This window comes from Hakea prostrata, chromosome 3 (assembly GCF_041222555.1).
Source record: "Hakea prostrata isolate BN-2017 chromosome 3, UWA_Hpros_2, whole genome shotgun sequence".
Lineage (NCBI taxonomy): Eukaryota > Viridiplantae > Streptophyta > Magnoliopsida > Proteales > Proteaceae > Hakea > Hakea prostrata.
The window spans coordinates 34,791,158-34,863,246 of record NC_142602.1 but is presented as its reverse complement, the minus strand read 5'-3'; the positions used below and the strand labels follow the sequence as shown (position 1 = coordinate 34,863,246).

At 41.3% G+C, this 72,089-nt stretch overlaps 2 protein-coding genes across 2 annotated transcripts; one reads left to right on the top strand and one right to left on the bottom strand.

The window, feature by feature from the left end:
• Positions 1 to 35,348: 35,348 nt before the first annotated feature.
• On the bottom strand, positions 35,349 to 36,974 carry LOC149022155 (uncharacterized). The gene is made up of 3 exons (XM_089147559.1): positions 36,796 to 36,974; positions 35,913 to 36,168; positions 35,349 to 35,714 (listed from the first exon to the last, which is right to left on the bottom strand). The coding sequence occupies exons 1-3, from the start codon at positions 36,972 to 36,974 to the stop codon at positions 35,349 to 35,351; spliced, it is 801 nt and encodes a 266-aa protein (XP_089003685.1).
• A 1,599-nt stretch (positions 36,975 to 38,573) lies between these two features.
• Positions 38,574 to 41,613, top strand: ICL (isocitrate lyase). Its single transcript, XM_089147248.1, has 3 exons — positions 38,574 to 38,603; positions 39,762 to 41,364; positions 41,516 to 41,613. The coding sequence occupies exons 1-3, from the start codon at positions 38,574 to 38,576 to the stop codon at positions 41,611 to 41,613; spliced, it is 1,731 nt and encodes a 576-aa protein (XP_089003374.1).
• The last annotated feature ends 30,476 nt before the right edge of the window (positions 41,614 to 72,089 follow it).

The following is a 72,089-nucleotide window of genomic DNA, read 5'->3' as shown; positions in this document are numbered from 1 at the left end:
GTGGTGCATGCATTTCATATCTTGAGCATACAACTCTTATTGCATCACACACACACAAGAGGTAAAGTGTCACACCTCTTGTTAAGGTAACATCCTTCTCTTGTAACTGTTTTCAATTCTAGTCTAGGTAGATTAGAATTGGTTTTGGGTGCTCTTGCCCTAAGATAAACAAAGATTGTAAAGGGTGCTCTTGCCCCGTAACAAAGATTGTAAAGGGTTTGATCTCTACCCATTGTATTGAAAGAGAATCACTAGTGGAATACTCTCTTAAGGCCAAGAGAGGAGTGGACGTAGACTTGCAAAGTTGAACCACTATAAAATACTTGTCTTGTGGTTGATTGTATTGTTTAATTTCATTTGAATTTTCAATTTACTTTTTATTTCCGCACAAACCAAAAAATTGGGACAATCCACTAGTTGCAATCTAATCACCCCCCCTCTAGGTTGCACCAACACTCAGGTTAAGCAAGAGGTTGCGACTAGACTAAGACCTGTATGGTGTTGAGATGGACATACGTTCTATTGTATATAGAATGCTCCACCTTAGCACGTATATCATAGTATGTGTGCTTAGCGATCATTGGAAATGAGAGGATGGATGCTCTTCTCATTGTGTGAGTCCTGGACTTTATGGTCCGTTAGTGTTCTTAGTGATTTCTGACGACATCATGAAATGAAGGGTTGATGTGGCTACTTTGGGGTGTTACCTATGGTCATGATAGATTCGACCTAAAGGGGCACTACCGGGAAAGGAGTCAATCCTAAGTGTAGTGATGGTTTGGGGCAAAAGGAAATGTTTGATTCAACTGCACCTTAAAGTGTTTGCTGGCGCCAACTGTATGTGTTATAGTAGTGAACATTTTTAAGGACAAGATGGTGATCTCTCAGAGGGATCGAGATATCTTTAGTCTGGTGAGTTTGAATAAACCTAGGACACTGTGTTATACTAATGCTTATTTGATATGTTTCTTTGAGTGATGGGTCATTCTGGCCTTCTGGGAAGGTTTCTAGTTTGGAGCTCATGCGTGCAGGTATATCACCGGTCGCACAACCCATTTTTCCAGTCTGACTTGTGGATTTTAGTGTCTGGGACACAGGTGATCTATGTATCTGGGATACATAGTGAAGAGATTAATATATATGTATATTTGGGATATACATATGTGTCTGGGACACAAGAGGTCTATGTATCTGGGATACATAGCAGAGATATTGAATGTGTATATCTAGGATATACATGTGTGTTTGGGACACAAAAGGTCTCTATGTATCTGGGATACATAGCAGAGAGATTGAATGTGTATATCTGGGATATACATGTGTTCCCGGGACACATTGAGAGATTAACACTTGCCCTTGTGCAAGTGGGAGTTGTTGGAATTTATTAATATAATTAATAAATTAAATGCCCAAGGGCAAATCTGGAAACGCACTATTAGGGCAGTTACAAAATAGGGTTACATATTTTGGTAACCACCGCATAATTGAGGGTGATTGCATTACGTAAGTTTTCCAGAAATGACGGCTCCCATCTCTCTCTCCCTTTCTCCAAGAAACGCAGGAAGGAGAAACTTATTGGAGGTTTACTTTCTTTGCTTTAGATCACTATTCCATCATTTCCACACTACATTTGGGTTGTGGAAATAATTTCCTTTCCTAGTGATTGTGGAATCACCCCGGTAGAGCTTTGGTGGTGGAACGAGAATGTGGATCCAGATTTACTTATGTTGCGAATACTTTATAAAAGGGAAAGCGAATCCAGGTAAGGATCTTTCCCCATCAATTATAGAATTGAAAATATATGGAGTGTTACCTACACTTTCGTTATTGTATTTCTTAATGTTGTATTACTGCTGTAAGTACTTCAAATGTAGTTGTACCATGTTTATGTATTCTTTGTTATTATGAATATTTATTCTTGTCATTATATATGCGATTGATCATGTTATTTGTATCTTTTTATATGATGAAATATTAGTTGTGTATGATATGATTGATTTGGGAATGTGATTGATTAAGTATGATTTAGGATTGGGGAATGTCCTTGTGACATTTTAGTCCTTGGACATCAGAGGGAATATTATGGGATATTTTCGATGGTGCCCTTTGACACTTTCCGGATTATTGGATGTCATACCTAGGGCTTGTCTAGCGGTGTTTGGCTAGGATGTCCTTCTTGTATCAGACCCACTCGGAAGGGTATTGAGATCGAACGACCCGTGGTAGCAATGAGGATTTGTGGGCACTTGAGACCTGTGTGTTATATCCGTGAGAGGTCATAGATCGAATTGTGGATACTCGTGAGAGGCCATTTATTGGTAGAGTTGCAAATAGTAGACTTGGGCTCGTGGGCACTCGAGACCGATGAGTCATATCCTTGAGAGGACATGAGAGCTTCCCGTCTATTATTTGTGGATGACCAATAGGGTTGATGAGTCCGTATTTTGAGTTGGTTGTAGCCATAGGATATGCTTACTCTAGTGTGAAGGATACCGGAAAGGATCCCGAGAGGGGAGGAATGGACGTATCTAGATCTGAGTTGATATGACTAAGTAGATGACTTGCATTTGGCTAGGCTTTACCTTGACATGCGCCAATAGTTAGACCAAACAGTGATGTGAGAGAGCAGTGACCTAAACCCCAGCCATGGATTTGTCCGAGAGGGATGCAGGACCCATTACCAACCGATGATGAGTGATTTGAGACTTTCCCAAAGAAGTATGGTGCTATGACTTAAAGCATGTCTGCCTATAGAGACCAGCATACATAGAGTTAGATTCATACATGCATTGTCTGTTCCATACCATATTGCATCATGCTATGTTTTGTATCATGTTATTTATGTTATTATGGAAAAACTTGCCTTGCTGAGTTCTTTCGAACTCACTCCTTTTTGTGCAAATATTTTTGTTAGATTATCTTACGGGAACTGAAGAACATGACGGCCGGTACTACGAGACGCCAGCTGATGAAGCATACTACCCTCAAGGTGCTTACGATCATGAAGATTACACTGAAGATCCCTTGATGGATTATGCTGCATACTAGGATTAGTCCCACCCTGGAGCGGAGGTGGCCATGTCTTGTTTCTTTTGTTTATGTTTATGAGGATATACTGTGCAAGACCAAAGAGACATTAGCTTAGAAGTTTATCCCTTTCTTTCCCTTCTTTAGAGAACTGGATTGTAACCTTAATTATATTCGAACTACTTTTCCACTACATTTGGGAAGTGATTTCTCCACATACTCTCTACTTGTGATTTTTCATATACTGGTATCATTTATTTCCGCACTCTGATTATATTGTCTCTCTTCTTCTTATCTTGATCTCATTGTTCTTATGATATGACATTGATTACATCTGTTCATGATTATGTTATTGTATATGTGGGAGGTTGGTTTTCTTGATACTTGATCTTCGGGGCTCTAGATCACACACCCGAATATGCTAGGTGGGGTACTGGCTGGGTGGATGTGACACTTTAAGTCCATCAACTAGTCTCAACATCATCAAGGTGTAGTTTCATTTCCAAATCTATCAAAACTTCCAAGTATGGAACACCATCATCAACTTCCATGGATTCTGGGTCAAACACCATGTCTTCCACTGAGATTGCCCATAGTTGGCTTCTTCCTTTACTTCGGGTCTTCAGACCTACAAACAACAGGGTTTCCGGGTTAAGGTATGGGTTGGGTTTCACAATTTGTGGGTGATTCCCTTTTCCCTTTTTACCTTGAGAATCTGTTATGGGTTGATTTTGAGAGTTAATTCTTGGGTAACCTTCAAGAAAGGGTATCAAATTGAGAACCTTGCTTTTCTTTTATTTGTTGGATCCTTCCCAATTCTTTCCTTGATTTTGAAATACTATTCTTTATTTTCCTTAGAGTGAATCCTCATTCTCTCTAGTCTCTCCGTGAGATACATGGACTGTCTGCGGTAAAACCCTAATTTTATGGTTCAATTAGAACTCTATTCTTTTAACCTTGTTTGATGCTTAGACCTTTATAGTTAGTCTTAGTATTTTTTTGGGGAGCTTCCCTTCGAATTTCGGAGCAATCAGACATCAAATGAAGAAGTTATGACCGATTTAGGGTTTTTTGCCCTGTTCTGTTCATTGGGTCGACTGCCTGGTCAACTGAGCCAATTGACCCAGTAGGCTGCCCAAGCTGACAATAGCTGGTTTCTTCGTCTGATTGATCCGTTTGACTTCTAATCTTCTAAGGCTTGTTCCTAATGATTGATCTATGCTTGTTTAGGGTTTGTTTGCTAGCCTTGGACCTCTCCTCTTTATTCTTCGAAATTCTTTGAAATTGTTTAAGGAGGATGCTTGCTCCCTAATAACCTAATATACATGTCTACTTTTAATTGATTTGGATTACATGATCATACTACTGTTGTATTAGTTTTCTTATAATTATATTGTTGCTGTAGTTTCTTCAAACTACAATAGTACTTGTTCATGTGATTCAATTATTATTTCAATCATAATTATTTACTTATGTATTGTGTTATCAGTTGTGCTTGTGACGACTGATTTGGGAATGTGATTTTTTAAGTATAATTGGGGAATGTCTTTTTGACGTTTCTGTCTTTGGACACCAGTGGAGGTGGTATGAGACGCTTTCCTATGGTGCCCTTTGACTCTTTCCCTGGTTATTGGTTGACATACCTAGGGCTTGTCTACCAGCGTTGGGCTAGGATGTCCCTATTATATCAGACCCGATAAGAAGGGTATTGAGACCGAGCAACCCGTGGCAGCAATGGGGGGTTTGTGGGCACTCAAGACCAGTAATCAACCCGTGAGAGGACATGAATCACATTGTGAGGGGCCATTCATTGGTAGGGTTGTAGTAGTAGGCTTGGGCTCATGAGCGCTCAAGACCAGTATCCAACCCGTGATAGGACATGAGAGCTTCCCATTTACTATTTTTGGATGACCAATAGGGTTGACGAGTCCGTAGTCCGAGTTGGTTGTAGCCAAAGGATATGCTGACTCTAGTGAGAAGGATACCGGAAAGGATCGCGAGAGGCGAGGAATGGAAGTATCTAAATCTAAGTTGATATAACTTAGTAGAAGACTTGCATTGGGCTAGGCTTAACCTTGACAGCACCAATACTTAGACCAAATGGTGGTGTGAGAGAGTGGTGACCTAAACCCCAGCCATGGAATGTCTGAGAGGGATGTAGGACCCATTACCAACCAGAGAACCCAAGATACATAGGTGGTTGAGGGAGAGTGATTTGAGACCTACCCAGAGGAGTATGGTGCTATGACTTAAAGCATGTCTACCAATAGAGACTAGCATACATAGAGTTAGAATCATATTTGCATTGTCTATTTCATATCATATTGCATTTTGTATGATTTGTTATCATGTGTCATTATGTTATTGTGGAATAAAGTGCCTTGCTAAGTTCTTTTGAACTCACTCCTTTTTGCAACATCTTTGTTAGACTTACCTGCAGGTACAGATGAGTATATACTATGAAGACTTTGTACCCAAGGTACTGGCTACGGTGAAGACTACCGGTACGAGATTGGAGCTTATCAGGATTAGTCCGACTCTAGCGCTTATGTGCCAGCAATGGAATCATCTCTTTTACTTATGGATACTTTATTTTTAGATTCAAAGAAACATTAGTTTAAATTTTGTTTTCTTCTTTTCTTTTCCCTTTCATTTTGGGAACCGATTATAATCTTTCCTTTACTTTTGATCTACTTTTCCGCTGCTACTGTAGAGTAATTTTCCGCTACACTTTACATTTCCTTTATTCTATTGGTATCATTTTTTCCACACTCTGATTATATTGTTATTTTTTTGAACACTGTCTTGATCTTTCTGTTAATATAGTATAACATTGACTTAATCTTGTTCTTGATTATACTATTGTAAATGTGGGAGGTTGATTTCCTCGATACTGATCTTTGGAGCTGTGGATCACACACTCGGGTATGCTAGATAGGGTACCGGCTGGGTGGATATGACATATTGGTTAAAGGCATTTCATTCCTTTTGGAGATGTTTCCCACTCTTTGGCATTTGTCACATCTTTAAATAAATTGATGGGCATCTTTGAACATACTTGGCCAACAAAACCCCGACTGCAAGACCTTTGCAGCAGTCCTATCACCTTGATAATGTCCACCATATGGAGAGTCATGACATTGCCTCAACACGTCCGCTATTTCCACCTCAGGGATACAACGCCTCGAAATCTTATCTGCACATGAATAAGAATGGTTCATCCTAGAAGTACCTTTTAGCCTTGTGTAAGAATTCTTCTTTTGTTGAGTATTTATTCTAGGAGGTAGAAGTCCATTGGCCAAATAATCAGCAAAATCAGCATACCAAGGTGTTTGTGAAAGGGAGGCGACAAAGAGTTGTTTGTCAGGGAAAACTTCTCTAATTTCAAATTCAGCTTCTTGATTTGGATTTTCCAAACAAGATAGATGGTCAGCCACTTGATTATCAATCCCCTATCTATCTTTTATCTCCAAATGAACTCATAAAGCAATAGGATCCATCTATCAGCCTCGGTTTAGCATCCTTCTTTTCTACCAAATATTTTATAGCTGAATGATCTGTGAACACTATAACATTTTCTCCCACTAGATAAGCCCTAAACTTGTCAAAGGAAAACAAAACTTCCAAGAGTTCTTTTTCACTGACAATATAAATCAATTGAGCTCCCGATAAGGTCCTACTAGTCGACCATACAAGCAAAAGTTTTTAGCTGGATTAAGCATAACAGCTCGATGAAGAGTCGACCTATGATGCTTGGGGGAGTAGGGAAGAGACAACTTTAAAAAAGAGTAAGACCTAAGAAATTAGGCATAAAAAAAAAGACCTAAGTCCCTTAGGTATAACAAAGAGTAAGACCTAAGAAATTAGGCATAAAAAGGAAAAAGACCTAAGTCCCTTAGGCACTAAAAGAGTAAGACCGAAGTCACTTAGGCATCGAAAAGAGAAAGACCTAAGTCCCTTAGGCATCAAAAAGAAAAAGACCTAAAAAAGAGTAAGACCTAAGAAATTAGGCATAAAAAAGAAAAAGACTTAAGTCCCTTAGGCATCAAAAAGAGTAAGACCTAAGTCCCTTAGGCATCGAAAAGAGAAAGACCTAAGTCCATTAGGCATCAAAAAGAGAAAGACCTAAGTCACTTAGGCATCAAAAAGAGAAATAACTAAGTCCCTTAAGCATCAAAAAGAAAAAGACCTAAGTCCCTTAGGAATAAAAAAGAGTAAGACCTAAGTCCCTTAGGCATCAAAAAGAAAAAGACCTATGAAATTAGGCTTCACAAAAGAGTAAGACCTAAGAAAGAGCAGAGTAGTATCCTAAAGGAACTCCCCTTGCTCGAGAAAGAAAGAGCGGGACAATATCTTAAGGGAACTCCCCTTGCTCAAGAAAGAAAGAGCAGGGCAGTTTCCTAAGAGAACTCCCCTTGCTCCAGAAAAAAAGAGCAGGGAAGTATCCTAAAGGAACTCCCTTTCTTGAGAAAGAAAGAGTAAGGCAGTATCCTAAGGGAACTCCCCTTGCTTGAGAAGCTATCATACTTGTTGGGATTTTATATTTAATTATATGCCCAAGGGCAATATTGGAAACTCACTATTAGGGCGATTACAAAATAGGGTTATATATTTTGGTAACCATCGCATAATTGAGTGTGATTACACTACGTAAGTTTTTTCCTAAGAAGAGGCGGCTCCCATCTCTCTCTCCTTTTCTCCAAGAAATGCAGGAAGGAGAACCCATTGTAAGTTTCCTTCCTTTGCTTTAGTTCACTCTTCCATTTTCTTTCCACACGGCATTTGAGTTGTGGAAATTATTCCCTTTCCTAGTGATTGTGGAATCACCCCAGTAGAGCTTTTGTGGTTGAACAAGAACGTGGATCCAGATTTACTTCCTCTGCGAATACTTTATAAAAGGGAAAGGGAATCCAGGTAAGGATCTTTCCCCATCAATTATAGAATTGAATATATATGGAGTATTACCTACATTGGTATCAAAGCCATTGGTTCTCACGGTTCTTTGTTCCTCCCCATTGTTTAATTTCATTGTATTGATCTAATGGGAGGATCAAGGGTTTATGGAAACCCACAGAGAATCCAGGGTTTATTATGAAACCCATGGGAAATTGATAGGGTTTTTGGAAACCCTTATGTTTTGGGTTTGGATCCGAGTGGGAGGATCCTTGTGAATTTCCTTAATGAAGTTTTGCATGAATTGATAATCCATGATAATTATTTTTATTTAATATTTATTGCTGGATTTTTTTCATGTGTTTTTGGATGATTTTTTGGGAGAAAAAACGTGTTTTACCATTTTTTGAAAAAAAAATTGTTCAAGAAAAATTGTGAAAAACGCTGTTTTTTGGTCACTGTGGACCAGACGGTCGTCCATCTATTGCTCTGACAAACCACAATGACCCAAATGGAAAATCCGTCTGGGAGATGGTCATCCGTCTAATTTCAGAAAGCCAGACGGATTCCCAGACGAAGAGCCGTCTCAGAATCCGTCTGAGAATTTGTCCAGTTTTGAATGTGTTTCTATGTACTGGACATCAATGGCTCGACAATCTATGTGATGTTTGGGCATTGAGGGCCTAATGGGGTTTAGTATGAGTTATTTGAGGTAGAAGTGTTCTGTGTGAACTACCTCATAGCATTGACATGATTGCATGTTTTATTTTAATAAAACTGTTTTTTATTATGGGTCTATCGATCATGTTTCTTGCACAGAATGAAACTAGTGTATAAGTATATGTGGGTTTGCATGAGAATTTGATTGAATGTTTGTTAGCATCTCTTTTGGTTTAAATGCTTACCCCATAGGTTGACTATGCTAGTGTGATTTGTTGTTGCTTGTGTTGTGTTTTATGCTAGAATAGTTGAACTCATCCTAGTATATAATGTCTCTAGAATAAATGGCTGCTACAAAGAGCATAGTTGCTGACCTCACTAAAGGAGATAAGTTGAATGAGAGGAACTATGACCTCTGGCACCGAAAGGTGCAATATCTTCTGGAAGAACAGGATATGCTGGAAACCATAAACCAGACCATGAACCCACCTGAGGAAGGCACCATTGCACAGTACCGCAGGGACCTTGAGACATACAATGCTTGGAACAGGAAAGACCGGGTAGCTAGGATTAGTATCCTAATCTCCATGAGGGATCACTTGATGCTTCGATTTGAGAAGCATAGGACTGCAAAGTCGTTGTTAGAGGCATTGAAGTTCCAGTACGGAGGGACTTCCACCACAAGAGGCCGCAAGCTCGGACTCACCTTTGATGGTTATAAGATGCGCCAAGGTCACACCATGAGGAGCAAGTCTCCGCAGTCATCAGGTCACTGCCAAAGACTTGGGAGCATATGAGATCTTCTTGACACATGCTAATGATGTCAAATCTTTTGATCAAGCTGCCAAGCACCTTGACCTAGAGGAGGATCGGATGTTGGCCGATGCCCCTCAAACTAAAGTACTTGCTACTAAAGCTAGTACTAGTAAGGGTGCAGGCTTCAAGCGCAAGAGAGAGAAAGCTCAACCTTAGCGGTCCAAGCAAAGTAACCAGGGTGGGAACAAAAAAAAGACTTTCCCCAAGCATTCAAGGGGGACTAGTGCTAGCAAGAAGAAATCAAATTTGATTTGCTTCAAGTGCCGAAAGCCTGGTCATTTTGCTCGTGATTGCACTGAGTAGGAGGTATTTACTGTGTGTTATACCTCATCTTGTTATGTAACAAGTTCTACTATGCTTGTTGAACTAAATCCTTTATGACTGTCGGTTCAAGTGCGACAGAACACATAACAAGGGAAGGCTCGAGCTTCCTGGAATACCGTCGTATTCCAAGAGGAAACAGAAGAATAACGATGGGGAATAGCTCAAGCCTGGAGGTTCATGGCATAGGCACATGCATATTAGTTTTGCAAGATGGCCGGACGCTGTTACTCCATGATGTGTTGTATGCTCCAGACATTCGGCGGAATCCTGTTTTTGTTATTTATCTTTTAAGACATGGTTTTAGAGTTGTATTTGAAAACAATTCTTTGGTTTTTTATCTAGGTGATACAGTTTATGGTTATGGTTTTCTTAATAATGGTTTTATTGTACTAGATACAATTGATAATTTATTTAATCCTAGTAGTGCTTTTGTTTGCCAAAATACTGTGTGTATTGATTTTAATTTGTGGCAGGCTAGACTAGGACATATTGGCTTAGATAGGATAAACAAGTTGGCAAGAGAATGTCTCTTAGGACAAGGTTCACTATCTGATTTGCCAACTTGTGAGTCATGTCTAGCAGGAAAAGCAACTAGAAAACCATTTAAAAAGGCTTTGAGAGCCTCTCTTCCTTTAGAACTTATCCATTCAGATGTGTGTGGACCCATGAATGTGCATACTAGAAGCTCTAGAATGTTGTAAGAAATTCATGAGCTTAGTTGAGAATCGATTAAATAAAAGGATTAAAACTCTTAGAACAGATAGATGTAGAGAGTATCTCTCTGATATGTTCACAGGGTTGTGTGATGAAAAGGGGATATCTAGACATTACTATTCTAGGGATTCCACAGCAAAATGGGGTTGCTGAGAGGAGGAATAGAACCTTGCTAGACATGGTGAGATCCATGATGGCACAAGCAAATCTACCCATCTCTTATTGGGGAGATGCTTTGCTGACTGCTGCCTATATCCTCAACAGAGTTCTAACAAAATCGGTTCCTTCCACACCATATGAGTTGTGGACCGGAAGGAAGCCAGATTTGAGTTACTTGCGCACATGGGGATGTGCAACATATGTTCACTCTACTTCTCACCAATATGGAAAACTTGGACTCAGAGGAAGAATGTGTGTCTTTGTGAGATATTCTGAACCCTCAAAGAGCCATGTCTTCATTGGACTAGATAAGAGTGAGAGGAGAACGGAACTTGAGTCTAGGGATGCAACATTCTTGGAGAATGATTTTCCATCTCTTTCAGGAGTTAACAAAGAATCATCAAAATTCTTTGAAATACAAGATAGTGGTCTTGTCACTGTAGGGATTCAGATTCTTGATAATGAACTTGGGGTTAATCCAGAAGATTCTAGTGGGAGTGGGAGTTTAGATGTAAAACCCAGCCCTAACCTTGACCCAGGAACCTTGTTATTTGTAGGTCCGATGACCCGAAGTAAAGTAAGAAGTCAGCTTTGGGCCATCCCAGTAGAGGACTTGGTGTCTGGCTTTGGATCCATGAAAGTTGATGATGAAGTTATATTTATGGAAACTGAATCTTGATGAAGATCGGATTAGTTGATGGACTTGGAGTGCTCTCTATCTTGGTTTGAAGGCATTTCTACCTATTAGGTAAGTCATTTGACATGTGTGCAAAACCCCTTTAGGAATGGATTTGATCTGGGTCTTCAATTCCCTGTTTTGGATTTGCTGTCAGCATTGGTCGACTGATTGGTCGACTGGGCCGGTCGACCAATCCACTCGACCAATGAGTGCTGTCTTTGGCAATTAGGTTTTTCTTGCTCTATTTAAGTCCAATCTCGAGTCCACTTCGTATTTGCTGCCTCCAAACTCTTTGGAATGAACCAAAGACCTCTGCAAGTCATCTCCCTTGCATCCTTGGTGTTTTCTTGACGGATCTTCGTCGAAACTCTTCCTTTTGCATCAAAAGGTATGTCTACACTCTCTTCTTCTCCTCTATCTCTTATTTTCTTTCTTGTTTGAGTTGAGACAGTAGAGGAGATGCTGCATTCCATATTGCAAACATCTCTGGACTTGTTCTCATGATCATCCTAAGGATTAGAGGCTAGAACAATGATCTTAACCATGATCATTGCAAGCTTTTGAAGGAATCATGATCAAACCATGATCTAATCTTGTTAAACCTCTGATTTGAATTCTGATCTCCTTGGATCTTCTATATTGATCATGTTAGTAGTTAATTACTGTGTTTTCTTTCCATGATCCATGATCTATCAATCTCTAGTTGTTCTCTTCTACCATACTATGTGTTCTTCATGAATCATGGTAGTTACATATATGGTAGGTTTTATTTCCTTATTTAGATTTATGCTTCTAGGCCTATTTCCTTGAAGATCTAAGTATGTTTTCATGTTACCTTTACTTGAAGCAATGATCCATCCTCCTATTGTTCTTGTCTTTGATTTCTATTTCGAATTCATCAAGATCCATGGTTGATCTAATTATGGTAACTTTTTGTTTCCTAATTTGGATCTTGATGTCTTGATTTGATTAGTGTTTTGAGGTCCCCTATATGTTAGAATACTACTGATGTAGTTTACCCCTTGATTAGTACCCTTTTGAACCACCAAATTCGGATTTCATATCTTAAAACTCTGTTTTTTTAGGCTACTGTCTGCATTGGTCGACTGATTGGTCGACTGGACCACTCGACCAATCCACTCGACCAATGAGTACAACAACTCCAGAATTGGTTTGTGTTGGATGTTTTGGTATCTTTTCTGTTAGGGATCTTTCCTAATATGTTGTATACACTTGTTTAGGACCTTCTTCTCAAGTTTGTCAAGATCTTACTTGATTTCTTAGGATTCCTTTGCGAGTTATAAAAGGTAAGGATGGTTATTTCCTTAATTACATAGATAGCATGAATCTAGTTTCTATATTTGAATATCATTGATATGTTTCCTAAATTAGATTCTTACAATGATATACTACTGTTGCATAACTTTGATTACAGTAGCGTTGCTTAATCATATTAAATTGATTCATGTATGATTTACTTACCAATTGTATACAAGTGATTGTAATTATTGATTTCTTTCCATATATGAAGTTACCATATATGTGATGATATGAATTGATGCATGTGTATGCTTAAGTATGGTTTGGAAAGGAGAGGTGTCCTTTCGACACTTCTGTCCTTGGACTACTACGGGAATATTATGGGATGTTTCCGGAGATGCCCTCTGGACACCTTCCTAAACTATTGGATGACATATCTAGGATTGTCTAGTAGTGTTTGGCTAGGATGTCCTGTTATGTCAGACCCTAATCGGAGGGGTATTGAGACCGAACGACCCGTGGTAGCAATGGGGATTCATGGGCGCTCAAGACCGGTAACCAACCCGTGAGAGGACAGGAATCACATTGTGGGGGCCATTTATTGGTAGGGTTGCATATGGTTAGACTTGGGCTCACGGGTGCTTAAGACCGGTAACCAACCCGTGAGAGGACGTGAGAGCTTCCCGTTTACCATATGTGGATAACCAATAGGGTTGATGAGTCCGTAGTCAGGGACTATGAGGACTCTAGTGTGAAGGATACCGGAAAGGATCGTCGAGGGACGAGGAATGGACGTATCTGGATCTGACTTGATGTAACTAAGTAGAAGACTTGCATTTGGCTAGGTTTTACCCCGACATGCGCCGAGTACTTATACCAAATGGTTGTGAGAGAGTGTGTTGACTTAACCCCCCGCCATGGTTTGTCCCGAGGGATGAAGGACCCATTACCAATCGGTTGCTCAAGACCGGTGAAATGATCCGTGAGAGAATCCAAGATATCTTAAATGGTTGAGGATGTGAGCGGACCTTCCTAAAGAAGTACGGTGCTATGACTTAAAGCATGTCTGCCAATAGAGACCAGCATACATAGAGTTAGATTCATTCATTCATTGCTTGTCTCATATCATATTGCATTTATGTTTGTTCTGAAATTCTGCCATTTAGGTTATTATGGAATTTAACTGCCTTACTGAGTTTCTTTGAAACTCATTCCTTTATTGTACAATGTTCGTTAGACTATCCTGCAGGTACTGAGTACTATGACGGTCCCTATGAAGAAGCGCAAGGCGAGGAGGCATATCTCCAGGAAGGTGATTGCGGTTACCACAATTACACTGAAGATCCCGCGAGTGGTTATGCTCCGTACGATGCTTAGTCCGACCATTGAGTGGAAGCGTCCTTGTGCCATTTATGAGATTTACACTTATAAGGATGTTGTGTATAAAGTAGAGAACAATTTAGTTACCCATTGTACTTGCTACTGGGATTAGATTTTGTCTAGTTTATTCTCTTTAGAGCTACTTTCCGCTGGTTGTAGAGTGGGATTTTTGCCTCACTTTACTTATCTGTTTGACACTCTGATTATATCTATTATTCTGATTTATATATGATTCATTCTTTCCTTATTGGATCTATGGTTTATCTTCCGCACTTTTATTATGATTGTTCATGGTTATGTTATTGTTTATGTGGGAGGTTGATCACTCGATACCTGATCTTCGGGCTGTGGATCACACTCTCGGGTATGCCAGATAGGGTACCGGCTGGGAGGACGTGACATTAGATGTGATAGCTACCACAGAGGGTGAGCAATCTGACATGCACTTGCGCCGTAGTGGGCGCGGGCTAGTTCCTCGTTGACGTTTCGTTATAGATGATGAAGCCTACATGTTAACTCCTGAAGGCATCGACTGTGAGATGACTTCAGTCGATGAGCATGAACCGAAGAGCGTGCAGGAAGCTCTTTCAGGGTCAAGCTCAAAGGAATGGTTGAAAGCAATAGAGGAAGAGTTGGAGTCAATAAAAGTTAATCATATCTGGGACTTGGTTGACTTACCGCCGGGCCAAAAGGCAATTGGGAACAAGTCGGTTCTCAAAATCAAAAGAAAGTCAGATGGATCTATTGAGAGATTCAAGGCTTGTTTAGTGGCTAAGGGCTACACCCAACGAGAGGGTGTTGATGATGAGGAAACTTTTTCCCCTGTGATTAGGTTTGCCTCAATCCGCCTCATACTAGCCATTATTGCTTAGTTGGACTTGGAGCTTTATCAGATGGATGTAAAAAGTGCTTTTCTCAATGGAGAACTTGAGGAAGAGATCTATATGGATCAACCTCAAGGCTTTGAAGCTAATGGACTTGAGCGCAAAGTTTGCAAGCTGAAGAAGTCCATATATGGCTTAAAGCAAGCATCTAGATAGTGGAATGTGCGCTTTCACCAAGCTATGCTGGAAAATGATATTTCCATGCTTGAGGAAGACCACTGTACTTACACCAAGAGATCTAATTGTAATTATGTCATTCTGACATTGTACGTAGATGACGTACTTATGGCTAGCAATATCAAGGAGCTATTGGAACCATTAAGAAATGGTTGTCCTCCGTATTTGATATGAAGGACATGGGTGAAGCAAGCTAGGTGCTTGGTGTCAAGATTGTCAGAAATAGGCAAAAGAGATTACTAGGTTAATCTCAAGTGACCTATATTGACAATGTCTTGACAAGATACCAGTTGCACAACTGAAAACAAATTGATACTCTAGTGGAGAAGGGTTTGCATTTGAGCCTTGATATGGGTCCTAAGACTCCAGAGGAGAAAACCAAGATGGAAAGAGTTCCATATTCCAGTGCAGTGGGTAGCCTAATGTATGCTATGATGTGTACTAGGCCAAATATTTGTCATGCAATGGGTTTGGTTACTCGGTACCAATCAAACCCAGGCATAGAGCATTGGAAAGCAGTCAAGAGGATATTGAGATATCTTAGAGGAATGAGTAACTATATACTTTGTTACCAAGGATCGGATTTGCGGTTAGTTGGCTATAGCGATGCCGACTAGGTTGGAGACATTGATGAGCGCAAATCAACCTCTAGATTTGCTTTATTGCTGAATGGCGAGGCCATTTTGTGTTGTAGCAAGAAGCAGGCTTGTTTATCCCACTCGACCATGGAAGCAGAGTATGTGGCATGCTCAGCTGCGGTTCAAGAGGCTGTTTGGTTGAGGAGATTCCTTCGACATAATGGAATTGTGATGACATCCAAAGAGGCTGCCCTTGTCTACTGTGATAGTAGGGCAGCTCTTAGCTATGTCAAGGACCCCAAGTATCATGGGAAGACCAAACATTTACAGTTGAGATATCACTTTGTTAGAGACATTATATCAAGGAAGAAAGATGTACTTAAGCACATATCTACTAGTCATATGGTAGCTGACCCTCTTACCAAACCTATAGCCAAAGATGTTTTTATTTCTCATGTAAAATCCTTGGGCTTGCGTAGATTGTGACTTACTTTTGTACTGAAACTTTCTTATTATTGAATAATATGAATTCATTATAGCATTTATTTTATTCACTTTCTGTGTGATTGTGTTCTTCTAGCATAAAACAAGATATGTCAATAGGCAAGAGAATGGCTCACTCACACAAGCATTCACCTCTGGTGCCTTGGAGGCGAGCAGAGATGAGATAAATTGTGAATGACTTTGTGTAGGTCAATTCATAATCATGATGTCGCTTTGATTTGGAATCAAGATGAGTTTATCTATTGTGAAGAGAATAGACATGAATGTTCCCACTATTCATGTTGCCTATAGGAGCCAGTGCGAGTACTTTATGTGGCGCTAGGGTGGCGATAATAAAGAAACTCGGGTTAGCCGCAAGAGGGTTACAACTAGACTAAGACCTGTATGGTGTTGAGATGGACATACGTTCTATTGTATATAGAATGCTCCACCATAGCACGTATATCATACTATGTGTGATTTGTGATCACTGGAAATGAGAGGATGGATCCCTGCTCCTCTCATTGTGTGAGTCCTGGACTTTATGGTCCGTTAGTGTTCTTAGTGACTTTCGACGACATCATGAGACGAAGGGTTGATGTGGCTACTTTGGGGTGTTACCTATGGTCATGATAGATTTTACCTAAAGGGGCATTACTGGGAAAGGAGTCAATCCTAAGTGTAGTGATGGTCTGGGGCGAAAGGAAAGGTTTGATTCAACTGCACCCTAAAAAGTGTTTGCTGGTGCCAACTGTATGTGTTATAGTAGTGAACATTTTAAGGACAAGAAAGTGATCTCTCAGAGGGATCAAGATACCTTTAGTCTGGTGAGTTTGAATAAACCTAGGACACTATGTTAAACTAATGCTTATTTGATATGTTTCTTTGAGTGATGTGCCATTCTGGCCGTCTGGTAAGGTTTCTAGTTTGGGGCTCATGCATGCAGGTATATCACCGGTCGCACAACCCATTTTGCCAGTATGACTTGTGGATGTTAGTGTCTGGGACACAGGTGGTCTATGTATCTGGGATACATAGCGAAGAGATCTATATATATATATATATATATATATACATGTATGTCTGAGACACAAGAGGTCTATGTATCTGGGATACATAGCAAAGAGATTGAATGTATATCTGGGATATACATGTGTGTCTAGGACATATTGAGAGATTAACACTTGCCCTTGTGCAAGTGGGAGATGTTGGGATTTTATATTTAATTATATGCCCAAGGGCAATATTGGAAACTTACTATTAGGGCGGTTACAAAATAGGGTTATATATTTTGATAACCACCGCATAATTGAGTGTGATTACATTACGTAAGTTTTTTCCTAAGAAGAGGCGTCTCCCATCTCTTTCTCCTTTTCTCCAAGAAACGCAGGAAGGAGAACCCATTGTAAGTTTCCTTCCTTTGCTTTAGATCATTCTTCCATCTTCTTTCCACACGGCATTTGGGTTGTGGAAATTATTCCCTTTCCTAGTGATTGTGGAATCACCCCAGTAGAGCTTTGGTGGTGGAACAAGAACGTGGATCCATATTTATTTCAATTGCGAATACTTTATAAAAGGGATAGCGAATCCAGGTAAGGATCTTTCCCCATCAATTACAGAATTGAATATATATGGAGTATTACCTACAATACTCAAATCAATAGAGCAAATAATTGATGATAAAGACTTAAGTGTCAAATTTTACTTCCTACACAAATCTTCGAGTCGCTGTTAAGCATCGATGTAAGTTTTGCTTCTTGAGAAAACACCTGATTCGCTGCTTAGCATCAATTCACTTTCCTAAGTTACCATGCTCGGGGGAAGTGGTCGAACATATATCTACATATACCGGACAGGTAACCAAGGCACTTAGCTAAATCTTCAATCAAAGATGAGGATGATCAATGATAATTTATTAGCCAAAGAGGCAATGAAGAAGACTAAAGGATTTATGAAAGGATTAACATAATGCTTGGCCAATACAAGGTCAACCAAACAACTTCAAATGAAAGCTTAAGAGCTCGACCAGTTTGATGATTCTGCTCGACCACAACTAGTTCGACCATATCAATGGTTCGAGCACTATGAAAATTCAGATGCATTCGACTAGAACATTGGCTTAAATGGAGATGATACAAAAGATCTTATCCCCATAAATGCACCACTTGTAGCATTGGTTGAGCAAAATCACCAACCAAATCAAAGCTTGATTAAGAGGAAAATCTAGTCCCTTGGTCCGAACATGGAGCACCATTACCAAGTGACTTATGGTTGACCTCAAATAGACCGACCAGGGTCAAGAAGACAAATCAAAGGAGTCTTCGATAAAGTTGCAAAAAATGTGAAAACCACGATCTAGGTTAATCAAGGAATTTTACAACAAAATAAAGTATAAGAGGACCGAGGGCAAGATCAGCCAACAAAAGGGGTTGATCCAACACAAGCATTAATGCTAATATTTCGCTCACTGAACAACTCTTCACCTCACGATTTAGTGTATGGCTTCTCAGCCACAGAAACATGGTGACTTCTTGAACAAGTGTATAACACTTTTCGAATATAGAAAATGGTGGTTGATGAACCAAATCAAAATATCCACTCTCTGACTATCCAAGATGATAAAGCAATTCCGAGGTCATCATAAAAGCTAGGGTCAAAGGTCACTCCACAATTGATAAACTGCCGAGGCTATCTTCAAATTTGATTGAGCACAAGTCAATCCAAAACGCTCAACTAGATTGAATCATGGTTGAAAGAAACTTAGTCCCTTGGCCCCAAACACGGAGTTAACGTGACCAAGTGACTAGGGGGCTTATGTTATGTATATTTTATAATAGACCTACCTAGGTCAACCAAAGAATAACCGGACCGATTAACCTTGGTCGGACCACAAATAAAACGAAGGCCTACCTAGGTCGACCAAAGAAGAACCAGACCGATCAACCTTGGTCGTACCATGAATAAAACGAAGGCACTAAGCAAGGTGTACAATTTGAAGCATATCCAACCTCCTTAAAGATAAGGATAAGGATTCCGATCAAGTCGGGTATTTTGAATTACTCTTAGAGTTCAAAACAGACTCCACATCTACAATCCATGTAATACTCTCTTGGAGGGTATTTACTTCAATTCATGTCGTGTTAGGGAATAACCGAACACATAGATCTACTTACATCAATTAATGTCGTGTTCAACAAAGAACCAAACACAGAGATCAATTCACGACGTGTTCGGGGAGCAACCAAACACAAAGATCTATTTATTTCAATTTGAGGCTGTTAACCCTGGTCGGGAGAATAATAGTGGCACGGTCACCGAACACCGAACACTAAAACACCCTTCCAATTGAATGGTAATACTTAAAAAAGACCTAAGTTCCTTAGGCATCAAAAAGACCTAAGCTCCTTAGGCATAAAAAAGACCTAAGTTCCTTAGGCATCAAAAAGACCTAAGCTCCTTAGGCATAAAAAAGATCTACCCTTCTTAGGCATAAAAAAGACCTAAGTTCCTTAGGCATCAAAAAGACCTAAGCTCCTTAGGCATAAAAAAGATCTACCCTTCTTAGGCATAAAAAAGACCTAAGTTCCTTAGGCATCAAAAAGACCTAAGCACCTTAGGCACCAAAAATACCTAAGTTCCTGTTTGATATGCCCAGGGGGCATAACAAATTATTTCATCAAACAGAACAATACTTCAAAACATACTGGACATGTATAAAATATCATTTACAAAAACACCGATCATCCCGAAGTAAAAACTTCCAACATATTCATGTCGTGTTTGGGAATAACTGAACATAGAGATCTATTTACTTCAATGAAGGCATGACATCCTTTTGTACGAACCAGCCGGCCAAATATCCCGAGTACGAGCATAATATAATCCCTTGACCCGAACACATAACTTACGAGATCAAGGGATGGGGGGCTTATGTTAATGACTAAAATAGTCATTCTATGATATCCGGCTTGACCCCAGGTTTGGACGGTCCGACCATCTATTTATATGACTTGGTCCAACCATATGGTCTATGGTAGAGCTGACCACCATATTGAGAATACCTGATCAGGGTAAAACTCTATTCAATGTCAAACACCTAGAAGGATAAGACAGGTACATCTCTATTCTGGATGTTGCATTACGAGCACAACTCTTCTTAGACTTATATTCCAAGTGTAACTCTGCTATCTAAAAACTATATACAATCTCAAGCAGACATAAGAAAGTAAGTATTCATACTCTCTGTGATCAATTACTTGAATTCTCTACTAAGTAGTTAAGATCACAGAACATTGGTACTGACTTGCTCATCGGAGACGTACCTAGACCACACAAGGTCAAGCACGTGTTTTGCTGGTACTTGATAGGGAAGGACGAGCATGATTTTTGTTGGTGCTAAATTTGCCGGAGATCTTGGACCGCAACTTCAACACCAAACCAAAACAAATCTGGCTCGATCTAACTTGCTTGATTCCTCGATCAGTCTCTCGTTCCTGAAAAATAGAACACCAGTGAGAAACAGAGCCGATCGTCTTGATTGGCGTCCCATCTCCGACGGTCTAGTCAGAATGGTGAAGACGATGCTTCAGAGCTCAAAGGAGCTTCTGAGGTGTTCTAATGGAGTGAATCAGAAATTATCAATGTTCAGGTTGATCTGAGAGACTTATCCTTGACGAGTTCCTTGTTCCCTTATATATAGATTTCCCGCCTGTTCTGCCTTTAACTATGACCGTTGGATCATAGCATAGGATTGGATGGCCATGATTAGGCCTTCTTCATATTTCCTAGGTGAACCCATAGATTGCTTTATTTAATCAACTTAAACCAATCGTATCAGATTTAGACCGGAGTGAATCATCATGAACTGAGATTGGGGTATTTTAGTCACAACACGAGCCCCAAAGCCTGGCTGATCGGTCAAACTTGTATGAGACTCTGGTTAGGAGGCTTGAATCTTTCTTCCAAGTAATTCCATAATATTGTGTTTGTCATGTTCTTGTAGATTTCATCAGGATCGTTCAACCAGAATAAAATTTTCTCCATGTTTTTCTCTTTAAATGTCGACTCTTGATACCCCATGTTAATCTTTTCAATATCTCTTCCACATGGTAGAACTTCACTTGATCAATGCCCTAAGACTTTTTCAAGAAATTATGATTCTCAAAACTGTAGCCTCAGGTTTCCAAGTCATCATTAACTCGAGCGTTGATTCATGGTCCATCTCTTATATAAAACTGTAATTTTCTTGGAAATCACACCATCCCTTGTAATCATAAAGTTACTATGCTCAACCCCCAAATCATCCTGCAGATCAACCGAAATCTTCATCTGTCAGACCTTTTTATTCTTTCTTAAATATAACTTTTTGTATTCCTTGACGTTATCCTCCCTTGCGCCATTTGGTCATAAATTTTGTCTTTTCCTAGTGTATAGTTATCACATCTCTCCCAACTCCCTTTATATTATCTTCATGTTTTACTGTAATGCTTCTAAATCCACCAATTGACTCCACACGTCGATTACGAATAGTTACGACCATCGATCTTGAAACATCGTATATTTCCCTCCACTTTTCAAGAAACCTCCTTCGCTTTACTTCATCCTTTACATTTATCCATCTTCTGCCATCTGCTCTCACCCATACTCTATCTGCATCCTTCGAAAACATCAAACATATTCATCCACCATTTCCATTGTTCTTCCTGCTTCTACTTTCATTCTGTGAATCTTCGTTCCTTGCCTTTCCTTCTTTACCATGGACCCTTCGACTAGTCCTTCAGCACCCAACACTTCTGAGCAACCCACTATTCTTTCAAGTGCTAATCAAACAGAGAAAACCCTAGGTATTTTCTCCCCTGATCAGGTTTCCTTAGACTGGAAACCCACTCCTTATGCTCATGATGAAGTTATCGTTCCTTACGCATCTGCAGATATGTCTAAGGAAAAGAAAGATCCACGATATGCCGGTCTGGAGTGGTATCCAACTAAGGTGAAAAAGTCTCACCTTCTATCTTACTTGGAGGATTACCATTTTCCCTCTGATGCTAAGGTATGGGTTCTTGGACCTTATGATCGTCCATACACTGTTGAACCTAGGGCTATTACCGTTTATCTTGATCACCTTGAGTATGGTTTTAGAGTTCCTCTGATCCTGATAGTTCAATCCCTGCTTGACTACTACCATGTCTGTCCCTGTCAACTTACTCCAAACAGTTGGAGATCAGTTTACTACTTTTTTGCCTTTATTCACAAAATGAAGCATCTTCCTTTTGTAGATCTTTTCAGAAATTACTACACTCTGAAAGTATCCCACGAATGCGGTTACATTCACTTTGCCAGAAGAACATGCATTGCAAGTGACCTTGTTCAAGAAACCCGGATTTTTACTGATTCCTCCCTCCCTCATGACAACAAACAATGGCGAGAGAAATATTTTTTCTGTGCCATTCCCAGTCCAAATTATTGTTCTTGATGGTGTTTGCACTCTTTGAATTCTCTTCTTCCCTCAAATAAGCGTCCTGACCTTAATGAATATGATCAAGAGACTTGGGACTTGATTCCCACAGAAAAACCAATTGATGCGGCCGATCTGAAAACCGATGCAAGTCTTGCCAACCATGGTCTTTTCCCAAGTATTCAATGATGATGATTTTTTTTTATTACACTTTGACCTTCTTTCTTCTCTTATATATATACATATAGGAACTGATGTCCACCAAGTTCCCGACATCTCTGAACTTCAAAAGGCCGCTTCAAAAGAAAAGAAGCCCGATTCCAAACCTGAAAAATCAGGTAAGAAAAGAAAACACCCTGTTGTCCATCCTTCCAGTGACCAAAGTCACAAAAAGTCTTCTAAGAAAAAGATTGTTGAGAAGACTACTAAGAAGAAATCTCCATCTGGTCAGCAAAAGACAGACCAAGTATGTAATATCCAGCCCTATTCTAACCTTGACCCTGACCCGGATCCACTGTTGTATTCAGGTCCGAAGACCCGAAGCGGTGGAAGAAGAGATTCATGGACCATTCTGATTGATGATCATGATTCGGAGACCGAGCCCATGGACATTGACAATGATACCCCTTGCTTAAATGCATTGTCAGTGTTTAAGGAAAGTCTGCGCATCGGAGAAGATTAATATGGTTGATGTACCAAATGACCTCCTGTGCACAATCCGAAGGTATTCCTTGAAACTAGACTTCTTGTTTGAATTGTGGAAGAAAACCTCACTCAATTTGACCTTGTATAGCCTTTCAAATCCCTACTTGAAGTTGCTGTTCTAAACCTGAGTTTTCTGCTGGAAATATTTTGGTCGATCCTTTTTGTCAATACCATCGACCAAGGACTATCGACCAAAATATCCCAGTCTGTCAAGTTAATGATTCCATGGAATATTCCTTTTCTATTTAATATAACCTCGAGCCTTGAGCCTTTTGCAATCATTTTTCTCACCTGGGAACGTGGGGAGAGCTTCCCAAAGCAGCTCCTTGCTTAGTGTGAAGGGTACCTCATCAAAGACACTTAGTTTATCATTGATTCTTGTCTTAATCTTCCACACTAAGGTATGACTCCTCATTCCACTCTCTACCCTACCATTTTCTACTCTTTTCTATTGTCACCTTGCTGATGAGACATTTGGAATGGTGCTGCAACCTTGCAACCACCACTCCAAGTGCCTACTCATGTTCAATCCATGATTTCCTTAGCTATTCATTGATGCTATGCTTCTATCTCATGCCTAGCATATGTATTCCATGATTTACCTATTAACATCATGCCATTTGATATCAAACTGAGCTATAGAGTGTATTATGTTCATGTTTAACATTGTCATATGATTCCAATCGAATTTCTATTAGTTCCTCTAACTATTGCATGCTATTCCTCATCAATGCAATCAATTCCAACTCATGCCATGATGTTTATCACTTGAACTTGATAGCTCAAATTGGGGCTTTTTAATTAGACCATTGGATTGGGTTAGTTCCTTGATTTATAGTGTCCTACTACTGTTGTTAAGTATGCCTCCAAGTTTCAGATTGATCCGAACACCGGAAGACTCATTTCGGACCAAAATCCCCAAAATCCCCTATTCTGCCCCGAAGACAATTTTGGTCGATCCTTTTGGTCGATACCATCGACCAAGACCATTGACCAAAGTTGTTGCTGACAGCAACCTTGGTCAGTTTTTGACCCAAATGACATCCGATCTTCCCGACTTCTTTTCTAACTTATTATTGATGTTTGTTTAGGGCCTTAACAATTCTATTGGACTATTCTTGGTATTCTCAATTCATCATCAATTCATCCAAGGTAAGGATGGTTATATCCATAAACATATAAGTCATCAAATATTGAACTGTGCTTTATTTAAAGAATGAAATCCCTAAATTTCCTTTCAATCATTATGAGACTGTTACATATGTGTTAGAACAATAGCATTTAAATCTTTATACTCTTGTTGTGTTACTTTATCATTTTGATTTGCTTATGTTTATAATGATTCGTTTTAATATCATGATTTGATTACTATTATGAATATGCATTGGATGCATGAGAAATGATGAGATTGGATGTGTGATTGCTTACGTATGACTTGGGATTTGGGGGGTGTCCTACTGACACTTCTGTCCTTGGGCATCGGAGGGAATAGTATGGGATGTTCTCCGATGGTGCCTATCGACACTCTCCCGAGTTATTGGATGACATACATAGGATTGTCTAATTGTGTGGCTAGGTTCATCCTTGTCGTGTCAGACCTGAATCGGAAGGGCATTGAGACCGAACAACCCGTGGTAGTGTATGGTTGGATGGGCGCTCTAGGCCGGTAGCCAATCCGGTAGGGGACAAAAACCATGCTACGGATACCTGAAAGGGACCATTTATTGGTAGAGTTGTATATGGATAGACTTGGGCTCACGGGCGCTCAAGACCGGTAACCAATCCGTGAGAGGATGTGAGAGCTTCCCGTTTACTATATGTGGATGACCAATAGGGTTGATGAGTCCGAAATCCGGGATTTCGCTGACTCTAGTGTGAAGGATACCGGAAAGGATCACCGGGGGCGAGGAATGGACGTATCTGAATCTGACTTGACCGACTGAGTAGATGACTTGCATTGGGTTAGGCTTTACTGTGACATGCGCCAGTACTTGACCAAATGGTGATGTGAGAGAGTGGTGACCGATCCCCTTATCACGGCTTTTTGATGACTTTACCGATCTTCCCCGGGCATTCCCAAGATATGGAAATGGGAGAGTGACTGACGACCCAGAGAAGTACGGTGCTATGACTTAAAGCATGTCTACCCTAGAGACTAGCATTCATAGAGTTAGGCTCATATCTGCATCATATGTTCCGTATCGCATTGCATTATTATATGTTCTGAATGTGTATGATTTCTAATTATGGAATAACTTCCTTGCTGAGTTCTTCAAACTCATTCCTTTTTGTGCAAATGTTTTAGATTACATTCCAGGTACCGAAGATTACGATGGCACCTCCTATGAGGTGGACTATGAATCCACATACTACCCTCCGGGTAGTGGTGTCGGTGAGGATCCGTATATTGGAGCCGAGGAGGATTACTATCCGCACCAGGGTTAGCCCCACAGTTGTGCGGGAGCGGCAGCGTTGGGTTTACTTCATCCGTACTGTTGAGGAGACTACCATTAGTATAGAAGAAATCTAGCATAGTGCCCCATTCCCCTGGTGTATTTGTGGAACCTTGGATCTTGTAATTAACTTGTTTTTGGATTATTCTGGTGACACTTGGATATGTAACTAACTTGATTTACTTCTTTTCCGCTGCTCTGAGAGGGTGGCTACCACACCTTCTCACCCTTTATGATTCTGATCACACTCTATTATTATCTATATTCCGCACTCTGATTTAGTTAATCTTGTCTTATTCATGATACTTAGTATTAACTGTCTTTACCATTGATTATTACTGTTCATGATTGTGTTATGTGAGAGGCATGGACCTCAGATCATTGATCCTTGGACTGTGGATCACATCCCGGGTATTCCAAATGGGGTACCGGCTGGGTGGATGTGACAAGGTACAAAAAGATATTGTTAAAGAAAAAGTTGCTGAAGAAAACCCCAATGTTCAGCTTGTCAAAGTAGTTGACAGTGGTAACCCTGCTGGAAAAACAAGAACCTCAAGGACCTCAAGAACTTTGAGATGTAGACTCCGGTCCACAAGTCCTCCCTCTGGTTAGGAATTTCCTGGCACCAAGAATAGAAAAGAGAAAAAAGAATCCGCTCCTACTCTTGCTAAAATCCCTGTTGAAAGAAACAATCTCCAGAAAGAAACTCTCACTGTCACTAACAATGTTGCTGAAGAGATTGCTGAACCTGTTTACTCTCCTAGAAATGAAGTTTGTACTCCCCCTTTATCACTTGTGTTACCCCATGATGCTTCCGTTCTCCAAGAGAAGATGGTTGAGAATGAAGATCAAGGTAAGGAAATTCATGATTATTCCTTTGACCAGCTGAAGAAAATTGTTGAAGAAATTCTTGCTCATGCTGCAGGTAACATTATTGAACAAATAGCTGATCAGCTATTTGATGAGAACACTTCTGTTCCTGTTCCTCCTTCCGAAATTGCTTTTGGAGAGAATATTCCTGAGAATATTCCTCAAAATGAGAATGTTGTTGCTGATGATATTCCTGTTTTTGCTCCCCCCATACAAGATCCTGCTTTGAATAATGTTGTCCCATACATTAATATTGCTCCTGTCATTGATGAAGAAAATGTCCAAATTGTCCCACCAAATGAAGAATTTTTCGATGCTGCTCCCCCTGAGTTTGATATGCCAGCTGATCCTCCCATTGGTCCTGAAGACCAAGAGAATATTGCGGCTGAATTTGTTGATATGCAAGTTGACTCTAATGATGCTGCTGTAGATGCTGACCACCATGAAATAGTTGAGGCCGCCAATCCACATCCAATTGGTCCTGATCAGTTAGATGATATCCATAGTGTTGCTGATTCAGGAAATAATTTTAACCCTGCTTGGAATTTGAAGGAGAACCACACAGCCAGCCGGAACTGGGAAGTTGCCCATGAATGGGGAACAAAAGGCAGAATCCCTCGTGATAAAAGAGAGACAGCCCGTATGACTGATCTTGATCTTTACTCACATGCATGGGGGTAAGGAATAAATTTCCATTTCTCTTATTGAGATTGATTTATTGGTGATTTTATTTATTTATTTTGTTTGGTCTTTATTATTTTTCGTGTAGATGTTTTGGTGCTGCTTTCAATGCCTTCTCTGAAGTTTTGGAATGAGAAAAATTCTTTCCCTGCAAAATGACAGTCGATCAAGCCAGAACTTTGAATTGATTGATGAGGTACAAGAACTTAGAAAAAGTTTGATATCTTCAGAAAGAAAATTAGAGGCTGCTTAATTCAGAGAAATTGACTTGTGTACTGAGATAGATGATTTACAGAATGATTTTCAAATCTGTTCTAACCTATGCACTGATTTGCAGGAAGAAGTTTCACTTTTAAGGGCTTCTGTTTTAAATCAAAAGGATTCGTTAAGGCCTTTGCTTGGTCTAAAGGATTTGAGAAAGAAAAAGGTGAGTTTTTGGAGAAACTTGAAAAGATTGAAAAATTGAAAGCAGATTTGGAGCTAGCACATGAGTATCTTTAGAAAGCTTTTAATTCTGTCTTAAAAGGAAAAATATGATTTGGAATGTCAAAACAAAATTTTGGGTTGAGCCTACGTGAGGCTTCTGCAGAGAAAGACAATCTCAGGATCTCTTCAGATTTGGTTTCTAAAGAGAAAGAAAATTTGAATGTTATTTTGGGTGAAACTCTCAAAGATAAAACTTCCATGCTTGAAGACATGCAATTAGAAAGGAAAAATTTTAAGTTAGAAAGAAAAAGAATTCATGATGAACATCAAGTTGTTCTCAGTACAGTTACCTCTGCAATGGAGGAGGCAGGAGATAATCTAGCTTTTCTTGGATTCTGCAAAAATGTGGTGAAGGTTTGCTCTGATTAGATCTTCTCTAAAGTTCTAAAAACTTGTCCTAACGTTGATTTCAAGTTGCTTCCCCCTAAGTTTCTTCCATCCAGAAAATTTTTTGATCTTAGAAATTTAAAACATCCGGATTTTGAGAGTTCTTCAGGAGATGCCAATGATGTTGATGATGTGGACTCTGAGAAAGAGGAATCTGCCATCTCTGGTTATAGTTATTCTTCCAATGATGATGAGTCACCTCCAGAAGCTGACAAGAATGCTGCTACGGACAACGATCCTCCAGCTGACCTAGATATTTAGGAAAATATTTTCCTTTGTCTTTGACATACCTTTTTTTTATAAACCTTTTGATGTAATGGTTCTGACTCTGTCGATCTTCCTGATCTTTTTTTTTTTCTTTGATCAATAGAATTTCCCTTTCTTTTCTTTTTTCTCCTTGTGACTTTGATTAGACAATATTTGAAGAGAATCTTAACAACTTTGATTAGAATCTTCAATATAATTCGCCTTATAAGAAGTCCTCTTGATTAGCTTCTGTAACTATGATCAGACCTTGAAAGGCTGGCTACTTGAGCCTGACTTATGGAAAGTCGGGACCACCCTCGTAAGGAATGATCCTTGATTAAGCTAGCATGACCGTGCCTCAAAAGGCTGCCTCAGAAGGCTGGCTACTTGAGCCTGACTTCGGAAAGTCGGGACCACCCTCAAAAGGAATGATCTGTGATCAGCTTCAGAAAGCATGACCAGGCCTCGGAAGGCTGGCTACTTGAGCCTAACTATGGAAAGTCAAGACCACCCTCGGAAGGAATGATCCATGATCAACTTCAAAAAGCATGACCAGGCCTCGGAAGGCTTGCTACTTGAGCCTGACTTCGGAAAGTCGACCACCCTCGGAAGGAATGATCCTCTATCAGCTTCGGAAAGCATGACCAGGCCTCGGAAGGTTGGCTACTTGAGGTAGCCAGCCTTCGGAAAGTCGAAACCACCCTCGAAAGGAATGATCCATGATCAGCTTCAGAAAGCATGACTAGGCCTTGGAAGGCTAGCTACTTGAACCTGACTTCGGAAAGTCGGGACCACCCTCAGAAGGAATGACCCGTGATCAGCTTCAAAAAGCATGACCAAGCCTCGGAAGGCTGGCTTACAAGAGCCTGACTTCAGAAAGCCGGGATCACCCTCGGAAGGAATGATCCTATATCAGCTTCGGAAAGCATGATCAAAAGACTGGTTTGATGAAAAGACCTTTTGCACGATTGAAGAAGAATCTTTAAGTGATAATAGTTAATAGAAATAAATCCTTCAAAAATATTAGGAAATTCTGCTCCCTTTCTATTGATTAGGAAATTTGCTCCCTTTCTACTGATAATACTTCTTAAGGTGAACTACATTCCATGGTCGCCTCAAACAGCTTCCATGAATATCTTTGAGCCAATATGTGTTTTTGCTTACAGCCTTTGTTATCACGTATGGTCCCTCCCAGTTTGCGGAGAGCTTTCCACAATTTCTCGGGTCTGATGCTGATTTTTTCCTCCAGACCAAGTCTCCAACCTTAAAAGATTTAGGTCTGACATGAGCATTATAATATGCTGTTGTCCTCCTCTAGTACTCCATATTCCGATACAGAGCATTCTCCCTAACTTCGTCCAAAAACTCTAGATTCACCCTCAGTCCTTCTTCGTTGGTTGTTGGATCAAACTTTTCTGATTAGTCTGACCCAACCATCACCTCTACTGGAGCCAAGGCCTTTGATCCGTAAGCCAATTTAAAAGGTGTTTCCCCTGTTGGTGTTCTGATTCTGTTAGTTATCTCAATCTGCCCATTGCATTGAGGATAAGCCACAGAAGAATTTTTGTACTCGATGTGGTAGTCTGCGCAAAATTCTTTGAACCTTTCATTGTCGAACTGAGTTCTGTGATCTGTTAATAAGACCTTTGGCAGACCATATCTAAAAATGATCTTAATTCTGAAAAACTTCTCAATTTGATTTGTTGTGGTGCTGGCCAAAGCCTCTGCCTCCACCCATTTTGTAAAATAATCAATTGCAACTATTACAAATTTTCTTCTTCTTGATGCAACGGGAAATGGACCAAGTAAATCCATCCCCCAAATTGCAAATGGAATGGGATTGAGAATTGAAGTCAATTGTTATGCCGGTTGCTTCTGGATTGAAGCATGAATTTGGCACTGATCGCATTTTCTTACGTATTCAATTGCATCAGCTTGCATCCGTGGCCAATAGAATCATTGTCTCAAAATTCTATAGGCTAAGGCTTTTCCACCTAGATGACTCCCACAGATCCCTTCATGAACCTCTGCTAAAGCATACTATGCTTCAGATGGTCCTAAACACTTCAAAAGTGGCCCAAAATCTGTTTTTTTATACAACAGTTCATTCTTTAGAATAAATTTTGCAGCTCTTCTTTTCAACGTTCTAGCCTTTTCTTTATCTTCAAGGAGAACATCCTCTTTAAGGTACTGTATAATAGGATCCATCCAAGACACTTCCATATCAATTTCCATTATTTCTGGCTCCAAATATGTTGGAATATCCAACTCTTCGATATACACAGCCTGTGGTAGAGAAGTAAATTTTGCTGATGCTAACTTCACTAGAGAATCTACCATTGTGTTCTGATTTCTGGGTATCCTCATAATTGAGAATTATTGGAACCACCCTTTACAATCCAGCGCCTTCTTAAGATAACTGATCATCCTATCATCCTTTGCTTCATACGCTCCTGTAACTTGACTAAACACCAGCTCATAATCACTTTTCACTTCGATGTTTTGCACACTTAAGGATTTGGCTAACCGCAATCCCACAATGAGAGCCTCATATTTTGCCTCACTATTCGAAGCACAAAAATTGAATCGAAGAGCACTTTGAATTACAAATCCGGATGGACTTTTTAAAATCACACTTGCTCCTGATCCCTGAGAATGACTTGATCCGTCCACATGAAGAATCCACCGAGAAGATACTTCACTAGAATTTTCTTGATCTTACGACGGTGAAATGCTTTCAGCAATGAAGTCAGCTAGGACTTGTGCCTTTATCGCAGTTCTAGATTTATAATCTATATCATGTTCTATCAATTCTACTACCCATGACAGCATTCTCCTGGCAAGGTCAAGTTTATGCAATATTTTCTTTAAAGGCCAGTTAGTAAGAACAATAATTGGATGAGCCTGAAAATAGGGTCTGGAGCTTTCGGCCACTATTATCAAAGCTAAGGCCTATTTTTCAAATTTTGGATATCTAGATTCTGCATCTAATAATGTATGACTTACAAAGTAGATAGGATTTTGAACTGTACCTTCTTCCTGAATTAATACTGCACTCACTGCCGCCTTCTAAGAAGATAAGTATATCTGCAAGGCTTCCCCTGATATCGGCCGAGATAGAACTGGTGGACTAGTCAGCCTTCTTTTCAATTCTTCAAATGAACTTTGACAGTCCTCTGACCATCTGAATTCATTAAGTGCATTTAAGTTTTTCAACGCCTTGAAAAAAGGTTCACACTTATCTCTAGATCTGGATATAAATCTGCTCAATGCTGTAACTTTCCCTGTCAAACTTTGGATCTCCTTCATATTGCTGGGTGCTGACATATCCATAATGGCCTTAATTTTTTCTGGATTTGCCTCAATACCCCTCTGGTGTGACCCCTCAATTCGAGTTGGCCTTCCCAGAATTATATTATACGCCGACAGATTATTTATCAACAAAAATTTAGTAATTGTTGTTACTATTTGTGGATGTGTTCCCAATGTTATTGTCAACTCTACAATTCCTTCCACCGAAGTAGATTCTCCAGGAAACCCAAATAACCTTGTTCCACAAGGTTTTATCTTCACAGTATCCATCTTCAACCGTTGAAAGGCCTCATAAGACATAATGTCTACAGAAGACCCCGTATCAATTAAAACATGTGAATGTCTCTGTCACATCCCCCCAGCCGGTACCCTAACTGGCATACTCGGGAGTGTGATCCACAGCCCCGAAGATCAAGTATCAAGGAAATCATCCTCCCACATATACAATAACATAATCATAAACATGAAATAATCAATGTTTAAATATTATAAACAAAGATTCAAATCAAGAAATGAATAAACAATATAATCAGAGTGCGGAAAAAGATACCAAATATCCGAAGATATCAAAAGAAGTAGAGAGAGGCGGAAACTCCCTCCACAAATACAGCGAAACGTAGTATAAGTCTAAGAGGAATAACAACTGAAACAAAAGAGAATAAGAAAGATAACTAAACTAAGAGTCTTCTATCCTATAGATGACATCTTCAAAATAGTGGACTTCATCAATCCAACAGAGATGTTCCAACTCCACGTTGCCTCTAATCGTAATACGAAATGTGATCGCCTGAGGGATCATCAGAGTAATCTTGATTGTCACCAACACCTGGTGTGTAGTACGCTTCATCGGCTTGCGCTTCATTTTATTGTTCTTTATAGTAGTCAGTACCTGTAGAATAGTCTAACAAAAGATTGTACAAAAAAGGAATGAGTTTCGAAGAAACTCAGTAAGGTAGTTAATCTATAACAACATAAATAACATGTGGCAGAACATAACAAGATGCAATGCAATATGAAACAGATAATGTATGTATGCATCTAAACTTTATGTATGCTGGTCTCTATTGGCAGACATGCTTTAAGTCATAGCACCATACTTCTTTGGGTAGGTCAATCACTCGGCTCCTGTTGGTAGTGGGTCCGGCATCCCTCGGGACAATCCATGGCTGGGGGTTAAGTCACCTCTCTCTCATATCACCATTTGGTCTAAGTACTAGCGCATGTCAGGGTAAAGCCTAGCCCAATGCAAGTCATCTACTCAGTTACATCAACTCAGGTCCAGATACCTCCATTCTTCGCCCCGGGCGATCCTTTTTGGTATCCTTTCCACTAGAATCCTAATAGTCTCGGACTACGGACTCATCAACCCTATTGGTTATCCACATATGGTAAACGGGAAGCTCTCATGTCCTCTCACGGGTTGGTTACCGGTCTTAAGCGCCCATGAGCCCAAGTCTAGCCATATGCAACCCTCCAATAAATGGCCCACAATATGATTCCCGTCCTCTCACGGGTTGGTTACCGGTCTTAAGCGCCCGTGAATCACACTGCTACCACGGGTCGTTCGGTCTCAATACCCTTCCGATTTGGGTCTAATATAACAGGGACATCCTAGCCAAACATTGCTAGACAGCCCTAGGTATGACATCCAATGATTCGGGAAAGCGTCGATGGGCATCTTCGGAGAACATCCCATACTATTCCCTCCGATGTCCAAGGACAAAAGCCTCAAAAGGACACTTCCCAGTCCCAAACCATACCTAGTCAAACACATTCTCAGATCAGTCATGACATACTCAACCAACAATTCATCATATAAAAGAGAATGTAAAAGAATAAGCTAATCGTTAAACGATATAGAAATAAGCAATTCATATAAGCTTAAATAATAAAAAGAAAACATAAGTGAAGTGCTATTGTAGTTACAGTAGTACATCAGAAGTATAAAATATAAGAACAGTAAACAAACTCATAGTTTCATAAGGTAGAAACCAGAGAGTATGCGATCTATGTAATTAAGGAATAACTGTCCTTACCTTGATTATTGCCGAAGATAATCCAAAGATCAAAGAGAGAGAGACCAAACTTAGCAAATAAACTCCTAACAAGCATAGATACAACGTTAGGAAAGACACCTAAAAGATCAGAGAGCAAACGAATCAAATCGGGTGAAAAATGAAGCTACTGACTCCTTTGGTCAAGTGCCTTGGTCTACTGACCCAGTCGACCAAGCAGTCGACCAATCGAGTCAGTACTGAATTGCAGAATTTAGATTGGTCATAACTTCTTCGTTTGAAGTCGGATTGATCCGAAATTCGAAGGGGAACTTCCTAGGATGTATTAGAATCATATGGGAAGATAAAATCATCAAGTTATGGTCAAAATATGGGTTCTTGACTTGACCCAAGAAACTAGGGTTTCAACCTTTATGGCTCCCATGAAAAGGTTGTGATCACAGGATGAAAGGGAATAATTTGTTTGGTCAAAAACAACAAGAAAATCATTCAATGATCAAGTTTAGATTAACATAAATATTTCCCATGAGGTTTCCCTCGCATGGGATGTTACCAAAGGTTTCTAGAAAGATCATACAAGGGTTAGGATTTCAAGAATTAATTCAGCTAGGGTTGAGATCATGACGATGATCATAGATCTCAAAGAATAGAATGAGATCATGGAATAGATGGTTGCAAGAATGCAGCATCTCCTTCTTGATCTCAATCAAGAAGAAGATTAAAGAAAAGAAATTCAGAGATGTAAAAGAAAAAGAGAGTGTGACATACCTTTGTTGCTGGAGGAAGGAATTTACTTGAGTTCTTGCGAGATATCAACCAAGGATGCAAGGGAATTGATTAGAATGGAGTTCTAACTCGTTCCAGAGGCTTAGGAGGCAAAGGAGGCAGAGTAATCCCGAGATTAGACTTAAATAGAGTAGCCACGACCTAATTAGCTAAAACAGAACCAATTGGTCGATTGATTGGTCGACTGGTCCAGTCGACCAATGAGTCGACCAATCAAGACAGCAAGTTCAAACAGTGGATTTGAAGGCTCAGATCAAGTCCAAACATAACGGGGTTTTGCACACACCTAAAGTGACTTACCTAGTAGGTAGAAATGCCTTCGAACCAATACAGAGAGCACTCCAAGTCCATCAACTAATCCGATCTTCAACAGGATGCAGTTTCTATAAATGGAACACTGACATCAACACTCATGGATTTCAATCCAGCCACCAAGTCTTCTACAGAAATGGCCCAAAGCTGACTTCTTGCCTTACTTCGGGTTGTCGGACCTACAAACAACAGGGTTTCCGGGTCAAGGTTAGGGCTGGGTTTCACAGTCTCTGTTTTCCACCTCAATTACAACAACAATGGCATCATCGTGTGGTTGTTGAATTCCATCCATCTCCTCCTCCGTAAAGATTATTTGCTTCATCTTCTTAATTCTTTTGGGAATAACATGAGCTTCAACAGTATTAACATACCTGGCATGAGCTTTAAACTTTGAAATTGAGTTTAAATCCAAACTCCCCAAAATGATCATGACAGGAGATTGTTTCTGTTGAACCATTTGATTTTCCTGATGCTTGGCATTTTCATCTAGAGAATTAGATTGAAAATCTCTTTTTTCCTGGTCCTCCTTTGCTGGTGTCTGGTTATTCCACCTTCTTGGTTGATCAGCAGCATCTCTCTAATGTCCTCCATTTCTCCTTTGGACATATCAATCTAGCCGCCCCTGATTGATCAATCGCTCAATTTCATTCTTCAGAATTCTGCAATCGTCAGTATCATGACCATGATCTCTATGAAATCTGCAAAATATGTTTGGATTCCGCTCTTCTGCTTTTGCTATCATCGGTGCTGGCCATTTCACAAATCCCTGATGTTGGATTCGCATCAGAATTTCTGATCTTTTGGTATTAAGAGGAGTATAATTCTCTGGGAATAGTCTTAGAATATCCCTTCTAATTTGGCGATCAAGACCATTCCTCGAGTAATTTCTGCTATTTCTTCGATCCCTCTGATCAGATCGCATAACTCCATCTTCCTTCTTTCTGCTCCCACCACCATCAGTATCCATCCTGACCTGAAGAATATATTTCATGTTAGCATACTGATTACATCGTGTTGTAAATTCTACAATGTTCGCCGGCTTGTTCATAATAAAAAATTCCAACAAATGATCATCCGTCAAACCTCTGAACATAGCATCATAAGCCAATGCTTCATTCAAGTTCTTTATCTGAATTAATTCTTAATTGAATCTCTTCATATAACTTCGAACTGATTCCCCTGATTTCTGGCGAATTGCAGCCAAATTATCCACCGTTTTGCTACTTTTCATGCTGCTTTGGAATCTTGATAAGAATATTTTTGTCAGGTCTCTGAAATCTCCAATTGAATCTGGTAGCAGACTGAAAAACCAGGTTGTCGCAGGACCTTTCAATGACGATGGAAAGGATCGACACTTCAAAACATCATAGTTTCCTGCCAACATCATAACAGAATTGAACTGAGCTAAGTGTTCCAACGGATCTAAGCTTCCATCATACATTGTAAACACTGAAAGTTTGAAGTTATGCGGCAATGGTGCTGACATAATGTCTTTGGAAAATGGATTTTGATTCATTGCTTCTTCCACCTTTTCTCCACTGTCTCTATTCGTCAATCATTGAATATGATTGTTCAGGATATAAAATCTCTTACTGATTTCATATCCATGAACTTCAGATCTGCTGCCTTCCGACTTCCCTATTTCTTTCTTATCTCTTTGATCTTCAAGAGTTTTACTCTTTTTACTCTGAATTGGGCTCAAACAATCATCCTTAGATGATCTCTGATCTTCTAACTCCAGAGGAATGTAGTTTGGATCTGCACTCTCTCCTGATCCCTCTCTGAGAATTGATCTCCTTTGACTTTTTCTTCACCTTTGAATCCGAGGATTTGGTACAGAAATCATCTCAACTCGGGAAAGAGTGCGAGATCTTCTAGCAGGCGAGATCAAAACTCTTCCCTCTAGTTGAACTCCAACTTGTTTGATGAACGATCTCATCAGATTTTGCATTTCAAGGATTTGATGTTGCATACTCTCAAATCGTTCAATGATTTGATTTGGATCTAGCTCTAACTGAGAAGCAGCCAGTGTATCTGCAAGTTGTTTCTCCTACCTTTCAGAAATTTCAGCAGGATGAGGCGAACGATCTTCCGTCATTCTCTGCTTCTGCCGAGTTTGCATTGTTGGAGTTTGCAGTGTTGGAATTGTTTCTCTTGTCCTTCTCGGCTCCCTCTGGCTTAACTCTGCCATTTCAACCGGAAATGTTTCCTCTCGCTCAGGCGATTGAGCCATGACCTCTACTCTGAACTTGTTAAAGCGCAACTTCAGCACCAAACCAAAACAGATCTGGCTTGATCTAACTTGCTTGATTCCTCAATCAATCTCTCATTCCTGAAAAATAGAACACCAGTGAGAAATGGAGCCGATTGTCTTGATTGGTGTCCCATCTCCGACGGTCTAGTCAGAATGGTGAAGACGATGCTTCAGAGCTCGAAGGAGCTTCTGAGGTGTTCTAATGGAGTGAATCAAAAAACATCAGTGTTCAGGTTGATCTGAGAGACTTACCCTTGATGAGTTCCTTGTTCCCTTATATATAGATTTCCCACCTGTTATGCCTTTAACTGTGACCGTCGGATCATAGCATAGGATTGGATAGCCATGATTAGGCTTTCTTCATAGTTCCTAGGCGAACCCATAGATTGCTTTATTTAATCAACTTAAACTGATCGTATCAGATTTAGACCAGAGTGAATCATCATGAACCGAGATTGGGGTATTTTAGTCACAACAATTTCGTATCAACAAAAACGTACCTCAATATTGATGTGGGTATGGGGTTTTTATAGTTGGAAGTTATGTAGTAGGTGAATTCAATCTAAATTCTATAACAAAATCCTTATCTATTGGGAGAGAGTGTTTTACTCATATTATGATTGCTGAGTTCAATCCGCACTCTATGAATGATCCAACCTTTCCTACTCAGTTAGGATTCCCATTCCTAATTTCGAGGAGGTTAGTCGGTCTGTTAGTTACTTGCGGCCTCATTCATGGTTCGACAAAAAAATTGTTCGGACCATTGTGGCTATGGTCGGACCAAATTTTTTCAAATTTGTTTTGCCCGTATCACTCAGATCAAATTTGAATCGCACCATCATTCTATGAAATAAAACCAAGACCAAACGATTGACTGAAACTCAACTAACTCTAGGTTTATTGCATGGACATCTCTCTGAAGACGCATGGCATGAAAATATAAGTGAGTGGGCAGTTGCGCGTTGTTCAGAAACTAGAAGATGAAATACCAAATGGGGCAAGTTCTTTTTCATGTCTTCTGATCTCCATTGTTGTTCTTTTATTTCCAGAATCCATTCTGCTAATTCCCAACTGTTCACTGTGTCATGACCGACAGACATGCATGCATGCAGTGAACTAAGAAGAGTCCATCTAATAAAGAAACCATTTGTAACTTGAAAGAGGGTTCTCTTTGCCACATTTCATCCTTACTGATGACTGGAAATAAATAAAAATAACAGAGAAATTATGACTTCAACAGTACAGAAGAAGCCAAGACATGGAGATAAACCCAATGCCACGGTTGATACTCGAAGGAGCATCGAAGTTACCTGCCTGCAGCATGGGACAAGTTCCATGATCTGAATTGAACAAGATAACGACTTAAAACAGAAAAAGTTAAAAAGAAAAAGAAAAAGAATTTATTTAGTTTTTTTTTTTCCAAGAAAAGAATTGGATATGATGACCAATCCATTGCTTGATGAATTGTGATTCCTCTCCCTTATAAATTAGCCAGCTCGGAGGAACAACAGCACAACTTCTACTCCTTTTTGATAAGCATATTCTTTAGTTTCTTTTGCTTCCCTTAAGGTTCTTGCCATGGCTGCATCTTTCTCAGGTCCATCAATGGTAAGTATAAGCCACAAGCTTATTCTCCTTTTGTAAACTTCCATGAAATGGTTTCGAGCTTCTAGTAGAGTTTGATTCTGTGGATATATGTGATGGGGTTCATGGCTTCATATATTCTTCTGTATGTTTTGGTCTCTGTCACATGAAATGGGTTTTAATCATCAAATGTATTTGTAAAATGGTTAGTAGAGATCCGGGATCTTGTCTCTCTTTCCTTCCTGCATTTTAGATCTTTTGTGATACAGGAATTAGTTCACCTTTAATTTTTTGCTTTCTATGAGGGTGAAATCATCGCCCCAACTTCCACGTGTGGAAACCATGGTACACTCCTCAACAAGAAACATTTGTCTTCTAGTATAATAGAAGATAGGATTTCAAACCCGTTCGCTGATGAAGGGGATAGATCTAAACTCCACACCCCATGGATGGAGCTTGGTTCCTCTCCCTTTGAGGTGGAGGATAACACTACCTTGATTTTTTGCCACCATATATTTGGATCTTGTGTGGTGGATCTGAGGTAGTGGTGCTTAGATTCCATTAAATTCCAATTGCTTAAAACATAGCTCTGTTCATTTTAAGGAAAAATCAATTTTGTTTCACTTAAGTTGTTTAAAGTTGCACATGGTGTTTTAAGTGACAAGTATTGAATAATATCTATGTGGCATACATCCAATGGTGGCACTACATGCACCACCAGGTCAGGCACACCACTGAAACAAGATCCTACATAAAAAATTCATTTTGTCAATATTATAAAGTGAGTTTTCCTTCTAAATGTATGGTGGAAGGAGTGTCACGATTGCCAGTGTTACCTTTCAATTCATTTTTTATGATATTATAGAGTAATAGGATTTACGCATGGCTATTGGAGCATGACCAGGCTTACAACCACTGGATAGAGGTGAGACTGTGGGAGGTGATTAACTGGATAGAATTATAGTTATTAAATGGTTGAAAACATGATTATGAATTCAAATATTGATTTGATTTTTATCAGATTCTTTCTTCTTCTTCACTTTTTTTTTTTTTTTTAAAACAAAATTTTATCAGATCACCTCTAACAGCTACTAATGTCTGCCACAACTACAAAAAACCAGTTGAAGTATTCTGTTTTGATTGTTTTGTGTCTAACTATGATGGATTTATGAATACATATAGATGCTAGACGAAGAAGGAAGATTCGAAGCAGAAGTAGCAGAGGTGCAGGCATGGTGGAACACTGAGAGGTTCAAGCTCACTCGTCGTCCTTACACGGCCAGGGATGTTGTTGCCCTTCGAGGCAACTTCAGACAAAGCTATGGCTCTAACGAGTTGGCCAAGAAGCTCTGGAAAACCCTAAAGACCCATCAAGCATATGACACTGCTTCGAGAACTTTTGGTGCTCTAGACCCAGTTCAGGTCACCATGATGTGTAAATACCTTGACACCATCTATGTCTCAGGTTGGCAATGTTCATCGACCCATACCAGCACCAATGAACCTGGTCCAGACCTTGCTGATTACCCATATGACACTGTCCCTAATAAGGTCGAACACCTTTACTTTGCTCAACAGTACCATGATAGGAAACAAAGAGAAGCTCGTATGAACATGACCAGAGAAGAAAGAGCTCGAACTCCTTATGTTGATTTCATGAAGCCCATAATTGCAGATGGAGATACCGGTTTTGGTGGTGCAACTGCAACAGTTAAGCTCTGCAAGCTCTTTGTTGAGCGAGGTGCTGCAGGTGTCCACATTGAAGACCAGTCTTCAATGACTAAGAAGTGTGGGCATATGGCAGGGAAGGTTTTGGTTTCAACAGGTGAACACATTAATAGGCTTGTTGCGGCGAGGTTGCAGTTCGATGTCATGGGGGTCGAAACCGTCTTGGTGGCTCGAACTGATGCTGTTTCTGCGAACTTGATTCAGACCAATATCGACACTCGCGATCATCAGTTCATATTGGGTGCTACAAATCCCAATCTTAAACGGAAGGGTCTGGCTATTGTTCTTGCTGAAGCCATGGCTGCTGGGAAGGCAGGAGCAGAACTTCAGGCAGTTGAGGACAACTGGTCAGCAATGGCTCAGTTAAAGACGTTCTCTGATTGTGTCGTGGATGCAATTAACAACATGAACACAGGAGAGAATGAGAAGAGAGCGAGAATCAACGAATGGATGAAACACTCCAGCTATGAAAACTGCCTTTCCAATGAGCAAGGAAGAGAGATCGCAGAGAAACTTGGGGTTAAGAACCTGTTCTGGGACTGGGATTTGCCTAGAACCAGAGAAGGTTTCTATAAGTTCAAAGGGTCTGTAATAGCTGCAATTGTGCGTGGATGGGCCTTCGCTCCGCATGCTGATCTTATATGGATGGAGACTGCAAGCCCAGATTTGGAGGAGTGCACTAAATTTGCTGAAGGGGTGAAGTCCAAGCACCCAGAAATGATGTTAGCTTACAATTTGTCTCCATCTTTTAACTGGGATGCATCAGGGATGACTGATGAAGAGATGATGGACTTCATCCCCAGGATTGCGAAATTGGGCTATTGTTGGCAGTTCATCACTCTAGGTGGGTTTCATGCTGATGCACTGGTGACTGATACTTTTGCAAAGGATTATGCAAGAAGAGGGGCATTGGCTTATGTGGAGAAGATTCAAAGACAAGAAAGGAACCATGGGGTGGAAACATTGGCTCATCAGAAGTGGTCTGGTGCCAATTACTATGACAAGGTCCTCAAGACTGTCCAGGGAGGAATCACATCTACTGCTGCCATGGGCAAAGGCAAGTCTCTCTCTCTCTCTCCTCCTCCTCCTCCTCCTCCTCCTATCAATTATTTTGCAATGCTTCTAAGAACAGGGGTACATCTCAATTTTGAAACCCAAGCAAGTTAAAGTAAAGCTATTGTTGTTGCTGTCAATGAAATTGTTTGCAGGAGTGACAGAGGAGCAGTTCAATGATGATTCATGGACTCGCCCAGGAACCACAGAGATGGGCTCAGGAACACTAGTGGTTGCCAAGGCAAGAATGTGAAGGGCAAGTGCTTACAATGTCACGGAGGGTTGGAAGTTCCTTTGGGGAGGTTTCATCAGAGTTTGATTTTGCTTATTATATTGGAAACTTATTGAACAGAAGTGGAATTTATAAATAATAAGTGGTCCTTGTATTTACCACAAGGTGTTTGTGTTTTTTAATTGATTCATTGTGTCTCTCTTGATCTCTCTAGTTTATTTGGATTACATACTAAGATAAGTGATGAGCACATTTATGTGTGAAATCTTAGGGCATAAAACATGCATTTTACACACTTAGAGTGGAGCTACCTTAGGTTTTATATTGTTTTTGCAGATTTTAAGACTTTTCAAGATTTAAGCAAATATTTGGAGTTTTGGGTATGAATCATGCAATTTTACATGTCAAGAGTTCCGTTCAAATTCTCAAATGCGAAAATGGGCCTGATTTGGAGCATGATGGGCTAGAGATGTGATTATGGGCTAACTCCAAAATATTTTAGAGATAAAGAAACAAATTTTGATCTACTGACTGAGATTATAAACTATCAATCAAATCTACAGAGATATTATTGAGAGAATCCTAATGGAGAAAAGTGTCCTTACATTCTTCAATATCTTATTTCCTATTTGGGATTTGATCAAAGAAAGAAAATGAGGAAAAAGAATTATATTCAGAGAAGGAAGAGGTGAAAATCCCGTTTTTGAATGCCTCTGTTCAATTTTGATCAAGCCCTTCATCAAACATTCATCCGGTGTCCGATTGAGCTGATTTTTGGAGGAGAGCTTCACAACTTCTTGATCCTCAAATCCAATGATGGAATTATGCATTTGATCTCTCTAACCCAATCCGATCAGTACGCCAAAACCCTAATTGGTTGAGTCAGATAGGAACTCCGAGTTGATTCAAATTCTGTCAAGATTCATATCCCATGTGAACTCCATAAAAGGAGAACATACTCTATCAAGGGAAAACGTGTTTTAGAGCTTAGGAAGAGCACATTTTCTTTTCTCTTCAATTTATTTTAGGGTTTCTTTAGTTTTCTTTGATTGCTTTCGTGAGATTTTAATTTCTAGAATGAATGTTAATGTTTAATTTTTCTATGTAAAGCAATTTCAAGTTCAACTTTCAAGTTTGAGAATTCGTTTTTCTCTGGGTTTAGAAATTGCAGATCTAGATCATTCTAGATCTAGATCTGGTTGTTAGGGTTGGTTGATGATGCGTCCAAGATCTGCTCAGCCCTTAGATCCCCCTAAAAGGACCTGCAAAATAAAGCGTCAGATGTAGCTCGACCACTGGGATCGGGAGTCCACCTCCGAAGGCTAAGTCAGTTGATGAACTTAATCACAAACGGCTATGCGAGAGCACAGAGTTAAGGAATGAATAACAAGAATATGATTCAGATAGTAAGCATCTGAGTGTTTTCGTCCGTCCCCCCCCCCCTTATGGGTAGGTTGATGTCTTATATAGAGTGTACCTTCGAATCTTCTAAGTTGGATGTATTTGAGCCTTCTTCGGATAGTCGTTGGATCTTAATAGATAGATCCGTTAAGTGATAGACTTCTACTAGTTTGGACTAGTAGAGGACTCCTAGGATAACCCGACTGTTATCTGGTGGTTATCCATATGATAGCGATGAGTGACAGCCGCCGAACTCTGCTAGCCGTCATTAGGTTAATTAACCTTCTCCAAAAGTATCGGATTAGGGAGTGCTTGTGGCTGATTTAGTTTTCTTCCTAAGCAAGCTACCTCATGACTCGGCTCGCTTCAAAGCGAGTCGATTCCCTTTGTCTCGACCGGAGTCGAGGGTCGAACCAAGAATGAACCAAGTTTGATCATATTTTCTCCACATCACGAGCCCCCTAGACCAAGCGTTTGGTCAATCCCGAGGGCTTGGTTTTTAATTGGGTTCTTCGTCAAGTAATAGTCTTTGCATAACCCATTAAATGTCATTTCACATTTAATGCGGTTGTGTCGCTTTTTCCTCGAGCATTGTGAGGGTGCCACCACACATCCTTTTGCAGTCGAAACTATCGTGGCTCACGCAATCAAAACGACGGTTTCTGAACACCTATTTTGGATTCGTGAGTTCAAACTTTCGAACTGTCTTCAAATCTCGATCGTTGACGCCAAATTAATCTCGATCGTTCATGTCCTCGAACACTCGTGCGGGTGCTTAAAAGCGGTTCGTTGTCTTCATAGGTTTCATTCTTCTTGTCTGGAATTTTGAAACCCGGTCGTCTTCTTCGCACCTTTACGGTTCTTTCGTTCTCGAGTTCTCTGCCTCAGTGATTCAGTAAGTTTACTAATCCCTTTGCAAAGTTTACTTTCTATCTCCAGGTTTCTTTTTCTCTAGAAACCACAGTCAGACCTTTTAGTAATGGAAGATAGTAGGGTTTCCTCTGAGATTTCCCCTGTGCCTAGCGCCGGTAAAAGCGATAGTGGCAATGAGGCCTTTGTTTCTCTCCCCTCTGAGCAGTCGGATAGTGACAATAAAACCCTAACTTCTCTTTGGCGTGACTTCGCAGAAGTTAGCCAACAAAGAGTAGAAGAAAAAACTGAGACACCTTCCGCCCTTCTTGGGTCTAGACCATCCATGATTCCTAAGGTGACTGCCGAGTCTTCTGGGCAGTCAAGACCCTCTACCAAATCCGCTGGTGGACCTGACTCTGTTGCTTCCTCCTATAATGAGGAAAATCTTCCCTTAGCTGTCCAGGGTTTTGACTTTCCCTCTTCGTACCATCTTAGGGCTCCCAAATCTGATGAGAGAGTCGACTCCACCCTTCCGGGTGAGTTTTCTCTGTATATAGACGCTCTGGAAAGCAGGGTTCGCTTTCCTTTCTTTAATCCATTGTTTGCAGCCATTCTGAATCATTAGGACATTTGTCTCAGAATGTTTCTTCCCAATAGCTGGCGTCTCATCGTCAGCTTCTTGGGTTTGTGCTTTCCAAGAGCAATAAAGTGGAGCTTGCTGGACAGGTAGTATTCTTGCCAAAGGAACCTACCCTTCCAATCATAAAGGATGGCGCAAGCGGTATTTTTTTTGTCGAGCGCCTTAATCAGATCTTATCTTCCCGACCGTCTGGAAACAGTATACTTCATAATCTGAGGGTAACCGGGTCCTTCCCTTATCCAAAGAAGACATAACGGCCGTCAGGAAGATCAAGTCAATTCCATGGTATCAAGAGATACACAGATATGAGATGGAATACAACTCCATACTTTAGTACTGGGGGTTGGCTCAACGTGAGCTTCCTAACCACCGAGTTTTACTTTCTTGATGATACTGGTGAATTTTTTCAACTCGATTCTCGTCCTTCTTTGCAGTGCCTCCAAGAATGAATCTCAAAAGTCTTCGGGTAAAGGCTGCCAAGGTTGTTGTGACTACTGAACAACGGTCTCCTCAAGCCTTAACAGCAAAACAGGTATCTTCTGCACCTCCTCCAGACCCTTCCTACAAGGGTATTAGGAATCTGAAGCCAGTGGTTGAGGCTTCAGGGAGAGGAGAAAAACCAATGGAAGAGGTAGATATCCCCTCTCCCGCTCGAACTAAGAGGAAGCATGACTCAACAGATGCTTACGCCCCGAAGAAATCCAAAAAGAACAAAGACTCCGAGGAGATCTTTATGCCTCAATGGACGCTGACGCGTCCTGATAGGGCAACACAGGGTCCTGAGAAGGCCGCTGAATGGAGCTCTCTTAGTCTTTTGCCTGCCATTCCTCAGGCCTTTGAAGCCCTGGAGGATGACGTTCTTGTTCGTGACTCCACAAGGTACTGTTTTCCTTGATCTTTCACCAATTGCTTTGTAATCTTTCATGAGCTTTTATAATAATCTCCTCATCTTTCTAGGAATGTCGTGTTGAGCTTTTATTAACACATGGAAGTCCTAAACCTAGTCGGTTGCAATGGTTCTTTGCTGCAGACCTGCGAAGAGAATTTGGCAAAGGCCAATTTTGAAGTAGACCGGCTGAAGAAAGCAGCCGAAGAGCTGAAGGCGAAACACAATGAGGAGATGAATTCCTTAAGGAAGGAACTTGACTCGACAATTGCTCACGCCCATGCTGCCGAATGTGAGGCCAGGAAGCATAAAAGCGAGGCTATTGCTTTTGGCGAGAGCCTCGAGTTTAAGTCCTTGGATAATGAACGTCTATTGAAGATGGCAGTTCCCAGCGCACCCGAACATATTAAAACAGATCTTCGGAGGGACTGCATTCGAAAGTACCTGAACAGCGTTCCTTTCTCCAAATTGATGGGCGCCTTCAACCTTCAAGCTTACCGAGCGGGCCAAAATGACGTCTGGGAGAAAATTCTTGAATTTAACCCCTCCTTCAACACAACTCCCTTCCAAGAAGTGTGTCACAAAGAAATCTTCAGGAAGCTTAAGTTGGAATTTCCCAACTAGGCTTTGGAAGAGGAGGATCCCTTTCCAGCAGACCCAAATATTGAGGAGTATCTTGCCGATTCACCGCCTCTTCCCGAAGAACCTCCACAGCCTGCTTTAGAAAAAGACCTTGATAAGGATTCCTCGGCTGATAATGAGGAAGAATCATAGGAAATCATGTTTTCTTCTCTTTTTTGTAAGGGTTGGCCCTCCACGATCTTAATGAAATAGAAATCGTCTTCTTTATCTCGAACTTTTCCAATGACTGCCTTAATACTTCCTCATCTCATTTTCAAAAGATTGTTCTGGGAACAAAACGTAAATGATATAAGTTATCACGTAGATTAACTTGTGCCTTAATGGGGGATAACGTTCAGGATATCACGAAGATGCGTTCGGGAGAAATGCGTTCAACCTCTGATTACTCCCAACTATTCCTTCATTTATTGCGAAGTCCAAACGTTTCCCTACATTCATATATCCATTACTCCTCCCAAGGAGTTGGAAATACCTTATTTAATGGTGGTGCGACAGTTGATAGTATCCTCGTGTCAGGTGCACATTGTTCCACGTGGAAACTTCGTTTAATTTTCGAATTTGAAGCGCCGTTTTTCCATGACCGTTGATTCTGCCTTTTGAAGAATTCGAAGCGTCTCTTCGACCCAGTCCCTTGGTTGCTTTAGGCTTTCAACCATCGCATCCCATTTTGAGGTTATTTAAACCCCTCAAGGGTACTTCACCCTTATCTCACTATCTGCAAGTTGTTTCTATTTGGTAGATTTGCAAAACGACATTCCGTCTTCCTTTGCTGTATCCGTACTCTTGACCTCCAACACTATCTTTGATCAGAATCTTAACGAGTAAGTCTTCTTTCTGTTGATGTTACCAACCTTTTCCTCTCCATGAGTAAGCTCCACAGTATTCATACTTGGGGTTTACTTATGACGGAATCTCAGAGTAGTTACGCTCAATAGAGATCTAGGGTTTTCCCTTTTCTGTATGTTGTGGATTCTCGTACTGACACTGCTTTTTTGAATTTGCAGTGCCTCCTAGAATTAACTTGGATTTTATTTGGGCAAATTCCTGCAAGAAAATTGTTCCTGTACCGACGGAGGTTGCTTCTTCCGAGGCGATTGCCATTGGCGAATCTTCTAAACGTGAGGAGATTGTTGTTTGTGAATCTTCAGATCAGATTCGCACAGTTTCTGCTGATGCTTCTCCCACGCTCCCTCTGCCTGAAGAGACCGTTCGATCTCATAAGGAGGATGTCGCTCCCTCCGTTGCTGCTTGTACTGCTGATGCCCCTGCTGCAGAGACCGTTTAGTCTTCCCTGATGAAGACCCTTCAGACATCTGAGGCAACTATGTTGGCATCTGAAGAAGATGCGGTCCCTGTTGGTGCCGCTTCTATTTCCAACTCTAGAGCTTGTTTGGCATCCTCCTTCTCTCCTTCTCTGGAGCTGGAGGATTTTGCCACTAGGAAGCGCCCTAGGTTGGCTGTTGATGTAGCTCATCCTTCTCTTGATGTAGCTCATCCTTCTTGTTCGTTGAAGAGGTCTGACTTGGTGACAGGCAATTTTGACAAAGCACTGGAATGGTGTACTGCTGTTCAAATGCCTACCGAAAGTAGAGTCCTCTCCACGATCCCAGACAGTGATTTTACGAAATCACTGGTGATGTAAGTTTTTCTTCATTACTTTTTGTTCTGAAGACTCTTCTTTTGCTCATGACTAACTCTGAAGTTATTGCTAGAGTCTCACTGGTAATTTCCACAATCAAGTGGAAGAAGCGTCTAGACTAAGTAGACTGAGCGATGAAGTTTCTAGGCTTCGGGAAGACTCCAAAGCCAAAGACGCTGAGATTGCTCATCTTGGAAACCTAGCTTGGGAGGTTGCCAGAGAGAAGAATTCCGTGATCGAACGTCTTCGTTCGGATTTGGATGATGCTAGGGAGAAGATCCGTTGACTGGAACTGGAAAGCGGGAAGTCATGGGCGAAAGGGTTTGAAGCATTACCTCAAAGGCAAGCTGTTATCCCTTTGCCCGAGTCCCTCCCAACTGATGTTCGCAGGGCTTGCATCTTCAAGTATTTGCACAGTAAGCCTTTTGTTGACATGCTGAATGCTTATAACTTGCAGGCATACCGGGATGGCGAAAATGAAGTATGGGAATCGATATTAAGGAGAAATCCTTATTTCAACACGACTCCCCACCGCGCCAATTGTCATCCTGAAGTGTTTGTGAAGCTGGGGCTTCCTCCTCCCACCTGGACCAAAGATACGACAGACCTTCCATCTCCTGATCCGGAAATCATGCATTATCTTGATGATCCTCCTCCTTATGCTCCTCTCAAGGGATTCAGTTATGAAGAGCTTGCCTTGAATGCAAGTTTGATCAAAGATCAGACTTCTTTTGGTCAAGCTGGATAAAGAGTATGGAATTGCAGAGGATTTTGATAACCTGCGCTTTCCCGACTCTGTTCTTCTTCTTCTTCTTCTTGAATCTATGCTGCTTCTTGATTCTGTGTCATTTCTGGCAAAGTTCCTTTGATCTTGTTTTAACTTCTTAATGATTACCGATGATGTCACATCCACCCAGCCGGTATCCTATCTGGCATACCCGGGATGTGATCCATAGCCCGAAGATCCAGATCGAGCGGCCATGCCTCCCACATACACGATAACATAATCATGATCAATATAATCAATGTATAAAGTAAACAATAAATAGATCAATGAATGAGAAAAGGGTAATTAATCAGAGTGCGGAAACATTAAGTATCAACTTCTAAGTGACAAAATCTCAAAGAGAAAGAGTGATCAGAAGTCACTCCTTCACAACAGCGGAACAGTGGTAAATCAAGTTAAGTTACAACCAGTGTTATGAACAAATCCATAGGAACTAGAGAGAGAATATCCAAATGATTACAGTCATCCAGGGAAATGGGGCCTACACATAGGTTTCCTCTATCCTAATGATATCCTCTTCATATGTGTGGATGAAGTAAACCCAACGTGGCCGCTCCCTCACTAATGTGGGGCTAACCCTGGTACGCACTATAATCCTCCTCGGTATAGCAATCCTGACTCTCCGCGTAGCCATCACCCGAAGTGTAGTACGCGGGATCATAGCTCGGGTCATAGGACATGCCATCAAGGTCTTCTGTACCTGCAGTATAATCTAACAAATTGCACAAAAGGAATGAGTTCAAAAGAAGTCAGCAAAGCAAGTCATTTCATAATACACAGTTCATTCAACACAAGTCACAATATGATGCAATATGATATGAGACAATTATGAAATATGATTCTAATCTTAAGTATGCTAGTCTCTAAGGTAGACATGCTTTAAGCCATAGCACCATACTTCTTTGGGTTGTCAGTCACTCCCCCTCAATCATAAGATATCTTGGGTCTGCCATGGTAATTGTAAAACCCAGCCCTAACCTTGACCCGGAAACCTTGTTATTTGTAGGTCTAGTGACCCGAAGTAAAGTAAGAAGTCAGCTTTGGGCCATCCCAGTGGAGGACTTGTCTGGCTTTGAATCCATGAGAGTTGATGATGAGGTTCTATTTATGGAAACTAAATCTTGATGAAGATCGGATTAGTTGATGGACTTGGAGTGCTCTCTATCATGGTTTGAAGGCATTTCTACCTATTAGGTAAGTCACTTGATATGTGTGCAAAACCCCTTTAGGATTGGATTTGATCTGGGTCTTCAATTCCCTGTTTAGGAGTTGCTGAAGTGATTGGTCGACTGATTGTCGACTGGACCAGTCGACCAATCCACTCGACCAATGGGTGCTATCTTTGGCAATTAGGTCTTGCTTGCTCTATTTAAGTCCAATCTCGAGTCTACTTCGTATTTTCTGCCTCCAAACTCTTTGGAACGAACCAAAGACCTCTGCAAGTCATCTCCCTTGCATCCTTGGTGTTTTTCTTGACGGATCTTCGTCAAAACTCTTCCTTTTGCATCAAAGGTATGTCTACACTCTCTTCTTCTCCTCCATCTCTGTTTTTCTTTCCTTTTTGAGTTGAGACAGTAGAGGAGATGCTGCATTCTCTGTTGCAAACATCTCTAGACTTGTCTCTCATGATCTTCCTAAGGATTAATGGCTAATGCAATGATCTTAACCATGATCATTGCAAGCTTTTGAAGGAATCATGATCAAACCATGATCTAGTCTTTGTTTATCTTTTGATTTGAATTCTGATCTCCTTAGATCTACTATATTAATCATGTTAGTAGTCAATTGCTGTGTTTTCTTTTCATGATCCATGATCTATCAATCTCTCGTTGTTTCTCTTCTACCATACCATGTTTTCTTCATGAATCATGATAGTTACATATATGGTAGGTTTTGTTTCCTTATTTAGATTTATGCTCTTAGGTCTATTTTCTTGAAGATCTAAGTATGCTTTTCATGATACCTTTACCTGAATCAATGATTCATTCTCCTATTGTTCTTGTCTTTGATTTCTATCTTGAATTCTTCAAGAACCATGATTGATCTAATTATGGTAACTTTTTGTTTCCTAATTTGTATCTTGATGACTTGATTTGATTAGTGTTTTGAGATCCCCTATATGTTAGGATACTACTAATGTAGTTTACCCCTTGATTAGTACCCTTTTGAACCACCAAATTCGGATTTTATATCTCAAAACTCTGATTTTATAGGCTCTTTGTCTCGCATTGGTCGATCGATTGGTCGATGGACCATCGACCAATCCACTTGACCAATGAGTACAGCAACTCCAGAATTGGTCTGTTTTGGATGTTTTGGTATCTTTTCTGTTAGGGATCTTTCCTAATATGTTGTATACACTTGTTTAGGATCTTCTTCTCAAGTTTGTCAAGATCTTACTTGATTTCTTAGGATTCCTTTGCAAGTTATAAAAGGTAAGGATTGTTACTTCTTTAACAACATAAATTGCATATCTTAGTTTCTATATTTGAATCTTGTTAAGTTATTTCTTTAATTAGATTCTTATAATGTTATACTACTGTGGTACTGTCTTGATATCAGTAGCATTACTTATTTATATTGAATTGACTCATGTATGATTTACTTACCAGTTATATACAAATTGATTGTAATTATTGATTTCTTTCCATATATGAAGTTACCATATATGTGATGATATGAATTGATGTATGTGTATGCTTAAGTATGGTTTGAAAAGGAGAGGTGTCCTTTTGACACTTCTGTCCTTGGACAACTACGGGAATATTATGGGATGTTTCCGGAGATGCCCTCTGGACACCTTCCTAAACTGTTGGATGACATATCTAGGACTGTCTAGTAGTGTTGGGCTAGGATGTCCCGTTATGTCAGACCCTAATCGGAGGGGTATTGAGACCGAACGACCCGTGGTAGCAATGGGGATTCATGGGTGCTCAAGACCGGTAACCAACCCGTGAGAGGACAGGAATCACATTGTGGGGGCCATTTATTGGAGGGTTGCATATGGATAGACTTGGGCTCACGGGCGCTCAAGACCGGTAACCAACCCGTGAGGGGACGTGAGAGCTTCCCGTTTACCATATGTGGATGACCAATAGGGTTGATGAGTCCGTAGTCAGGGACTATGAGGACTCTAGTGTGAAGGATACCGGAAAGGATCGTCAGGGACGAGGAATGGACGTATCTGGATCTGACTTGATGTAACTAAGTAGAAGACTTGCATATGGCTAGGCTTTACCCTGACATGTGCTGGTACTTAGACCAATGGTGATGTGAGAGAGTGGTGACCTATACCCCCAGCCATGGAATGTCCCAAGGGATGCCGGACCCATTACCAACTGATGATGAGTGATTGAGACCTTCCTAAAGAAGTACGGTGCTATGACTTAAAGCATGTCTGCCAATAGAGACCAGCATACATAGAGTTAGATTCATACATTCATTGTTTGTTTCATACCATATTGCATTTATGTTTGTTCTGAAATCCTGCCATTTATGTTATTATGGATTTAACTGCCTTACTGAGTTTCGTTGAAACTCATTCCTTTATTGTACAATGTTTGTTAGACTATTCTACAGGTACTGAATATCATGACGGCCCGTATGAAGAAGCGCAAGGAGAAGAGGCATATCTCCGGGGAAGGTGATTGCGGTTACAACAATTACACTGAAGATCCCGCGAGTGGTTATGCTCCGTACGATGCTTAGTCCGACCATAGAGTGGAAGCGCCCTTGTGCCATTTATGAGATTTATACTTATAGGGATATTGTCTATAAGATTGAGAACAATTTAGTTACCTATTGTACCTGCTATTGGGATTAGATTCTATCTTGCTTATTCTCTTTTAGAACTACTTTTCCGCTGGTTGTAGAGTGGGATTTCGCCTCACTTTACTTATCTGATTTAGACACTCTGATTATATCTAGTACTCTGATTTATATATGATTCATTCTTTCCTAATTTGGATCTATGGTTTATCTTTCGCACTTCGTTTATTATTGTTCATGATTATGTTATTGTTTATGTGGGAGGTTGATGACTCGATACCTGATCTTCGGGCTGTGGATCACACTCTCGGGTATGCCAGATAGGGTACCGGCTGGGAGGATGTGATGATTGGTATCGAGCCCAAGGTTCGAGGAAATCCTAACCACGGGAAGACAATAACTGAACATTCTCGAGTCATTGATCCGAAATGACTCCTCTACTCTTAGAAGTGAATAATAGAACACTTGGATTAGAAACTTAACCTATGAAGCATAACAGAACATTTCCGAATAACATACCATAATTATACTTAAATAAATGTCACTAATGCAAAGAAAAGAAAGGTGCATAATATACAATAATTAAGTGAAACAAAATGAACTTCATTAATTTCAAAAGCTTTTACAACGATTACATCCGAAATGCATAAATGAAAATCCTAGGGTACGATCTATCTAGGTGATCTTCTCTCGATCTCTGTATGCTCGGAACTCCTCCGCTAGCTGAGTCACCCGATGCTCTATCCTATCTCGTCGTGACTCCATCCTCTCATACATCTGCTCTGTCCGACCTCCATCCTCTCTAGCATGGAAGTCATCGATCTCATCTGTGCCCCAAGATCTGAAGTCTCCGGAACCGCATGAGAAGGGCCACCGCCTCGAAGTGTGATGAAGGAAACTCGTGATGCACCGGCTCAGCCTCGTGCATCTCTCAGTATCGTCTCCGGCCTGATCATCACTATCGGGACCGATATCCTCTCCTCCATCCTCCGACTCCTCATCATCCTCACCCTCCGGACCGGAGATCTCTCGAGCTGCTGCGGTCTCATCCGACGAATGGTCCGAGTCCCGATGACGTATCCACGTGAACCGGTGTCCACCGGTGTATCCTTGAAACTCACCCCGAAATGCCGAAGATCAAGGTCGGTAGCCTCCCATAGCAAAGGTTCTGCATGCTAGGCCGCAGAACCAAGTCCAGCATGACCTGCTGAATGATGAAGGAGAGATCGATCTCGAAGCCCATGTAGATGCGGTAGATGACTAAGGCCTCCATCACCGTGACCCGATGGTGATGTCGGGCCTTCGGCATAATGTTTCGGCCGACTATGCGACCGATAATCCGTGCGAGAATCCGTTATCCGTCCGCTGGTCCACGGAGTGAAGCATCGACGACTATCCCATAGCGTAGAGCATATCTCGCGAAGCTCGGATGGCATCATATAGCTGTCCAAATCTGCTCCTGCAGGTATCCACACACACTGCTGTGGATAGTAAGGAACCTGCAAGATCTCAGCCAGTGCTCGGGTGGAAAAGCGAATCTGAGTCTGGAAGACCCTACTCCTTAGGACAAGTCTAAGTGGATGTCCTTGACCTCGAGCCTCCTCTCGTGTAGGTAAGGTTGCTGAAGAACAACCTCACTAGCTCCGGGATATCCGGCGGATCCTCGGTGAAGAGATGAGTCCACCGCAACGTGTCGAATCTCTGCCGAATCCTAAGGACTCTGAGCTGGCGTAGGTGAAGTAGACGTCCCAACTCGATGTTACAGTAACTGAAGTAGGCCTCGTACAAAAACTCGGCCTGAGGTGTGTCGAACATGTCCGGTCTCCGAACCTCCTGTCTAGGCTCTGAAGGAACCTGACCTCTGCCCCTAAGTGCCCCTACAATGCGACCACGACCTCTACCTCGTCCTCGCCCTCCCCTCTGCATAGTGTTTATCTGTGCAAGAGACAAGAGACATTTCCAGTTAGTGCTACTTTAAGATTTGAGCCAAAAGGGTATTTTCGTAATTTTTTGGAAAATTTCAAATTTGGGGAAAATTTGATTTGAACATACTAGCATGTGCGTAATACTTGGAATTTCATGTCTATGAAGTTTGTTTGAAGAAAATCGATCGAAAACTTGAATTAAAGCGAAAAATTCAGCAAGAAGGAAAATTTGGGGATTTTGCAATTTAGGTCAAAATTGGATTTTTGAAAAGTTGAAATTGGTTAAATCAAATTTTATGGACCTATCTACAATATCATCTTGAGCATGTAGCATTTGATTTCGTGCAGAAATTTCAAGCGGTTTGTGAGAAATCGAAAATTTTCTAAAGATAACGATTTCGGTATGAAAACGTTGCGAGATGAACACCAATATGTTAGAACTTGTTGCATATGCATGGCATTGTGTTTGAAACCTAAGTAATATGTTTCTAAGCATTCCTAAGCATGATTTCTAGCATTGGATACAAGCAAAGCATGGTTTTGATTGAAATGCAAGCATGAGAAGATGAAAATGGAAGAAAGAATGAGAGATTTACCTTGTTTGTAATGGTTGTGTGTTGATGTGTTGTTGTTGAAGCACCAAAACACCTCAAGAACACTTGTAAGAACCTTTGGAGACTTTCCCTAGAGCTCTCTCACCTTTGAAAGAGGATAAAATGAAGTTGGAATGTGGAAATGAGGCTTATAATGCGAATTTTCGCATTCTGTCTTGATTGGTCGACTCATTGGTCGACTGGGTCAGTCGACCAATCACTCGACCAATGGTCACAGAGACCTATTCTGCTGTTGAATTTTTGAAAAATGTGATTTTTGCCTTATGGATTATTGTTTGATGATTATATGGATATATTTAAGCATGATTTAAGTTTTCAAATCATTTGGACTTGTGTTTTATGTTGAAACTTCGAAATTCGGTATTTTGATTTTCTCAGTTTTGCAGAATGGTTACTTTGAGAAGTGGGCGTGGTGAATCTAGTGGTCAAGGAGGTGGTGAAATACCTCAGGGAGTTGGTGAAATACCTCATGGAGGTGGTGAGATACCTAACGTTGATCAGGGTACCCATGAGATACCCGGTGCTCCGAATGTTGGAAGCTTTCGTGATATTGACAATATTATGGGCAATATGATGCAGCAGCAAGCAGCTCAGTTCAACTAGATGTTGGTGGGTTTCATGACTCTGCATAATGAGACTCGAACTGGAGCTAATGTGAATCCTCATGCCGCAGTCCTGAATGCGGGAGGTTTAGCTGGAACTCCTCATACTCGCCTGATCGAGAGTTTTCTGAAGATGCAAGTACCCACTTTCACTGGAGTTACCAAGGACCCCTTGTTTCCTAACAAGTGGCTTCGTGAGTTGGAGAAGGCTTTCCGACATCTGCAATGCTCGGAAGCTCGAAGATTCTTTGTTTGAACGAAGTTGCAACAAGAAGCTGATGCATGGTGGACCTCTACTCGGCCTGTTTTGGAAGGTTTGCATGCAGGAGTTGTAACTTGGGAGTTGTTCAAAGAGGCTTTTTGTATGAATTATTTCCCCGAGGCGGTGAAAGATGCGAAGGAAGCTGAGTTTATGGTTCTCACACAAGGATCTTTGTCTGTGTTGGAGTACCAAAAGAAGTTTGAGGAGCTTCATTTCTTTGCTCCAGATTCTCTGAAGGTCGATCTCGCCAAAGCGAAGTAGTTCTTCAAAGGATCGCGCCTCGCCATTAAAGCTTACCTCACGAGTCCAGCCTATAGTGAGCTATGCTCAAGTGGTGCAGAACTCGAAGAAGTTGGAAGAAACAGAGAAGGAAAGTGCACGTGTGCAAAGGCCCTGGCAGCCAAGGAACCCTGGGTTGGTGGATCGTAATGATCGGCATTTTGTGAGACCTACACCCTACCCCACTCCTACCTTTCAGCCTAGGAGTGTAGGTCAGAACTCGGGTTTTCAGCAGCCCGGCCAGTTTAGATAGTGCTAGGCCTTTTGTTCAGAAGCCCTCTGTTGCAGCTACCCCAGTTGGACCCAGCAATCCTGTTTGCTTTTACTGCAAGCAAGCTGGTCATTTCGCTCGTGCCTGTCCGAAGCGGCCTGCTCCAGTGGTGAAGAGTGCTCCTACTCCTCCCTCTGGTAGAGTGTTCAGTATTTCCAGTGCTGAGCAAGATCCAAGCCATGAAGTGATTACGGGTACATTGTTAGTTGCTTCTATTTCGCATTTGTCTTATTTGATACGGGTGCATCTCATTCGTTCATGTCATCTGCATTCATCAAGAAGACTGACCTAATCCCTGAGAAGTTGTCTAGTTGTTTATTGATTAGTACACCTACTAGTCCTGTTGTGAAACTAGATAAGGGATTATCTAAATGTCCTGTGTTGATTGGTGAGAAGAACTTGGAAGCCAATTTTGTACTTCTTGATATGAAGGACTTCGATGTTATTTTGGGAATTGATTGGTTAACAGCCGACAAAGCTATGTTTCTTTGTTCCTCAAAGAAGATCCAGTTCCATATTTGTGGAAGTCCGGTCATAGAATTTCATGGTGAGAAGAGAAGGGTTTGTAAGAAGGTGCTGTCTGCACTGATGCAAGTCTATGCCCTAGTGGATGATGCTTCATCTGAAGGCAAGGGTAAAGTGGAGAAAAGAGTCGATGAAGTCAGGGTTGTCTGTGACTTTGTTGATGTCTTCCCTGATGATCTATCGGGAGTGCCTCCAGACAGGGATGTCGAGTTTTCTATTGATCTCGTCCCTGGTGCCGCTACGGTATCTAAAGCTCCGTATAGGATGGCTCCTACTGAGTTGAAAGAGTTGCAAAATCAGTTGAATGAACTCATTGATAGAGGTTTCGTACAACCTAGTGTATCACCTTGGGGAGCTCCGGTCTTGTTTGTCAAGAAGAAAGACGGTAGTATGCGCCTGTGCATCGACTACCGTGAGTTGAATAAGCTGACTATCAAGAATAGATACCCGCTACTCAGAATAGATGATCTCTTCGATCAGTTAAAGGGTGCAGTTGTGTTCTCAAAGATTGACTTAAGATCCGGATATCACCAATTGAAAGTGAAGTCTAGTGATATCTTCAAGACAGCTTTCCGAACACGGTATGGTCACTACGAGTTTAGGGTCATGCCCTTCGGATTAACCAATGCTCCTGCGGTGTTCATGGACCTCATGAACCCAGTATTTCACGATGCACTAGATAAGTTTGTGATCGTTTTCATCGACGACATCTTGATCTATTGGAAGAGCGAAGAAGAGCATGCGAGCCATCTAAGTTTCACTTTGCAAAGGTTGCGAGAAAAGAAGTTGTACGCTAAGTTTAGCAAGTGTGATTTCTGGCTTAAGAGAGTAGTATTCCTTGGCCATGTGGTTTCAGCCGAAGGTATTCGTGTCGATCCTGAAAAAGTTCAAGCCGTGGCTGATTGGGAAAGACCGAAGTCGGTAACGGAAATAAGAAGTTTTCTTGGATTGGTGGGTTACTACAGAAGGTTTATTGAGAACTTTTCTCGGTTGGCTGCTCCTATGACTAAGTTGACCAGGAAAGAAGAAAAGTTTGTTTGGTCTGACACCTGTGAGAAGAATTTCCAAGAGTTGAAAGATAGATTGACAAGTGCCCCGATTTTGACTATACCTGATAGTTCCGGTGGTATGACAGTTTATACCGATGCGTCAAAGATTGGATTGGGTTGCGTACTGATGCAACATGGCAAGGTCGTAGCCTATGCTTCTCGGCAATTGAAAGATTATGAGCGGAATTACCCCACTCACGATCTAGAACTTGCCGCTGTTGTCTTTGCTTTGAAGATTTGAAGACATTACCTCTACGGTGAGAAGATTGTCATTTTCACGGATCATAAGAGTTTGAAATACTTCTTTACCCAAAAGGAGTTGAACATGAGACAAAGGAGATGGTTGGAACTAGTCTCTGATTATGATTGTGATATTCAGTATCACCCTGGGAAGGCAAACGTTGTTGCTGATGCTCTTAGTAGGAAGAACCAGAAGAAGACTTTGGATTTGAATGCTTTGAGTTTACCGTTGTGGTCTTCTATTGAGAGTTTTGATTTGGAAATTGTCCCTGAGAATTCTGATTTTATTCTTTCTGCCATGATGGCAAGATCTGGTCTTAGAGATAAAATTGTTGCTCTACAGAGTTCTGACCAAGAACTTTTGATCAAAGTTGAGAAGATTTCTTCGAATCCTGAGTCGGACCCCGACTTTGGTATATCCATGGATGGTGCTTTATTGTTTAGAGGAAGATTGTGCGTGCCTGCAAACGAAGAAATTAAGAAGGAAATATTGAAGGAAGCACACCAGTCAGTCTTTACTATACACCCGGGAAGCACCAAGATGTACAAGGACTTGAAGGAACATTTTTGGTGGATTGGTCTGAAGGCTGATGTTGAGGATTTTGTTGCCAACGTGTGAAAGCCGTTCGACAACCCCCATCTGGATTACTTCAACCTCTTCCTATTCCTAGTTGGAAGTGGGAGGATATCTCTATGGACTTTGTGACTAGCTTGCCTCGGACAAGTAAAGGCAATGACACTGTGTGGGTGATTGTTGATAGGTTGACCAAATCAGCCCACTTCATTCCTATGAAGATCACTCATACTCTGGATAAGCTAGCAAGGCTTTACGTGGATAATGTGGTTCGCCTGCATGGTGTGCCATTGAGTATTGTTTCTGATCGTGATCCTAGGTTCACCTCAAGGTTTTGGAATAGTTTGCGAGAAGGCCTTGGGAACCCAATTGAACTTGAGTACAGCTCATCATCCACGGTCGATGGACAATCCGAGCGGACAATTCAGACATTGGAAGACATGCTCAGATCTTGTGTGGTGGATATGGGTGGTAATTGGGATGAACACCTAGCTTTGGTTGAGTTTGCCTATAACAACAGTTATCAAGCAACAATAGGCATGGCTCCATTCAAGGCTTTGTATGGCAGTACTTGTAGGACACCTTTGTATTGGACTGAGACAGGTGAAAGAAAAGTCTTAGGTCCTGAGATGATTGAAGCTACGAGTGCTATGGTAGATATGATAAGAGAAAGGATTAAGTCTGCCCAATCAAGACAGAAATCTTATGCTGATAAGAGAAGGACCGATTTGGAATTTCAAGTTGGAGAGAAAGTTTTTCTGAAGTTTTCACCAATGAAGGGTGTGATGAGATTTAATGTTAAGGGAAAGCTTAGCCCTCGTTTCATTGGACCTTTCGAGATTTTGGAAAAGGTTGGACCTGTTGCGTATCGATTAGCATTACCTCCGCCTCTTGTTGGTGTTCACAATGTGTTTCATATTTTGATGCTCCGGAAATACATAGAGAATCCGGAACACATTTTGAAGCAAGCACCTGAAGGACTTAGTGCTGATTTGACCTACGATGAAGAGCCGGCCGAAGTCTTGGATAAGAAGGACAAGCAGCTGCGGAATCGCACCACCCCTTTGGTGAAGATTCGTTGGAAGAACCATACCCCTGAAGAAGCTTTTTGGGAGAAGGAAGAAGACATGAAGGAGAAGTTTCCTTACCTCTTTGGAAGCACAGGTACGCTTTCAATTTTGAGGACGAAATTTCTTTAAGGGGGGGAGAATGTAAAACCCAGCCCTAACCTTGACCCGAAAACCTTGTTATTTGTAGGTCCAGTGACCCGAAGTAAAGTAAGAAGTCAGCTTTGGGCCATCCCAGTGGAGGACTTGGTGTCTGGCTTTGAATCCATGAGAGTTGATGATGAGGTTCTATTTATGGAAACTGAATCTTGATGAAGATCGGATTAGTTGATGGACTTGGAGTGCTCTCTATCATGGTTTGAAGGCATTTCTACCTATTAGGTAAGTCACTTGATATGTGTGCAAAACCCCTTTAGGATTGGATTTGATCTGGGTCTTCAATTCCCTGTTTAGGAGTTGCTGAACTGAGTGGTCGACTGATTGGTCGACTGGACCAGTCGACCAATCCACTCGACCAATGGGTGCTGTCTACGGCAATTAGGTCTTGCTTGCTCTATTTAAGTCCAATCTCGAGTCTACTTCGTATTTTCTGCCTCCAAACTCTTTGGAACGAACCAAAGACCTCTGCAAGTCATCTCCCTTGCATCCTTGGTGTTTTTCTTGACGGATCTTCGTCAAAACTCTTCCTTTTGCATCAAAGGTATGTCTACACTCTCTTCTTCTCCTCCATCTTTGTTTTTCTTTCCTTTTTGGGTTGAGATAGTAGAGGAGATGCTGCATTCTCTGTTGCAAACATCTCTGGACTTGTCTCTCATGACCTTCCTAAGGATTAATGGCTAATGCAATGATCTTAACCATGATCATTGCAAGCTTTTGAAGGAATCATGATCAAATCATGATCTTGTCTTTGTTTATCTTCTGATTTGAATTCTGATCTTCTTAGATCTACTATATTGATCATGTTAGTAGTCAATTGCTGTGTTTTCTTTTCATGATCCATGATCTATCAATCTCTAGTTGTTTCTCTTCTACCATACCATGTTTTCTTCATGAATCATGATAGTTACATATATGGTAGGTTTTGTTTCCTTATTTAGATTTATGCTCTTAGGTCTATTTTCTTGAAGATCTAAGTATGCCTTTCATGATACCTTTATCTGAATCAATGATTCATTCTCCTATTGTTCTTGTCTTTGATTTCTATCTTGAACTCTTCAAGAACCATGATTGATCTAATTATGGTAACTTTTTGTTTCCCAATTTGTATCTTGAAGACTTGATTCGATTAGTGTTTTGAGGTCCCCTATATGTTAGGATACTACTAATGTAGTTTACCCCTTGATTAGTACCCTTTTGAACCACCAAATTTGGATTTTATATCTTAAAACTCTGATTTTATAGGCTAATGTCTGCATTGGTCGACTGAGAGCTTCCCGTTTACCATATGTGCATGACCAATAGGGTTGATGAGTCCGTAGTCAGGGACTATGAGGACTCTAGTGTGAAGGATACCGGAAAGGATCGTCAGGGACGAGGAATGGATCTATGTTTGTTTTGTAATCCTGCCAGCATATTTGTCTCATACCATATTGCATCTATGTTTGTTTTGTAATCCTGCCATTTACGTTATTATGGATTTAACTGCCTTACTGAGTTTCTTTGAAACTCATTCCTTTATTGTACAATGTTTGTTAGACTATTCTACAGGTTCTGATTATCATGACGGCTCGTATGAAGAAGCGCAAGGAGAAGAGGCATATCTCCAGGAAGGTGATTGGGGTTACGACAATTACACTGAAGATCCCGCGAGTGGTTATGCTCCGTACGATGCTTAGTCCGACCATAGAGTGGAAGCGCCCTTGTGCCGTTTATGAGATCTATACTTATAGGGATATTGTCTATAAGATTGAGAACAATTTAGTTACCTTTTGTACCTGCTATTGGGATTAGATTCTATCCTGCTTATTCTCTTTTAGAACTACTTTTCCGCTGGTTGTAGAGTCGGATTTCGCCTCACTTTACTTATCTGATTTAGACACTCTGATTATATCTAGTACTCTGATTTATATATGATTCATTCTTTCCTTATTTGGATCTATGGTTTATCTTTCGCACTTCGTTTATTATTGTTCATGATTATGTTATTGTTTATGTGGGAGGTTGATGACTCGATACCTGATCTTCGGGCTGTGGATCACACTCTCGGGTATGCCAGATAGGGTACCGGCTGGGAGGATGTGATAGATTGGTATCAGAGCCGAAGGTTCGAGGAAATCCTAACCACAAAAGACAATAACTGAACATTCCTAAGTCATAGATTTGAAATGACTCCTCTACTCTTAGAAGTGAATAATAGAACACTTGGATTAGAAACTTACCTATGAAGCATAACAGAACATTTCTGAATAACATACCATAATTATACTTAAACAAATGTCACTAATGCAAATAAAAGAAAGGTGCATAATATACAATAATTAAGTGAAACAAAATGAACTTCATTAATTTCAAAAGCTTTTACAACGATTACATCTGAAATGCATAAATGAAAATCCTAGGGTACAGTCTATCTAGGTGATCTTCTCTCGATCTCTCGTATGCTCGGAACTCCTCCGCTAGCCGAGTCACCCGATGCTCTATCCTATCCCGTCGTGACTCCATCCTCTCATACATCTGCTCCTGTCCGACCTCCATCCTCTCTAGCATGGAAGTCATCGATCTCATCTCGTGCCCCAAGATCCGAAGTCTCCGGAACCGCATGAGAAGGGCCACCTGCCTCGAAGTGTGATGAAGGAAACTCGTGATGCACTGGCTCAGCCTCGTGCATCTCTGTATCGTCTCCGGCCTGATCATCACTATCAGGACCGATATCCTCTTCTCCATCCTCTAACTCCTGATCCTCATCCTCCGACTCCTCATCATCCTCACCCTCCGGACCAGGAGATCTCTCGATCTGCTGCGGTCTCATCGACGAATGGTCCGAGTCCCGATGACGTATCCCCGTGGAACCGGTGTCCACCGGTGTATCCTCGAAACTCACCCCGAAATGCCCGAAGTTCAAGGTCGGTAGCCTCCCATAGCAAAGGTTCCGCATGCTAGGCCGCAAAACCAAGTTCCAGCATGACCTGCTGAATGATGTAGGAGAGATCGATCTCGAAGCCCATGTAGATGCGGTAGATGACTAAGGCCTCCATCACCGTGACCCGATGGTGATGTCCGGCCTTCGGCATAATGTTTCGGCCGACTATGCGACCGATAATCCGTGCAGAATCCGTCATCCGTCCGCTGGTCCACTGAGTGAAGCATCGACGACTATCCCATAGTGTAGAGCATATCTCGCGTAGCTCGTACGGCATCATATAGCTGTCCAAATCTGCTCCTGCAGGTATCCACACACACTGCTGTGGATAGTAAAGAACCTGCAAGATCTCAGCCAGTGCTCGGGTGGAAAAGCGAATCTGAGTCTGGAAGACCCTGCTCCTTTGGACAAGTCTAAGTGGATGTCCTTGACCTCGAGCCTCCTCTGTGTAGGTAAGGTTGCTGAAGAACAACCTCACTAGCTCCGGGTATACCGGCAGATCCTCAGTGAAGAGATGAGTCCACTACAACGTGTCGAATCTCTGCCAAATCCTAAAGACTCTGAGCTGGTGTAGGTGAAGTAGACGTCCCAACTCGATGTTACAGTAACTGAAGTAGGCCTCGTACAAAAACTCGGCCTGAGGTGTGTCGAACATGTCCGGTCTCCGAACCTCCTGTCTAGGCTCTGAAGGAACCTGACCTCTGCCCCTAAATGCCCCTACAATGCAACCACGACCTGTACCTCGTCCTCGCCCTCCCCTCTGCATAGTGTGTATCTGAGAAAGAGACGAGACATTTCCAGTTAGTGCTACTTTAAGATTTGAGCCAAAAGGGTATTTTCGTAATTTTTTGGAAAATTTCAAATTTGGGGAAATTTTGATTTGAACATACTAGCATGTGCGCAATACTTGGAATTTCATGTCTATGAAGTTTGTTTGAAGAAAATCGATTGAAAACTTGAATTAAAACGAAAAATTCAGCAAGAAGGAAAATTTGGGGATTTTGCAATTTAGGTCAAAATTGGATTTTTTTAAAGTTGAAATTGGTTAAATCAAATTTTATGGACCCATCTACAATATCATCTTGAGCATGTAGCATTTGATTTCATGCGGAAATTTCAAGCGGTTTGTGAGAAAACGGAAATTTTCTAAAGATAACAATTTCGGTATGAAAACGTTGCGAGATGAACACCAATATGTTAGAACTTGTTGTCTATGCATGGCATTGTGTTTGAAACCTAAGGAATATGTTTCTAAGCATTCCTAAGCATGGTTTTGATGGAAATGCAAGCATGAGAAGATGAAAATGGAAGAAAGAATGAGAGATTTACCTTGTTTGTGATGGTTGTGTGTTGATGTGTTGTTGTTGAAGCACCAAAACACCTCAAGAACACTTGTAAGAACCTTTGGAGACTTTCCCTAGAGCTCTCTCACCTTTGAAAGAGGATAAAATGAAGTTGGAATGTGGAAATGAGGCTTATAATGCGAATTTTTGCATTCTGTCTTGATTGGTCGACTCATTGGTCGACTGGGTCAGTCGACCAATCACTCGACCAATGGTCACAGAGACCTCATTTGCTGTTGAATTTTTGGAAAATGTGATTTTTGCCTTATGGATTATTGTTTGATGATTATATGGATATATTTAAGCAAGATTTAAGTTTTCAAATCATTTGGACTTGTGGTTTATGTTGAAACTTCGAAATTCGGTATTTTGATGTTCTCAGTTTTGCAGAATGGTTACTCTGAGAAGTGGGCGTGGTGAATCCAGTGGTCAAGGAGGTGGTGAAATACCTTAGGGAGGTGGTGAAATACCTCATGGAGGTGGTGAGATACCTAATGTTGATCAGGGTACCCATGAGATACCCGGTGCCCCGAATGTTGGAAGCTTCCGTGATATTGCCAATATTATGGGCAATATGATGCAGCAGCAAACAACTCAGTTCAACCAGATGTTGGTGGGTTTCATGACTCTGCACAATGAGACTCGAACTGGTGCCAATGTGAATCCTCATGCCGCAGTCCTGAATGCGGGAGGTTTAGCTGGAACTCCTCATACTCGCCTGATGGAGAGTTTTCTTAAGATGCAAGTACCCACTTTCACTGGAGTTACCAAGGACCCCTTGTTTCCTAACAAGTGGCATCGTGAGTTGGAGAAGGCTTTCCGACATCTGCAATGCTCGGAAGCTCAGAAGATTCTGTTTGCTGAACAGAAGTTGCAACAAGAAGCTGATGCATGGTGGACCTCCACTCGGCCTGTTTTGGAAGGTTTGCATGCAGGAGTTGTAACTTGGGAGTTGTTCAAGGAGGCTTTTTGCTTGAATTATTTCCCCGAGGCGGTAAAAGATGCGAAGGAAGCTGAGTTTATGGTTCTCAGACAAGGATCTTTGTCTGTGTTGGAGTACCAACAGAAGTTTGAGGAGCTTCATTTCTTTGCTCCAGATTCTTTGAAGGTCGATCTCGCCAAAGCGAAGAAGTTCTTCAAGGGACTGCACCCTGCCATTAAAGCTTACCTCACAGTCCAGCCTATAGTGAGCTATGCTCAAGTGGTGCAGAACTCGAAGAAGTTGGAAGAAACAGAGAAGGAAAGTGCACGTGTGCAAAGGCCCTGGCAGCCAAGGAACCCTGGGTTGGTGGATCGTAATGATCGGCGTTTTGTGAGACCTCAACCCTACCCCACTCCTACTTTTCAGTCTAGGAGTGTAGGTCAGAACTCGGGTTTTCAGCAGCCCGGCCAGTTTAGACAGTATGGCGGAAACCGACCACCAGTGAGTGCTAGTGCTAGGCCTATGAATACGAATCCTAGGCCTTTTGTTCAGAAGCCCTCTGTTGCAGCTACCCCAGTTGGACCCAGCAATCCTGTTTGCTTTTACTGCAAGCAAGCTGGTCATTTCGCTCATGCCTGTCCGAAACGGCCTATCCAAAGCTGCTCTCCGGTGGTGAAGAGTGCTCCTACTCCTCCCTCTCGGTAGAGTGTTCAGTATTTCCAGTCTTGGAGCGGGATCCAAGCCATGAAGTGATTACGGGTACATTGTTAGTTGCTTCTATTTCTGCATTTGTCTTATTTGATACGGGTGCATCTCATTCGTTCATGTCATCTGCATTCATCAAGAAGACTGACCTAATCCCTGAGAAGTTGTCTAGTTGTTTATTGATTAGTACACCTACTGGTCCTGTTGTGAAACTAGATAAGGGGTTATCTAAATGTCCTGTGTTGATTGGTGAGAAGAACTTGGAAGCCAATTTTGTACTTCTTGATATGAAGGACTTCGATGTTATTTTGGGAATTGATTGGTTAACAGCCCACAAAGCTGTGTTTCGTTGTTCCTCGAAGAAAATTCAGTTCCATATTTGTGGAAGTCCGGTCTTAGAATTTCATGGTGAGAAGAGAAGGGTTTGTAAGAAGGTGCTGTCTGCACTGATGCAAGTCTATGCCCTAGTGGATGATGCTTCATCTGAAGGCAAGGGTAAAGTGGAGAAAAGGGTCGATGAAGTCAGGGTTGTCTGTGACTTTGTTGATGTTTTCCCTGATGATCTATCAGGAGTGCCTCAAGACAGGGATGTCGAGTTTTCTATTGATCTAGTCCCTGGTGCCGCTCCGGTATCTAAAGCTCCGTATAGGATGGCTCCTACTGAGTTGAAAGAGTTGCAAAACCAGTTGAATGAGCTCATTGATAGAGGTTTCGTACAACCTAGTGTATCACCTTGGGGAGCTCCGGTCTTGTTTGTCAAGAAGAAAGACGGTAGTATGCGCCTGTGCATCGACTACCGTGAGTTGAATAAGCTGACTATCAAGAATAGATACCCGCTGCCCAGAATCGATGATCTCTTCGATCAGTTAAAGGGTGCAGTTGTGTTCTCAAAGATTGACTTAAGATCCGGATATCACCAATTGAAAGTGAAGTCTAGTGATATTTTCAAGACAGCTTTCCGAACACGGTATGGCCACTACAAGTTTAGGGTCATGCCCTTCGGATTGACCAATGCTCTTGCGATGTGCATGGACCTCATGAACCGAGTATTTCACGATGTGCTTGATTAGTTTGTGATTGTATTCATCGACGATATCTTGATCTATTCGAAGAGCGAAGAAGAGCATGCGGGCCATCTAAGTTTCACTTTGCAAAGATTGCGAGAAAAGAAGTTGTACGCTAAGTTTAGCAAGTGTGATTTCTGGCTTAAAAGAGTTGTATTCCTTGGCCATGTGGTTTCAGCCGAAGGTATTCGTGTCGATCCTGAAAAAGTTCAAGCTGTGGCTGATTGGGAAAGACCGAAGTCGGTAATGGAAATAAGAAGTTTTCTTGGATTGGCGGGTTACTACTGAAGGTTTATTGAGAACTTTTCTCGGTTGGCTGCTCCTATGACTAAGTTGACCAGGAAAGAAGAAAAGTTTGTTTGGTCTGACGCCTGTGAGAAGAATTTCCAAGAGTTGAAAGATAGATTGACAAGTGCCCCGGTTTTGACTATACCTGATAGTTGCGGTGGTATGACAGTTTATACCGATGCGTCAAAGATTGGATTGGGTTGCGTACTGATGCAACATGGCGAGGTCGTAGCCTATGCTTCTCGGCAATTGAAAGATTATGAGCGGAATTACCCCACTCACGATCTAGAACTTGCCGCTGTTGTCTTTGCTTTGAAGATTTGGAGACATTACCTCTACGGTGAGAAGATTGCCATTTTCACGGATCATAAGAGTTTGAAATACTTCTTTACCCAAAAGGAGTTGAACATGAGACAAAGGAGATGGTTGGAACTAGTCTCTGATTATGATTGTGATATTCAGTATCACCCTGGGAAGGCAAACGTTGTTGCTGATGCTCCTAGTAGGAAGAACCAAAAGAAGACTTTGGATTTGAATGCTTTGAGTTTACCATTGTGGTCTTCTATTGAGAGTTTTGATTTGGAAATTGTCCCTGAGAATTCTGATTTTATTCTTTCTGCCATGACGGCAAGATCTGGCCTTAGAGATAAGATTGTTGCTCAGCAGAGTTCTGATCAAGAACTTTTGGTCAAAGTTTAGAAGATTTCTTCGAATCCTGAGTCGGACCCCGACTTTGGTATATCCATGGATGGGGCTTTATTGTTTAGAGGAAGACTGTGCGTGCCACCAGTCGGTCTTTACTATACACCCAGGAAGCACCAAGATGTACAAGGACTTGAAGGAACATTTTTGGTGGATTGGTTTGAAGGCTAATGTTGATGATTTTGTTGCCAAGTGTGAGACTTGCCAACGTGTGAAAGCCGTTCGACAACCCCCATCTGGATTACTTCAACCTCTTCCTATTCCTAGTTGGAAGTGGGAGGATATCTCTATGGACTTTGTGACTAGCTTGCCTCGGACAAGTAAAGGCAATGACAATGTGTGGGTGATTGTTGATAGGTTGACCAAATCAGCCCACTTCATTCCTATGAAGATCACTCATACTCTGGATAAGCTAGCAAGTCTTTACGTGGATAATGTGGTTCGCCTGCATGGTGTGCCATTGAGTATTGTTTCGATCGTGATCCTAGGTTCACCTCAAGGTTTTGGAATAGTTTGCGAGAAGGCCTTGGGAACCCAATTGAACTTGAGTACAGCTCATCATCCACAGTCTGATGGACAATCTGAGCGGACAATTCAGACATTGGAAGACATGCTCAGATCTTGTGTGGTGGATATGGGTGGTAATTGGTATGAACACTTAGCTTTGGTTGAGTTTGCCTATAACAACAGTTATCAAGCAACAATAGGCATGGCTCCATTCAAGGCTTTGTATGGCAGTACTTGTAGGACACCTTTGTACTTGGTCGAGACAGGTGAAAGAAAAGTATTAGGTCCTGAGATGATTGAAGCTACGAGTGCTATGGTAGATATGATAAGAGAAAGGATTAAGTCTGCTCAGTCAAGACAGAAATCTTATGCTGATAAGAGGAGGACCGATTTGGAATTTCAAGTTGGAGAGAAAGTTTTCTTGAAGGTTTCACCAATGAAGGGTGTGATGAGATTTAATGTTAAGGGAAAGCTTAGCCCTCGTTTCATTGGACCTTTCGAGATTTTGGAAAAGGTTGGACCTGTTGCGTATCGATTAGCATTACCTCCGCCTCTTGCTGGTGTTCACAATGTGTTTCACATTTCGATGCTCCGGAAATACATAGAGAATCCGGAACAAATTTTGCAGCAAGCACCTAAAGGACTTAGTGTTGATTTGACCTACGATGAAGAGCCGGCCGAAATCTTGGATAAGAAGGACAAGCAGTTGCGGAATCGCACCATCCCTTTGGTGAAGATTCGGTGGAAGAACCATACCCCTGAAGAAGCTTCTTGGGAGAAGGAAGAAGATATGAAGGAGAAGTTTCCTTACCTCTTTGGAAGCACAGGTACGCTTTCAATTTCGAGGATGAAATTTCTTTAAGGGGGGGAGAATGTAAAACCCAGCCCTAACCTTGACCCGGAAACCTTGTTATTTGTAGGTCCAGTGACCCGAAGTAAAGTAAGAAGTCAGCTTTGGGCCATCCCAGTGGAGGACTTGGTGTCTGGCTTTGAATCCATGAGAGTTGATGATGAGGTTCTATTTATGGAAACTGAATTTTGATGAAGATCGGATTAGTTGATGGACTTGGAGTGCTCTCTATCATGGTTTGAAGGCATTTCTACCTATTAGGTAAGTCGCTTGATATGTGTGCAAAACCCCTTTAGGATTGGATTTGATCTGGGTCTTCAATTCCCTGTTTAGGAGTTGCTGAACTGATTGGTCGACTGATTGGTCGAATGGACCAGTCGACCAATCCACTCGACCAATGGGTTCGGTCTTTGGCAATTAGGTCTTGCTTGCTCTATTTAAGTCCAATCTCGTGTCTATTTCGTATTTTCTGCCTCCAAACTCTTTGGAACGAACCAAAGACCTCTACAAGTCATCTCCCTTGCATCCTTGGTGTTTTTCTTGACGGATCTTCGTCAAAACTCTTCCTTTTGCATCAAAGTTATGTCTACACTCTCTTCTTCTCCTCCATCTTTGTTTTTCTTTCCTTTTTGAGTCGAGACAGTAGAGGAGATGCTGCATTCTCTGTTGCAAACATCTCTGGACTTGTCTCTCATGATCTTCCTAAGGATTAATGGCTAATGCAATGATCTTAACCATGAACATTGCAAGCTTTTGAAGGAATCATGATCAAATCATGATCTTGTCTTTGTTTATCTTCTGATTTGAATTCTGATCTTCTTAGATTTACTATATTGATCATGTTAGTAGTCAATTGCTGTGTTTTCTTTTCATGATCCATGATCTATCAATCTCTAGTTGTTTCTCTTCTACCATACCATGTTTTCTTCATGAATCATGATAGTTACATATATGGCAGGTTTTGTTTCCTTATTTAGATTTATGCTCTTAGGTCTATTTTCTTGAAGATCTAAGTATGCCTTTCATGATACCTTTATCTGAATCAATGATTCATTCTCCTATTGTTCTTGTCTTTGATTTCTATCTTGAATTCTTCAAGAACCATGATTGATCTAATTATGGTAACTTTTTGTTTCCTAATTTGTATCTTGAAGACTTGATTCGATTAGTGTTTTGAGGTCCCCTCTATGTTAGGTTACTACTTGATATGGAGAGTTTATGATCAGACCGGGTTCATACCTGGTCCGACCCTCGACCCCGGTCGAGACGGAGAAAACCGACTCGCTCCCGAGCGAACCGGATCCGGAAGATGGCTTGCTGAAGAAGAAAGATTATTCGGCTGCAAGCGTGCCCTAATCTTACTTATGGATTAGGGTAATCACCTTGATGACAGCAGACTCAAACTGACGGCTGCGGATAATCATCATCAAAGCGATTACTATCGCATAACCTAACGGTTATCTCAGGAGTCCTCTACTAGCCCAAACTAGTAGAAGTCTATCGCTCAATGGATCTCATTGATAAGATCCAACGACTACCCGAAGAAGGCTCGAGTGCATCCAACGAAGGAGATTCGAAGGTACACTCTATATAAACCTCACTACCGTACAAGGTGAGGGATGGATCAATCAATCAAAAAGAATACTATCTGAGACTCAGGTTCAGATACATCCTGATAGATCCAAACTATCAGCGTCCTGCTATCTGGATCACCTTTCCCGTTTCTTCATTCATTAGCTCTATGCTTCTAGCAGAGCCGTTTGTGATTAAGTTCATCAACTGACTTAGCCTTCGGAGGTGGACTCCCGACCCCAGCGGTCGGGCCACATCTGACGCTGCTTTCGTTTTGCAGGACATCACGTGGAGATCCAAGGGCTGAGCAGATTTTGGACGCATCATTTGGCACCGTCTGTGGGAAAGACTTGAAAAAGCCATGGTGACTAGATCAGCAGCCGCAGCAGCCGCTGCGCAACGCAATTCCGGTGTTCGGATACACGGGGTGAATAATCCGAGATATTCCCCAGGAAAGCCAAAATCCTATCGAGGTGGATAATGGCCAGGGAGACGTAATCTTCCTCCCGATACAATCCAAGATCAATTGGATCAGGTAAAGATTCAACTCTTGGAGGTGAGCCAAGCACTCCGCGTGCTCACCAGGCACGAGTGGTTTTACCACAAGACCGATCAACACGATTCAGGGGAGACGTGCATTGCCACGTGACCGGGTACCACGTGACCAAAGAATGGTCAAGACCGGAATGTTGATCAGAATTTCCGTGAAGGAGACCGAGGACTTCGGAGGATTGATGATCAACCAAGGCGAGGCGATCGGTTCGACAGACCGCAAGAGAGTACAACTGATTCAAATACAAGGTTGGATACGGGGTAAGAACTCACTCACCCACCGTCGAAGAACCGTTCGTGATGATCTAGCAGTTCGTGACGAGAGAAACGTTCGTGAAGGACGGGCTGTTCGTGATGATCGAGTAGCACGTGATGATCGTGTTAATCGAGGTGGTGATCGTATTGCTGAAGATCACCCGACCCATTGGTCAAGAATTGGCCAACATCAATGAGAAGTTAGGGCGGTTGGCTAAGGGAAGAATAACTCGAGGATATTTACTCGGTCATTCGAAAGACTCCTTTTGTTGAGCCAATTGCGGGATATCGGTTTCCCCATAACTTCCGTTTGCCTACCTTCTCAACATTCGATGGCTCCGGAGATCCAACAGCTCACATCGGCTATTACCAACGAGACCATGGCGGTTTCGGGTAATTCGATGAAATTTTATGCGGGGTTTTCGGTTCATGTCCGATCGAGCGGCACAAAAGTGGTTTTCTAACCTCCCCTCGGGAAGGATCGTAAACTTTGACGAATTGGCGCGCCAATTCATAGGGCGATTCCAGAGTGGGATACGAGTCAAGAAAACGGAAGAAACCTTGTTTACTATCAAACAAGGAAAGAACGAATCGATCGAGAGTTTCGAAAAGATTCAACAAAGTGACGATGGAGA

Coding starts and splice junctions, on each gene's coding strand:
- LOC149022155 (XM_089147559.1), bottom strand. CDS start 36,974: ATGGCTCAATCGCCTGAGCGAGAGGAAACATTTCCGGTTGAAATGGCA. Junction 36,169..36,795: donor CCTGCTGAAATTTCTGAAAG/GTAGGAGAAACA, acceptor GTATGATGGAAG/CTTAGATCCGTTGGAACACT. Junction 35,715..35,912: donor GCCAGAAATCAGGGGAATCA/GTTCGAAGTTAT, acceptor TATATTCTTCAG/GTCAGGATGGATACTGATGG.
- ICL (XM_089147248.1), top strand. CDS start 38,574: ATGGCTGCATCTTTCTCAGGTCCATCAATG. Junction 38,604..39,761: donor CTTTCTCAGGTCCATCAATG/GTAAGTATAAGC, acceptor GAATACATATAG/ATGCTAGACGAAGAAGGAAG. Junction 41,365..41,515: donor TACTGCTGCCATGGGCAAAG/GCAAGTCTCTCT, acceptor AATTGTTTGCAG/GAGTGACAGAGGAGCAGTTC.